This window comes from Oreochromis niloticus, linkage group LG22, assembly GCF_001858045.2.
Source record: "Oreochromis niloticus isolate F11D_XX linkage group LG22, O_niloticus_UMD_NMBU, whole genome shotgun sequence".
Classification (NCBI taxonomy): Eukaryota; Metazoa; Chordata; class Actinopteri; order Cichliformes; family Cichlidae; genus Oreochromis; species Oreochromis niloticus.
This window is the reverse complement of record NC_031985.2, coordinates 28,552-100,640: the sequence shown is the minus strand read 5'-3', so window position 1 is coordinate 100,640 and position 72,089 is coordinate 28,552. Positions and strand designations below refer to the sequence as shown.

The 72,089-nt window shown below is 40.3% G+C and overlaps 1 protein-coding gene and 1 long non-coding RNA gene across 2 annotated transcripts; one reads left to right on the top strand and one right to left on the bottom strand.

Moving 5' to 3' along the window:
- Positions 1 to 13,151: 13,151 nt before the first annotated feature.
- LOC109200377 (sentrin-specific protease 1-like) lies at positions 13,152 to 22,369 on the bottom strand. Its single transcript, XM_025902571.1, has 19 exons — positions 22,186 to 22,369; positions 21,846 to 22,050; positions 21,667 to 21,768; positions 21,391 to 21,581; positions 21,166 to 21,307; positions 20,431 to 21,081; positions 20,254 to 20,331; positions 19,875 to 20,035; positions 19,662 to 19,781; positions 15,399 to 15,446; positions 15,235 to 15,318; positions 15,059 to 15,124; positions 14,811 to 14,902; positions 14,275 to 14,335; positions 14,127 to 14,177; positions 13,994 to 14,038; positions 13,845 to 13,909; positions 13,660 to 13,768; positions 13,152 to 13,542 (listed from the first exon to the last, which is right to left on the bottom strand). The coding sequence occupies exons 9-19, from the start codon at positions 19,671 to 19,673 to the stop codon at positions 13,273 to 13,275; spliced, it is 903 nt and encodes a 300-aa protein (XP_025758356.1). The 5' UTR covers positions 19,674 to 19,781; positions 19,875 to 20,035; positions 20,254 to 20,331; positions 20,431 to 21,081; positions 21,166 to 21,307; positions 21,391 to 21,581; positions 21,667 to 21,768; positions 21,846 to 22,050; positions 22,186 to 22,369; the 3' UTR covers positions 13,152 to 13,272.
- Positions 22,370 to 43,756: 21,387 nt separating this feature from the next.
- On the top strand, positions 43,757 to 48,278 carry LOC109200376 (uncharacterized). Its single transcript, XR_002060548.2, has 5 exons — positions 43,757 to 43,892; positions 44,724 to 44,812; positions 45,688 to 45,862; positions 46,007 to 46,162; positions 47,933 to 48,278. It is a non-coding gene; the product is annotated as an uncharacterized LOC109200376 (long non-coding RNA).
- Positions 48,279 to 72,089: the final 23,811 nt, after the last annotated feature.

Sequence of the window (72,089 nt, the reverse complement as noted above, 5' to 3'; positions counted from 1 at the left end):
TATGCGTATTTAAAAATAAAGCGGGAGCAAACCTGAGTTCGGTACCTTACTCACATTTCTATTACCGGTAATCGTCATCATCAACAACACACAAGCATACAAGTGTGCATATTTAAAAATAAAGCAGGAGCAAAACTGAGTTTGGTACTCACATTTTTATTACCAGTAATCGTCATCATCAACAACACACAAGCATACAAGTGTGCGTATTTAAAAATAAAGCAGGAGCAAAACAAAGTTTGGTACTCACATTTTTATCATCAATCAAACCCTTCGAAGTCCTCATCCTCTGTGTCTGAATTGAACAGCTGCGCTAAATCTCCACCAAACATGCCAGGTTCACTTTCTTCACTGTCAGAGTCACTTTCCGTGCCGTGCGGCTCCTCGGAAATGATGCCGGCTTTTGCGAAAGCTCGAACAACAGTGCCAGCAGACATGTTAGCCCAAGCATCTACAATCCATTGGCAAATTGTGGCGTAACTCGCCCGGCGCTGCCTTCCACTCTTGGTGAAACTGTGGTCTCCATCGGTCATCCATCGCTCCCACGCCGCTCGCAGCCTTACTTTGAACGGGCGGTTCACACCGATGTCCAGTGGTTGGAGTTCCTTTGTCAGGCCTCCCGGAATGACAGCAAGCTCAGAGTTCATTTGTTTCACTAGTTTTTTCACATCGGCTGTGAGATGGGCACGCATAGAGTCACAGATTAAGAGCGATGGTGATGCGTGGAAAAAACCACCTGGTCTCCTTACATACACCTCCCTCAGCCACTCTTTCATCATTTCCTCATCCATCCAGCCCTTTTCATTTGCCTTAATGATGATTCCTGCTGGAAACTTCTCTTTAGGCAAAGTCTTTCGCTTAAAAATCACCATAGGCGGCAGTTTCTGTCCATTAGCATGGCAGCCAAGCACAACAGTAAAAGAAGACTTTTCATACCCCGTTGTGCGTATCGCTACCGTGCTGGTCCCCTTCTTCTCCACAGTGTGACTCACCGGGATGTCAAAAGTGAGCGGGACCTCGTCCATGTTTGTGATGTGGCTGGGCTGGATGTTTTTGTCGCCGATGTGTTTGCTGCAGTAGGAGCGGAAGATGGCCAGCTTTTCCTTATACCGGTAATCCGCTGGAAGTTGCTGCGCTACCGTAGTCCTGGTCCGGATGGAAAAATGGCACCGTTTCATAAAACGAAAGCACCAAGACGGGCCTCCTTGGAAATGTTCAATGTTCATCTCTTCAGCTAGTGAAACTGCTTTTAGCCGAATGGTGACCGTCGAAATGCTTCTCCCGCTCGTTCTTTGCTCGATGATCCACCGCTCGAATCTTTCCTCCAACTCGGGCCACCTCGCCTTATGTCCGCGGAAACTCAGCTGCGTTTTCTTGACCTGCCGGAGCTTGTTTTCTAGCTTCCTCCATTTGCGAACCATCGATTCGTTAATCTTAAATTCTCTCGCCGCTGCTCGATTTCCATGTTCCTCCACGTAGCTGATGGCCTTCAGTTTAAACTGTGCTTCGTAAGCGTGTCTCTTTGCCATTTTCAGGGTTGTTAAAACAACGATGTCCTGCATAACGCACATACCTGTTCTTTTATACAGGTATGTGCGATAAAGTCAACGCCCACACTTCACCCTTTAGCGTTCTCATGGTGTTCTCTACTACGTCCTCATTACAACACACAGGGCGCACTGCGCTATAGGGCGCGCCGTACTTTTTGAAGAAAATCTAAGACTTTTAAGTGTAAGCCTTATGGTCGTGAAAATACGGTATGCTGCAATAGACGTAGGCTGCCGGGGATTCCCATGATGCATTGAGTTTTTCCTTTCCAGTCACCTTTCTCATTCACTATGTGTTAATAGACCTCTCTGCATCGAATCATATCTGTTATTAATCTCTGTCTCTCTTCCACAGCATGTCTTTATCCTGTCTTCCTTCTTTCATCCCAACCGGTCGCAGCAGATGGCCCCGCCCCTCCCTGAGCCTGGTTCTGCCGGAGGTTTCTTCCTGTTAAAAGGGAGTTTTTCCTTCCCACTGTCGCCAAAGTGCTTGCTCATAGGGGGACATATGATTGTTGGGTTTTTCTCTGTATCTATGAAGCGCCTTGAGGCGACTTTTGTTGTGATTTGGCGCTATATAAATAAAATTGAATTGAATTAAATTGAAAACCGTCTATGTTGTGTGAGTCCGGAGTTAGCGCGGTTAGCCACGACTCTGTGAAGCACATCAGGCTGCACTCCCTGTACCTCCTCTGATGTCGGATTAGAGCCGCCAGTTCGTCTGCTTTATTGGGGAGAGATCTCACATTCCCCATAATAACAGATGGAATCGCTGGCCGGTACCTCCTAACTTTACTGCGACGCCCGATCACGGCCCGAGTACCGCGTCTCTCCCTCCTCACTTCGCGGGGCATGTTGGCTCGCTTGGCGGTAGGCAGAACAGCGGAGGCCCCGAGGGCTAACAGCTGATCCCTTCTGTAAACAATGGGAGGTCGGACCTCCACGTGCTCTCCGGACACAGATGCCGTAAAGAATGTTTTAAAAAACACAATTGTCCATAAAATTCTGAGCTCCATTGTAGAGTAGTACATACCACAATAAAAAAGAAGAACAAGAAACACAATAACAACAAAAAAGAGAAAAAAAGGTCTGGTCAGGTCGGAGCTGCTGATACTGGCTGCCAGCTCGGAGCGGCGCCAGAAGTAAAAAAAGAAGAAGAAAAGAAAAACGTTGGAGCATCAACTTTGAAATCCAGCTGTAATTTAATCTAAATATAGGAATTTTTTAGTGTGAAATGATGCAAGTTGGAATCTGATCATTAAATTGATTTAGATCTTTACACTGTATGGAGTGCCTGTAGTTCATCAGCCTTTTTTCTTAGTTCTTTGGAGACAGAGGGATGAACAGCAGTATAGGCAACTGTTGGATTGATTTTGATAAAAGTTGTCATTGTTGTGCTTAAAATTGTGAACTTCGTCCTGAACTGCATGTTCAGATATTTTTCTGTCCCTCCCCTACATGTAGGACGGTGGGGAAGGCTATAGCTGTAGTGTTTAACTGCAGGCACATTCCATGTAAAGATTCTGGTTTCCTTATTTTGTAAGGACAGTCACTTCCTGCCCTTTATGGGCTCACCTGTGCTTGTATTTGGTGGACCATTAAAGGGGTTAAGCCATATACGGGGTGAGGGGAGAGGATCCTTTTTTATGACTAGGGATGTTGTTAAAACAGTTGTAACCAGGAAGTCAGGCACACAAACACACATACATACACACACACATGCACACACACATACACACACGCGTGCATTCATATGCTCGCACATACACACAATGCCTTAACTTTTACGACACACCATATGAGTTTTGCAATGGGGTGTTTCTGTAACTCTTGTTACTGAAAAAGGCTGCGAGGGGACGCTGGTTTTTTGGAGTTGTCTGGGATCAGGTGAGGGGCTTGTAGCTCCAAGATCCTGAAGAGACCGGCTTCCCTTGAAAGTTAAAATGGATTGAGCTCTGAGTGTCTTGCTTCATTCACGGGGATAAGTCTCCGAGCTAGCAGGGCCTGCAAGTGCAGACCTAACAGCAGCAGGTTAGAAAAGTATACTCTGACTACTCCTGTTTTTCTAGTGACGCTCAGTCATATGAGGTGTGGTTTTTCAAGCATGAAACTGAAGTTGCTTCTAGTTACCTAAACCTTCAACCACACCTCATTATTTAGTCTCCTGTGTGTTAACAGAACTAGAACTTGTTGTTTGTGCACTAGGGTACACAAACAACTTAAAGCATTTTCCACATTCTCAAGGTATTGGAGTCTTCCCTGAGGAATGCCACATATCCATCAAACAAGGGACAACACCTCACTACTGAGTATTGAAGATGCACCTTAGGCAACTACGTCACAACAAATCTTATCCTGACTCACAAACATCACAACACATGTATGTACCATGTGTTCTAAAAAATCCTCAAATCTTCAACTGAAGCATCTACAACACAAATAAAAACACTCTTGTACCAGGTGAAGTCCTGTACTGACATGTCCAAAGGTTTTATCAGCAAGATGCTACTGTCATACTCTGATCTTTTAATATGTCAAAGTTTAATTGCATGTATGAGTCTTGGGTTGCACTTTATTAGCCCCAGCAACAAGTTTCACCTTAATCCTCCTGGAGCCATGCCCTAAAGTCAACAAGAAGCCAACCATGGTAGCATTTTTGTACTAACAAACTCTTCCTAGAGATTTGATTGTATGAACATAATCCTTGAGTTTAATCTAAAGACCTTGTTGACCATAGATTGGAAAACTTTTAATCCTTTTGAAAAGGGCCTTCTAGTTTTTAGGCACATGAAATAAAAGTGACAAACAATATATAGAAAATTAACATCGTCCAATTTACATGCTTGATAAGTGAGAGTGTCTCTGGACATCTGTTTGTCAGTATTAGCTCATTACATGAAATAAACAGTAGGTGATAAAATCAGATTTCTATCAAGAACACACCTCACAAACTAGAACAGCCTTTATCATTCTATAAAGACTGAATGGAGGCTGGAGTGGATACTAATCATCATTGTGCTTTTACTTAACAAACTGTGAGTCACCTGAACATGTTCAATAAATAAAAATAATAATGAATAATTATGTAGTTTTATGTAAGCTAGAAGAAAGAAGCGTGGAACTTCAATACTGTCCTGGACGCTTGCCGACTAAAGTTTATCACCAAAGATTGTGTCTATTTAATGCCAGTTTAGGTTCATTCTTGAATAAATTATTGTGCTTTTGAGTTTCCAAAAACGTTTTCCTGGAAGGTTTAACTCACTCAGATCTGTTATGTGAATTGTTTTTCTTTTATTGTATGGTTGCAATACTTTAATATTCATTTACTTCAGTGAGTAGCAATGTTGATGAAATTAATGTTTCCTTCTTAATTTGGTGCATGCCATTCTTATCATGGTGTGTGAATTAATTCAGATTCCTAAAATTAATTTTTATGCATTCATGAATTCCATGTTTTTGTGTGATAAAGCTTTGATAAAGTAGAAGATGCATCTTAAATGGCTTAAATTTGAAAGAAAGAATCTGAGAATATTAAATGAAGACAATAACCTGCAGTGTGACCAGGAAGACAGTGAGGAAGAGCTGTCTTCTTAATGCCTAATTCTTAATTATTTTTCTGACAGTTAACAGCACATTAATAAAAGGTGTTTGTATCATGGAAAGCACCGTGACAAACAACTTTAATTCCTTGGAGTTATAAACAGAAAATAATTAGGTCAGAACAAAAGGCCCAGTGAATGAAGACAGCCACCACCCAAAAGTGAAGAACATTTCTGTGCATTGGGTGTGTTGCTGTTTAAACGCATCACCAGACATGCAGTGGACTATAACAGACTGTGCTGTCAGTCAGCATGCTGGTATTTACGAGGAGAATAAAAAAAGAACCCACATGTTTTTGTTTAAGATCTTCCTGGTTCTGATCAGTGACGCCAGCAGCTGCTGCAGACAATGAATCAAACACCTCTGTGCAATATTTAGCAAAGACTTCCTGCAAAACATTTCCTGTAAAAGTAACTTACGTTGACTAAACCTTACCTATCAAACTAGTGATGGTGCAGCTTGTTGATCTACACTGCAGTGAAAGGCAGTAATAAACAAAGAGCATTATTACTGCCCAGGTCCATCATGTTTCCACTCACCATCAGTCAGACGCTTCTACAACTTTACCTGGGGTAAAAATTGAATTTATTGGACATGATTTGGAAAGACACACAACTGTCTGTATGAGGTTTCATAGTTCCCAGTGCATGTCACAGCACAAACTAAGCTTTAAATTATCGTTAGACCCCTGAGTCAGAATTGTAGCAAAGCACAGATCTGGGGAAGGACACAGAAACATTTCTGCAGCATTGACACAGCACAGTGCTCCCATCATCTGTAAAGGTGACCTGCAGGTTACCATCTGTATGTGAGTAAGACCCTGACACTCTGACAAAACACCAGCATTGCACAGTGGAGAGAGGAGAACTTTCTAGAACCAGGGTCGGGAACCTTTTTGGCTGAGAGAGCCATGAACGCCACATATTTTAAAATGTAATTGCGTGAGAGCCATACAATAAACTAAATAAAAGTACATTTATGCATTTTATGTAACACCAACACTTTTAAAGGACAGCAAGTCTCTGAATTCCTTTTAATAATGTTGTTTTGCTGCTGCTAACCAGCGATAAATAAAGTACTTCTTACCATTAATGCTATTTCTGGTGCTACATGGTTTTGCTGATGGCTTTGTAGTCTGGTTGATAGGTGGTGAGGTTAAGCTTCATGCAGGCATTGAGACTTCCATCCGTTAAACGTGATCGTAGGTTGGTCTTAATGTTCTTTAGATGTGAGAAAGACAGCTCACATTGTCAGTACAGCAATTCTCACTCACGGAGTGTGTGGTTTGTGACGCGAAGTGCGTACCAAGTTTTGACAATCAGCAGGTCCGCGGGTTGAAGTTTTCTCATTTCCCCTCATTTGTGTTTATTCGCCAACTCTGCTTGCTCTTGAGCAAGTCTTTCCAAATCTTCATTCAGTGACTTGATCTTATTCACCCACATGTCTGAGGCCTTCAGGTCAGCAGCTTGTAGCTCAAAGTCACTGACGGAAACACCGGGGATGTAACTCAGGTCGGCGCTGTCCACTGCACGCTCATGTGGATGGGTGATGAACTTAAAAGGAGTAGTGCGCCCGCGAAATTCTCCAAAGCGTGCTTTGATGGCTGCAGGAGATTAGATGTGAAGCCCGCTAGCTGCTCAAGAACAAGATGTTGAGCAGGGTCACTTGCTGTGCATGCATTCTTTAAACTTTAAAAGTGTAGTAAGCGACCTGTTTCAGTGTCGGCGATGAAGAGTTCTAGCTTGTTTTCGAATGCAAACACTGCTGTATTTCCGACACATTGCATTTTCACATTGAGCTGGTTCAGTTTAGGGCTGGGCCATATCATACCGCGGTTATTGGGCAACGATAAGAAAATGAAATATCGCTAATATATTTCATAGAATATGGGTAAAATGCACATGTGCAGTGCCTTTGTTTTCATACGCATGTGGCGGAAAAAGCATGGCAGCGACGGAGAATGAGAAGTGCGAAAGCGGATCATTGAATGAAACGGATGAACCAGAATTGGTTTGTAAAAATGCTGCAACTTCAGTGATGTGGAACCGGTTTAGCTTTCGATACACAACAAAGCACTATTTTTGGTAGAGCATGCTAGCGGGCCGTTGTTATTACCGTGTTTTTTGGAAAGTATGGCGCACTTTCAATCAATCCTTTGATTTTTCTGAAAATCGACAGTGCCCCTTCTAATCCTTTGTGCCTTATGTATGAATTCTGGTTGTGTTTACTGACCTCGAAACGATGTTATTCAATTCAATTCAATTCAGTTTTATTTATATAGCGCCAAATCACAACAGAAGTCGCCTCAAGGCGCTTTATTTTGTACAGTAGATCGCACAATAATAAATACAGAGAAAAACCCAACAATCATATGACCCCCTATGAGCAGCACTTTGGCGACAGTGGGAAGGAAAAACTCCCTTTTAACAGGAAGAAACCTCCGGCAGAACCAGGCTCAGGGAGGGGCGGGGCCATCTGCTGCGACCGGTTGGGGTGAGAGTAGGAAGACAGGATAAAGACATGCTGTGGAAGAGAGACAGAGATTAATAACAGATATGATTCGATGCAGAGAGGTCTGTTAACACATAGTGAGTGAGAAAGGTGACTGGAAAGGAAAAACTCAATGCATCATGGGAATCCCCGGCAGCCTACGTCTATTGCAGCATAACTAAGGGAGGATTCAGGGTCACCTGGTCCAGCCCTAACTATATGCTTTAGCAAAAAGGAAAGTTTTAAGCCTAATCTTGAAAGTAGAGATAGTGTCTGTCTCCTGAATCCAAACTGGAAGCTGGTTCCACAGAAGAGGGGCCTGAAAACTGAAGGCTCTGCCTCCCATTCTACTTTTAAATACTCTAGGAACAACAAGTAGGCCTGCAGAGTGAGAGCGAAGTGCTCTAATAGGGTGATATGATACTACAAGGTCATTAAGATAAGATGGGGCCTGATTATTTAAGACCTTGTATGTGAGGAGCAGGATTTTGAATCCTGGATTTAACAGGAAGCCAATGAAGGGAAGCCAAAACAGGAGAAATATGCTCTCTCTTTCTAGTCCCTGTCAGGACTCTTGCTGCAGCATTTTGGATTAGCTGAAGACTTTTTAGCGAGTTTTTAGGACATCCTGATAATAGTGAATTACAGTAGTCCAGCCTGGAAGTAATGAAGGCATGATCTAGTTTTTCAGCATCACTCTGAGACAGGATATGTCTAATTTTAGAGATGTTGCACAAATGGAAGAAAGCAGTCGTACATATTTGTTTAATATGTGCGTTGAAGGACATGTCCTGGTTCAAAAATGACTCCAAGGTTCCTCACAGCATTACTGGAGGCCAAGGTAATGCCATCCAGAGTAAGAATCTGGTTAGATACCATATTTCTAAGATTTTCAGGGCCGAGTACAATAACCTCAGTTTTATCTGAATTAAGAAGCAGAAAGTTAGCGGCCATCCAGGTCTTTATGTCTTTAAGACATTCCTGCAGTTTAACTAATTGGTGTGTGTTACCTGGCTTCATGGATAGATAGAGCTGCGTGTCATCTGCATAGCAGTGAAAATGTATGCTATGTCTTCTAATGATGCTGCCTAAGGGAAGCATGTATAATGTAAACAGAATTGGTCCTAGCACTGAACCCTGTGGAACTCCATAATTGACCTTAGTGTGTGAAGAGGACTCTCCATTTACATGTACAAATTGGAGTCTATTAGATAGATATGATACAAACCACTGCAGTGCAGTACCTGTAATACCTACAGCATGTTCTAATCGCTCTAATAGGATATTATGGTCAACAGTATCGAACGCTGCACTGAGGTCTAGCAGGACAAGCACAGAGATGAGTCCACTGTCAGAGGCCATAAGAAGATCATTTGTAACCTTCACTAAAGCTGTTTCTGTGCTGTGCTGAGCTCTGAAACCTGACTGAAACTCTTCAAATAAGCCATTCCTCTGCAGATGATCAGTTAGCTGTTTGACAACTACTCTTTCAAGGATGTTTGATATGAAAGGAAGGTTGGAGATTGGCCTATAATTAGCTAAGACTGCTGGGTCTAGAGATGCTTTTTAAGTAAAGGTTTAACTACAGCCAGCTTGAAGGCCTGTGGTACATAGCCGATTATTAGAGATAGGTTGATCATATTTAAGATTGAAGCATTAATTAATGGCAGGACTTCTTTGAGCAGTTTTGTAGGAATGGGGTCTAAAAGACACGTTGATGGTTTGGAGGAAGTAATTATTGAAGTTAACTCAGAAAGATCAATTGGAGAAAAAGAGTCTAACTTAACATCAATGGTACTAAAAGTAGCTGTAGATAATATTACATCTGTGGGATGATTATTGGTAATTTTTTTTCACTAATGATAAAAATTTTATTAGTGAAGAAGTTCATGAAGTCATTACTAGTTAACGTTAAAGGGATTGTTATGTGGTACACGGCGCTCGAAAATCTCTCAAATGGTTTAGTGAGACTTTGCTAAGCTACGAGCCCGCACCGCTTGATGGATTGTCGGAGCATTACGGCTATTGTAGGCAGGAGCCTTGTGGAGTGATACTTACTGTGCTTCAACATAATATTACCGTATTGTGTGTGTATAACCTCTTTTTAAGTTTTGTGGATATTATACATGGTTATGCTGAGGATATGTCGGCCAATTTCCACTGGAAATGCCTTTTGGTTAAACTGTCAGCAAGGAATTTGCATTTGCACTGTTAAATTTTTATATAACTTTAATGCACATAAAAAACAGCTGCTTGTTTAAGTGAAAATACATTGATGTTTTTTTTTTTTTGCACTAATAAAGTTGTGGAGTTGTAAAGTGTTTTGTCTAGTGTCAATTATATCGTCAGTTATATCGTTGTGATTTGCCGCTATATAAATAAAATTGAATTGAATTGAATTGATGTAGGATGCAGTGAAAAGTTAGGATGGGTCTCTTTTCATTTTCACAAAGAAGAGCTACCAATCCTCTATATGTCCATCGATAGATTTTTTTCTTTAGCGAGCTCAGTGAAAGACTTGAATGAATCCTCCTCTCTTGTTGTCCTGGTGACACATGATCTTTTGCACAGAAGAATGGCAGAAACTGCCAAAAATAATCTTGAAGACTTTACGAATGCACTCCACTTTACTAATGTATTATAAATCATATTACATTTATGACAAACATGTTACTTTTTGTTTCACTAAGAAGACTAAATCTTTTTTTTCTTTTTTTTTCCTTTTCTGGCAGAAAAGAAAAGAAAAAAAGAAACTTCCATGGAGTAACTGCATAGTTTGAAGACGTTAAAAATTAGATCATGAATCAGATCACGATTCACTGTCTTCAAACAGATAGTTCAGATGGCCTGAGTGGACCTGAACAAGTCTAAGCGGAAAAGTAATGAATACGCAGGGAAAAAATATTAGGCAGGTGTAGCCCAGATGGAAAAACTCATATTTAAACCAATGGTAGAGAAGAGAGAGTATCTATCCTCTTTATTTTAACTGTACACATCAACAAAGCGTCATATTTCCTATGACCATTGAATGCACCTCTCAGTTCACCCCACGTGAGGGCACCTAGCTCAGCGACCAATCAGCGCCTACCCAGGCCGCATTGACCCTGTCAGCCAGGAAGAGAGGTGAAAGTGCATGGTGCTCCCGGGTTTTTCTCATCTCAGCAAGAGGAGTGGAGGCATCTGCTACTCAAACCGAGAAATCGACGGACAAAAGAGGGGAAAAACTCAGAATTGAGAGGAAGGGAAGCCAGCATACTTACCTGCTGGAAGTCCGGAGTCGAGTGGCTGGATGAAGCAAGAGCACCTGGCTGCAGCCACTGTGGAGCTCCACAGTAACCGGATACACGTGACCTCCACACTAACCGGAAACACGTGACCTCCACAATAACCGGAAACACATAACTTCAGTTAAATCGACTTTGACAGCGAAAACTAAATTGTGTTTTTGTTACTATTGATGCTGCTGAGAAATAAAAATGGTTTTAAGTGGGGGTTTTTTAACACTCTGGGTTTGTTCAAAAAAATTCACCATCCCCTAAATTGTTCGTGGCCAAAAGTGCTATAACGCGGCGCACCTTCCACGACACTCGCTGTTTCACTGATTTTTTTTTTTTTTTTACAGTACATCGTGTTGTGCGTTCTGATTGCTGTAGACCATTGTCAATCAATCTAGTCCAGTGTCTCCTGTACAGTAGCGGCCCCTAATAGGCCCACGGACCGGTACCGGTCCGTGAGTCCTTTGGTACCGTTCCGCGAGAGTTGAGGCTCCGGTGTGAAATGTATGGTTGTAGTTGTGTGTCTTATTTTGAAAGAACTATTTACGCGTTACCATAGCGACCAGAGAGCATTAAGAAGCAGAGAGGAGGATGTCACTGTCATTGTTGTTGGCGCACAGCTCAAGTCACGTTTATTATTATATTTACAAAATACCACAGTTTCTTTTTTATTCTTTTGTTGTATTTATCCGCGACACCTTAAAGGTCGTTCCCTGAAAATATTGTCTGACATTAAAGTGGTCCGTGGTGCAAAAAAGGTTGGGGACTGCTGCTGTACAGTACAGAATGCGTTTAGCTTGTCGAATTTACATAAATCTTCTAGCAGTGTAACTCTGAAGTGCTGTAATGTATGTTTGTAGGTTTTCTCCCAAACAAACACAACAATGCCGACGATACGTTTTGCACCGCCAAAGGCACCTTTTGGTTTCATTCCATAATACTGGACTTATGTTTCTACGAAGGTTTGAACTCTAAGAGTGTTTAAACAAAAGAGAAAAGTGTGAAAATGTTCATGCCTGTCTGAGAAAAGTGTATAAAGCATGTGGTGAGGGGTTTTACAGTCTTAACATCTATAATTGTAAAAAATAAAGTTGGCTACTTCAGGGATTTCACCTACCGCGGGTTATTTTTAGAACGTAACTCCTGCGATAAACGAGGGACTGCTGTATTATTAATAGTAGAGTCTGGGACATTTAATTGATTAACATCAACACTGATTATTATGCACTGTTATTTTTGTTCAAGGAGAGCAAAAAATATAAAACTTTCTCTCAGTTTGTTCGTTGCCAAAAATGGCCACTTTTTGTGTATGTTCACAAAATGCTATAAAATGTATATTTCTTAAAACATTTATCTACTTTTACCGACGTGACTCTTTAAAATCAAAATTGTATTTAAATTTTTTAGTCTTTATAGCCAGTTAGGTTAGATATTACCATTAACTTTTCAGATAAAACGGTGATAAAGTCCTAATGTTTTCATGAAACTTCCTTTTTTTTCCCCCCCATCTGAGCATCGGGGAATAGGCTGTCTTGCAATTGTTGAGGTCACTAGTGTGTGCCCCATTTCTTCCAGGATCACTCTCTTTATAGGTTTTAGTGGACTCCTAGTACTGTGAAGTGGTTTCATGGGACAAAGGCATTGTATTCCAAGATCTGGGAGACTGTAGAAATGAGCAGTGATGCCCTTCCTACCATCTTTCCAGAAAAATAAGTGATCTGGAAGCTGTTAGGCTTACTTACAGCAGCAGCACTTTCTGCACCTGCATAAACTCCAGGACACATTTACTAACAGTGTTTGTTGCTGTATGTGCTGCAGCTTTGAATTTTTTATTAATATATATTTTGTTAATATTTTGGCTATGGTGTCTTGTTATGAAGTGTACAAGAGTAAAAGTGTTTTTAGCATGTGCTTCAAAGCTAAGTTTGACTGGGAAACTCAAAGCTCAATAGTCTGTATCAACAAAAACTCACTGCAGCCTATGTAATATTTGATGCGTCATAATTTATTCTACTCTAGCTTGCAAATACATTTGTGTGGCAATGTCATGCACAACACACACAACTATTAGATCCTTAAGATCAAACCCGTGTCATTCTTTTGGTCCACTGCAGTGCAGCAGTCAAAAAAAAAAAAAGAATAAGTGAAGTGGCCACAAATGGCCAGGATAGAGCCCAGAGTGCTTATGCTGTTACACTGTAATCCTTTATTAAAAGTATGGACATAGAATCAAGTGAACAACATTTTGAAATAAGTTTAATTGGAATTTTGTACTATGCAAAAACAAAACAAAAACAACAACAATGACATATTAAACAAAGAAACAAATATAACAAACAGCCAGTGCCTTTATTTGTCCATTACATGTCAAACATAGCACTGACCCTTAGTCCCTGCTCATCAGCACATGCTTTCAAAAAGAGCTCCATGTCTTCTGCAAACTGAAAAACAAAGAGGAACAAGTGCCTTGCTCCAGTGTCTTCTTCCTCTGACATGTCTCTTAAGACCCTCTGCTGGTCCCCTTGATTTAAGGACAGATATTTTGGCATTGTTACGTGTCCACGGAAAAGTGCCTTATTTTGGACAACCCACTGCACAGCAGGACGCAGATCTTCAACAACTGCTGGCTCCTGTGTCGGGCAAATGGGGATAAAAACATAGCTATTTCTCAGTTGCGGAACAGTTTTTTAACAGTTATTCAAATGTCACTAACCATTTAATTACACTACTGTTTAGTGAAGACTGACCTGACTGACTTCCTGGAACTTGCGCTTTTTCAGTCTGAAAATGGGCACGTGTTGTCCTTCAAGCACAGCTTTGGCTTCCTCTCTCCAGTGTGCAAATAGCTTGCCAGAGCTTAACAGAAAATTTTGATATTGTTAAGGTGTGTAAACTTTGACACAACATAGAACAGAAGTCAAAATATAAATACCTTCTGAGATCAAAGTTCTCCATCAACAGCAAGCACCACCATTTACGCAAGTAGGGCATGTCTGACTGTAAAATATTAATATGAAACATATTTAACAACTTTCAAAAGATTCAAGACTCCATTGCTGTGAAAGTAAATAGGATACTTACTATAGTATAGTCAAATGGTGCATCCAGTGCCACGTACAGAGCAGACTATTTGGAAGAAAAAATAAAAATGTCATTTTTTTAGAAGCTTAAATTAGCTTCTGTATGAATCTCAAGAAGAGAAGAGAAAAATTACCATCAGCATGAAGATCCCACAGTCAACTCCATAGTCTTGGCTTGGAAAACCCTGTATTACATTGAAAATAAAGGCTCGTTAATAAAATCCCTTAAAAGAAGACTAGTGTAATTCATATTATTCACCATACACTTAAACTAGCACATACCTTCAAGTCAAAGCTCTTTTTTTCTGACCACTGCCCGGGAATGATCTTCACTGCAAGATTCCTTTTTTTTCAAGACAGTTACATTCACAAGTTAACAGACATCATCATGATGGTGTGAAATGTTTATTGCTAATAGCACCAACTGTAACTACAGGCCTTAGGAACACGACCTCAACAAAACAACATAACAAAATGAAAAAGTACAGTCACATGCTCACAGTTGGTCAAAAAGCATTTTCAGCTTTAATTTAAGGTTGGCATATTTTATAAACTAATATTTAATGGTGTTTTATGTTAAACTAGAACATTTGAAGACCCTATTTATGTCAGAAACTCATCTAAAGACAGCATCACTGACTTGATCAGAATGTGAAGATGAGAAATAGAATAAAATGTTGAAGCATCATGCTGATATAGTTTATAAAAAAAGCATGTGAGTGTACTGTATGTGTGAACACTCAAGATCAGCAGAACATGATCTGGGATGCACTTAACCTGGAACACCTGAAAATTCTGGAACAAACCAAAAATGTGACCTCAAAAGTGAAACATATTGTTGGCCACCAAATCCTGCCTTTGTGTATAATGGGTCAAGAAAGAGGATTTCTCTTTTAGGTGGCCTCAGTACCTAAAAGACAGTTAGCCATGACTTCAAACCTGAAGACAATGTCATTGCAAGCGATCACAATCAAAGACTTTTGAAACTGCGTCATAAAAGCTTGAATACATCTCAGACACATAGCAAAATTCTAACAGTTTGTATGTGTCAAAAAACAAGACTTACACACAACTGGAAATGACCAGGTGTCCAGAGAGGGAGAACTATGATGTCCATCCTCTGAGCATCAGTCTGAAACACAATTTTATTTTTAAGTATTCTGTATATGAACTCTCACCAAAGTTATAAAAAAAAAATCATTTTGATTATTTGCTTGTTTCTTTAAAGGACGGTACACTTACAGGAAAGGACTGCAATGGATAACAGCCATAGGGTGCAAGCCAAGTCCGGGTGACATACAGATTTTCTATGTAAATGCTTATCCCCTAGAATGTAAAAACAGCACATTTAAAACAACAACTCTTTAAATTAAAGCTTGACAATCATCATATACAACATACAGTACCTTTGACTGAACAATTTTAGTGATAAGCTCAAAACAACCATTTCCAATCTGAAACAGAAAAAATGATCAAAAAAATGAATGTACACTTTATTATTTCATATTCATATGTCAGGGACCAAGCAGTAAAGCATAAAGGACACGGGTGGTTTTAACTTAAAAAAAAAGGGGTTTTATTGACCCAAAAATATAAAAATATATTTAACAAAGCCAAAACATAAACAGGCAGACCAGTAAAAGCGGTCAACTCAATAAACTAAACTCAAGATAATAATTAACAAAACCTCAAACAAACATATGATAAACTGACCTGTTGAAATGACACACGGGGGAACTTAAATACTGGTTTAGCTAAACCAAATGACACACACGGGGGAAAACAAAATGGCTGCCATATAACCAACTAATACAAAACAATTAAACAAACATGAAACACCCCCCAGGCAATGAAGCATGTGGTGCTATCCAATTAGGCTGTCAGTGGTACTTCAGGTCTCCCAGCCCTTTGCCACACCTTTTGCCAGACAGGAGAAGACGCCAACCCCCAGGTAACTCAAACAAAGAGAGATGTATTAATATAACATAAAAACAGAACTTAGACCTTGCAAGGTTAATATGTGTGCACGCCATATAAACATTGGAAGGTGTGATGGAAAAATAAATACATTTAATAAAGAAACAATATTGAACAATAAGTAGGATATTTTAAAGTAGTGACTGTAAATTAAACTAAAGTGAATCAACTGGTGGTGAGGTGTGGAGCTTACCATGTGTGGCATGCCATCACACACCTCCCCTCTTCAGAGCTCTCGCTGGAACAGCGAGAGAGATAGTCAGCAGTAAGGTTCTCCTTGCCTGGTACATGGTGGACAGTGAATCGGAATGGCTGTAAGGCCAGGTACCAGCGGGTAATTCGCCCATTTGTGTCCTTCATCTGCTCAAGCCACTGGAGTGCTTTGTGGTCAGTTTCCAAGGTGAAGTCTCTTCCCAGTAGATAGTAGCGGAAGGAGTCCAGGGCCCACTTGATTGCTAAGGTCTCCTTCTCTACTGTGGAATACCGAACTTCCCGTGGAAACAGTTTCCGGCTGATGTAAGCCACTGGATGGCGGCCTCCCATGGTTTCCTGAAGGAGGACAGCTCCCAGGCCCCGATCTGAAGCATCAGTCTGTAATATGAACGGTTCATCAAAGTTGGGACTGTACAAAACCGGTTGCTTACTTAGTGACTGTTGGATGTCATGAAATGCTGCCACTGCCTCCTCTGTCCACTGGATGTGATTGGGGGAGCGTGATCCCGTCAGGTCTGTGAGCAGAGCTGCCCTGTTAGAGAACTGAGGGATGAAACGACGGTAGAAACCTGCCATGCCCAAAAAGGATCTCAGCTGCTTCCTTGTTTGGGGCAGGGGGGATGATTCCATGGCCTCGATTTTGCTGACCTGTGGCCTGATAACCCCCTTGCCGATGACATGGCCCAGGTATTCTGTCTCAGCAGCAGCGAAAACACACTTTGACGGATTCACCGTCAACCCAGCTGAGTGCAGGTGGTCCAGAACAGTTCGCAGGTGTTCCACATGCTCCTCCCAGGTGTTGCTGTGGATAACAATATCATCCAAGTAAGCAGCAGCAAAGTCAGAGCAGTCACGTAATACCTGATCCATTAGCCGTTGGAAAGTGGCTGGAGCTCCATGTAATCCAAATGGCAAGACTGTAAATTGGAAAAGCCCCCATGGTGTTCTGAATGCTGTGAACTCTCTGGACCGTTGAGTGAGTGGGACCTGCCAGTAACCCTTACACAGATCTATTGTGGTCAGGTACCTTGCTTTTCCCAGACGTTCAAGTAGATCGTCAATTCTTGGTGTTGGGTAGGAGTCAAACATGGATATGGAGTTCAGGTACCTGAAATCAATGCAGAACCTCATACTCTCATCCTTTTTGGGTACCAAGACCACAGGGTTGCACCACTCGCTCTTAGATCTTTCAATGATCCCTAGGGATAGCATCAAATCGATTTCCTTCTTCAATGAAGGCAGCAAATGTTCTGAGATCCTGTAACTTAATCGTCTCACAGAGGCACCTTCTCGTACCACAATATCATGTTCGACAATGTCAGTTCTCCCTGGATTCTCTTGAAAGACTGCTGATTTACACATTTCTCTCACCTGCTGCTGCTTGTCCTCTGGGAGATGGCTGAGATCATAATCTAGAGAGCCAGCAGGTGGTAGATATTGCTCATCTGCTTCATCTTCTTCAGGCACTCGCCGTATGAGCATTGCATCCGCCTTGTGTTCAATACGCTCCACCCACTCCTTCAGAAGGTTTATATGCAAGACCTTGCTGGAGCGCAACTGCCCTGGGGTGGACACCTCATATGTGGTGGGTCCCAGCTTCCTCATAACTTCAAATGGCCCCTGCCACTTTGCCAACAATTTGTTGTTGTCACTGGGGAGGAGCACGAGCACCTTTTGTCCTGGCTCAAACGAACGCTGACAAGCAGATTTATCATACCAAGACTTCTGCTGCTGCTGGGCCTCCTCCATATGTGATTGAGCAAGTTCGCTCATTTTCTCCAACCGTTCTCTCATCTGAATGACATAAGACAAAATGTTCTTGGGTCCCTCCTCTGCCTTGTCTCCCTCCCAGATCTCCTTTAACAGAGTTAGAGGGCCACGAACCTCATAACCATACAACAGCTCAAAAGGGGAAAAACCTGTGGAGGCTTGGGGGACTTCTCTATAAGCAAAGAGTAGATATGGCAGCCACTGATCCCAATCGTTACCATTGTCGTTGACAAACTTTCTAAGCATCTGTTTCAATGTCTGGTTAAAGCGTTCTGTCAGCCCATCAGTTTGAGGGTGGTATGGTGAAGTTCTCAGACTCCGGATACCCAACAACTGATAAACTTGCTTTAACAAAGTAGACATGAAGTTAGTGCCTTGATCAGTATTTCTCGTGGAAACCCAACTCTTGCAAAGAACTGCACTAAACAAAATGCAATGGGCTTGGCCTTTATAGATTTTAAAGGGAACACCTCAGGATATTTTGTGGCATAATCTGTTACAACAAGCATGTAACGATTTCCTGCTTTGCTCCTCTCAACAGGCCCTACAATATCCATTCCAAGACGCTCAAAAGGAGTGCCGATGACAGGGAGAGGTTGGAGTGGAGCTCTCTGGGGGATTTTAGCAGAAGTTATCTGACACTGTGGGCAACTTTTACAAAACTGAGCCACATCTTTGCTAAGACCAGGCCAGTAGAAATGATGTTTGATGCGAGCTGTGGTCTTGTGTTTACCAAGGTGGCCAGCCCAAGGAATAGAATGCCCCAAGGTGAGAATGGCGTTTCTCACCTTCTGGGGAACAACCAGCTGCAGCACAGACCCCTGCTGACGATAGAGAATGTCATTTTGCAAGATGTACTCACTGTTGAGAACTTGCTCCACTCCAGGTTCCTTTTCTTTGGCCTTCTGGAAAAGAGATATTACAGATTGATCAGATTTTTGGAGGTCAGCAATTTCAGTTGGAATATTAAACCCTAGGGGTGACGATGTTGGCTCAGCGTCTGTTAGTGTCTCCACAGGTGAAAATTTGAATTTCTCCTGCCTTCTTTGTCTGCTTCACCACAGTTGTTTCAATCTCCTCATTAAAAAAGGGCAGGGCACTCAGGGTCTCAGAGTGGGTACTGACTTGCTTAGCCTGAGCTCTGGTAACGGCTAGATTACACTCCTCAGTCTGCTCAGACTCCAACAAATCAAAAAGCACAGGAAGGCCACGCCCTAACACAGCAGAGTAAGGCAAACTGTTCACAACACCCACATTCAGCAGATACATCTGGTCCTGAACTTTAATGTAGATGTCAGCTGTCGGATATCTTTTCTCATCTCCATGGACACAACAGCTTGAAATTGTATCACTGGTACGAACAATATTAGGTGGAGCAAAATCTGAGTGAATAAGAGACCGAGAACTGCCAGAATCAAGAAGAGCATTGAGTAGAACCCCATTCACTTCAATCTGACTCATTTTGATGGATTTGTCACTCTCCTGCTCAGGATCAAGATTAGAACGGGGGGCGAAGCACATTTGTACCATTTTAGCAGAATTTCTTGGGCACATAGGTTTCGTATGGCCCTCTAATCCACAAAGATAACAAATGATCTTCTTACCGGAGGCCTTTGGTGGTCTAGTGGTAGACTGAGGGGTCTTACTAGTGCTTGTATTTGCTGAATCATGTGTGGCATGCCATCACATCATAGAAACAAAATACTTACAGTCGATTCCATTTGTTTGTTTAAACCCAGTGTCCAAAAATCTGCCCGTGTGATGCATCCAGAAGACGTTTCAACAATCAGCTCATCTTTGGGTCTGCTGATGTCCAGAACATAGTTGAGCTAAAAAAACAGAGAGGTGTCATAGACTGTGGAGGACAAAATCAGATAAGCACTAAAAGTTGCATTTTGCGACATCTGAAAACTTTAACATACAAGCTGTTGTTGGCCAGGGTGCGGTACAAAACATCATGATGAACGGCTGGCCAAAATGTTCTCAGGCTTTGTCAGAGCTTCGCACGGTGGTCCACACAGGTCAGGAAAAGTTGCATCTGTTGACCTATAGGCTTTCTTGTTGTCAACTCTTTCCTGAGGTTCTATAGGGATTTTAACAGGTTTCAGACAGAACACTACATAGAATGCATATTAAATGCATACAAATGCAAGAAAAATAAGCACTATTTATAGAAGGAAATTCATTTGAAACAGCATGTAACAAGTTCGTTTATGAGCCCTCAACTACAACAAGATAATGAATGCAAGATTATTATTTCACCTATATATGACAATCACCATTCAAAATAAGAAATTTTACCAGTGTCACCAGACATTGAAGGTGCTGGGTTCAACACCGTTTCTGTGGTTTCTCTGGGTTTATTGCACACCTGTGGGGCTAGGTACACAAAGAAAACAATATAAACACACAGATAGGAACAAATCTAACATGTGAACAATGGTAGCGTTCTGGTCATGAGACAATGCATGTACTTACCTACGACAGCTTGACCCAGTGCCGACAATGAGATGTTGATCTTTCCAAGTCGACCATGTCTTAGCTGCCTCTCCAGAAGTTTCTGGTTGGTTACAGTGTTATAATGATGAGTTATATTTCTCATCAGAAACACATGTGTGGATGGACTCGTATTACTTAAAAAGTAATTGCTTTTCCTCATGTTTGCAAAGAACTGTTCAACAACTTGACTGTTCAGCCAGCCTTTCAGCTCTGGGACAAGTTGAATTCTGCGCAATATGTCCTTGGGATCTTTTGTATTTCCCTCATGAAATCTGTCATACAGGACATAATGGTCAGATGATCCAGTGACAGGATGAGGATTTTCATTTACACTATCCATCCTTTCATGTAGCCATGGAAGATTCACTTTCAGGCTTCCATCCTGTGCAGCCTTGACATTTTCCTCAGTGGGCTCAGCCAGTCGACCTTCATGTGGATGAAATGGCAGTTTATCAGGAACCCGCAAATTGGTGTGTGCCACCAAACCCCTCGCAAAATCGTAAACACAGACGTTTGGCATGTGCTTCCAGGACAGGAGAAGGTCAGCAAAATCCCGGGGACTTTCAGCACGAAGATTAAATTTAACACTGTATACAATGCCATGTGGCCATAGTATTACAGACCATCCTCCTGCAAGCAAAGATTTAAAAAGTTGTTTGTGATTGTAATTACATATTTCAATGCTACTTCTAATAATCGCTAAGTGATGCTTACCAGAGGCACCCCATATGCTTTGAAAGACCTTATCATATGTCTGCCTGTTCTTCATCTTCTCCCTCAGTCTGGTGATGAGATCAAAGCGGGAGCCTTTGGAGTCGATGTTGCATGCTTTACACAATTTTCTCACCACTCCAACCTGACAGTAATTAGGGAAAAATGTAAATGGAACAACCCCAGAACTTTATGTCACATATTCTGAAAACATAAAAGCAATGTTACCTTTTGTTTGGCGAGTTCATCCAACAGACGGTCTTCTGTGACACTGCTAAGCTTTGCTTCATGTAAAGAGCTTGTTCCTACTTTTTGAAACTCTGTGTTAAGCACAATGTCACTTGTTCGAGTTTCACTCCCGATCCATGGTGCCCAGTGCGTGTAACTTGGTGGAACTGAAAATGGATTCTTCACGCCGCCTACAGAAAATGGCATGTTTTTATTTACAATCTAAATTACTTTAAAACACTGAATGACTTTCAATAAGTTTTTGCCATCACTCACTTGGAAAAAACCCACGGCTTATCATTTCCAGGTGAATAGAGTTCCAAAAACCTTCAATGTCATGTTCACCATTGAAGTCTTCCGGGGCTTTGAGGTCACTCACTATAATAAATTGACTCATAAGAACAAGCACATAATGTACACAATGAACTATAAACACAAATGTACATTAAACTTACCTGCTAACTTGAACACCCCTTTTCTGTGTAAGTCCATAACTACCACAGGGGGGTGAAACCCACAGTTTATGCAGGAGTACATGTAGTCTGTGTCAGTCAAAGCCTCAAAATGGCAATAAGCATGAAAAATGGTATCCCTAGAAGGAAACTTCACTCTTCTTAAGCCCTCCGATGAGTCAATGACCCTTGAAGCGGATACATGGTTCTGTAATATGACAATAGGGTGAAGAAGACTATGATTACACAGATATTTAAATTTGGGCACCAACATATCATAATGACACAAACACATTTTTAAAGCAATCTTCAGATGAGTATATTTTATTTTTGTGATCCTCACCTGCAGATTTTCTCTCAAAAAAAGGCAGAGTTCAAGAGCCAAAACAACGTGGTTGTCAAAGTTGTGAAGCCCATCTGTCCACTCCTGGTATCTGTAGACCATGTGGCACCGAGGACACAATCTATGGTGTGTTGAAACAAATCACATTAATGTCAAAACATTAGTATAGGAACAATTATAACTAATTATTTCACACTGATGTTTAATCTTATTCATTAAAACTTACTCTCAGTCACTCCCATCATGCTGACAATCCTCGCTTTATTGGTAACTAGAACAGCCTCATCAAGTTATGGGTGCTCTGGGCACACCTGGCACAACGTTTCACATGGAAAGAGCTGTTTCTGATGATCCATTTTCTGTGAGATGACATTTTCTGGAAGAGATCCAGGAATTTTTCTCTCTTTAAAAATATAGCGTATACTCCTTTCGACGGCAGCATTGTCCTCAAAGGAAGAACTCTCCTGAGTCATCTGTGATGGGGTGCCTGATGATAGTGGTACAGTTGATTTGAAGATGTCTCTCTGTGTCTGAAAGAGATGCCATTTAGCTATGTTTTTATGAGGACATGATATTCGTGCCTTTGCACAAGCACAATGCCAGGTGTTCCTCAGAGCATTGTAAGTCACAAATATTCTGCCAAGACGGCAGAAACTGTGTATTTCTGGCTCAAATACAGACAAACAGATCTGTGTTGAGGATCCACCAAAATCCACCCTCACACAAAGTGGAGCATGTGCCATCTGGGCAGCTTTCTGTCTCTTTATGCATGTAGCAGCTTTGGCCTCTCCAAAAAAATTTAAGGTCCACCATTTCCATCACGATGTGCTCTTGAAGAAAAACCTCCTTTACAGTTTCTCGGCAGTAATCTAGTGAGCGAAGGTGCTCACATAAACTGAAGCCTAGTCCGCTCCGCTGGGCCAGCAACTGGTATTGCTGACATTCCTCCAGCTCACATCTGATATTGTGAGACATCCCCCATGTTTTCCTCTGAACATGAACTGGCACAGAAAACCCATGGCCAGTTCTCTGCACAGCAAATAACCCTGTAGTTTCATCTACACAAACACACTGCAGATGACTGGCCAGGGAAACATCTATTGATCGGTTGGAGTGCTTCCTCATCATGTGAGCCTTGTAGTTTTTGGTACGAAGAGTAAGGCCACAGTGAGGGCATGTCATTTTCATGGACTTTCCATCAGCTGCAGTTTTATTGAACACAGAGGGTAGAGCATAGGAATGTTCTAACAAAGATTCAGAAAATGGTTCAGATACCGAAGACAAAACCTTGGGGGGGAGATGGGGCTCCTCGAAGAGTACTGCCGGAGGAATAGGGGTCTCCTCGGAGAGTTCAGCGGGGAGCAGTCCTGATAATGGTGGCTGACTTGGCATTGAAGAATGCTGACAAGACAATAAATGCCTTGCCATATCCCCACGCCCTATGATTGTAATCTTACAGACAGGGCAGTGAAAGTGTCCTGTTGTCCTACAAGGCAGCCTGCACCGGCATATCATTTTATCTGTAAGAGATAAAAAACAAACAAACAAACAGACGTAATTTAAATGTAGTTGTATAGAATGCAATCAATTTATCTAACAATTAGATTGTACATGTTAACAAAAACATCCAAGCCAACCTCAATAATGAAAGCAAAATGGTGTGGATCACAAAAGTTATGTCAAGAAAAGTGGTGAAAAATATATAAATATATATCTATCTATATATATCTATCTATCTATCTATCTATCTATCTATAGAGATAGATATAGATAGATAGAGATAGATATCTATATCTATCTCTCTATATCTATATATCTATCTATATATCTATATCTATATATATATCTATATATATATATATATATATATATATATAAAAACACTATTTTTGTTACAGATGAATGCACTGAACTGTACAATGTCAACAGCAACTTTTAAGCCAACAAAGATACTGCAGAAGTCCTTAAAAAAGTGCATATTTATAACTATAAAGTATATTTAATACAAAGATACCGTTGAAATGCAAAGCATTTTTTATATGCACACTTAGATGCTCCTCAATCTTTGCCCTGACAGTAGGGCTGAAAGTGGGGCACAGAGGGCAGTGAAAGAGTCCTCTGCAACATGTGTTGCATTCCTGCAATTCTGACTTTAAGCTCGAATTCCAGATTGATATGTGCATCTAAAACAGAGTGAAAAACAGATTAACACCATATACACATTTAAGTTCAGGTTTTAGCAGAAATAACAATTTATAGTTGGCATGTGTGGTAGGACTTGACTTAAGCGGTCAAAGAAGTGCAGGAGACTGATGCTGTCCAGTGTAGCACGTGATTTATTCACCATTGTGTGACCCAAACAATATTTACAAAGAAACAAATAAGAAACTCAACTCCAAATTAACTCCATTCAAATAAACATAACTGAACTTAAATCAACAGAAATTAAGGTCAAACTACACACAGCTACACTGACCTGAACCTTTTCCTCTCAAACACCTGAGTTCTTCTGTTTAAATAGTCCACTTAACCAAACAATTTCTCCTCTGGACTATTCCATTCAGTAGGTAGGTAAGATGAACATGATTATATTCAAACCTCTACTACTCTTTACTGGCAACATAAACTATGGTGTAATCAATACATACTACAACAATAAAACTATTTCCTCATAAACACTCTAAAATCAACTTTATTAAATTACAAGAGTTCTTCCCCTCCTGCACTTGGTCTCTTCCTGTGACCTCAAATGAACCCAGAAGGTATAAAGCAGGAAGTAAAACTACATTTCCTCCTTTTGTTTCTGGAAGACAGGTAGGTAAGGTAAGTTCTAAACAATACAAATTAACAGTTGAAGTAAATAACATGTTAACTTAACAAACTTGTAGGAATTGACGTAAACCAAGATGTTATATTATATAATCTGTAAAAGTGCAAAACATAAACAAACCCGGGATAGTAGATGTTTGCCTATTGCAGATTACATGTGAAATATGGTTAAATCAAAACAAGAATGTTAACTAAGAATATAGACAAGTGGTGTTCTCACCCACTTTGTCACACTCCCCCCCCCCTTAAGACCGTTACTCCTCTGAGTCACGGGAAAGGAAATCAGCAATGACATTCTTATGTCCGGGTCTATACTGAACCTGGAAACGAAAAGGCTGGAGAGATAAATACCATCTTGTTATCCTGGCATTAGTGTCTTTCATATTATGAATCCATTGCAAAGCACGATGATCAGTCTCAAGAACAAACTCTTTCCCAACAAGATAATATCTTAAGGTGTCTAGAGCCCATTTAATCGCCAATGCCTCCTTTTCAATGGTCGAATACTTCATTTCTCTTGGAAAAAGTTTTCGACTGATGTACTGGACAGGCAACTGCTGACCTTCCTCTCCTTGCAGTAAAACAGCTCCCAGACCCACCTCAGAAGCATCTGTTTGTACTGTAAAGGGAAGGTTAAAATCTGGACACTGCAAAACAGGTTTCTGACACAAACAGTCTTTCAAATCATTAAATGCATTCTCAGCATCTTACGTCCACCTGACCTTTGTAGGACTAGATTTTCTTGTCATGTCAGTCAATAAAGCTGCTCTTGATGAAAAATTTGGAATTAGTCGACGGTACCAACCCACTAATCCCAAAAAGGATCTCAACCTTTTCTTTGTGTTTGGCAAGGGTGCTGCAGCAACTGCATCCACTTTTCCCACCTGAGGGCGAATGCCTCCACCCTCTATTACATAACCCAGGTACTGCACCTCGGGCTTAGCAATGTGACATTTCTTGGCGTTTATGACAAGTCCAGCATTTGTGATACGTTGAAACACATCAGCAAGATGTTTCAGATGATCTTCCCATGTACCACTGAAAACAATGTCATCAATGTATGCAGCTGCATATTGTTCTGCACCCCTCAACACTCGATCCACCAACCTCTGGAATGTAGCTGGCGCTCCATGCAAACCAAAGGGCATCACTGTGAATCTAAACAGTCCACTTGGCACTCTGAACGTTGTTAAGTCCTTAGATGAGTCTGTCAAGGGAACCTGCCAATAACCTTTACAGAGGTCAAGGGTAGTCAGAAATTTAGCATTTCCCAAACGATCAATTAGTTCATCAACCCTCGGCATTGGATAAGGATCAAAAGCAGACACAGAATTTAACTTAGAGAAGTTTACACAAAATCTAAGCTTAGGATCATCTTTCTTTGGTACAAGCACAACAGGGCTACACCACTCACTGTGCGAAGGCTCAATGATTCCTGCAGCCAGCATCTCCTCCAGCTCACTTTTCAACTCAGGCAATAGCTTAGCTGGGATACGGCAAGTGGTATGTCTAATTGGCTGTTGGACTGGAGAATGCAAAGTGATTTTGTGTTCAATGAGGTGTGTACGACCTGGCTTTAGACTGAAGAGTTCCTTGGTCATAAGCGATTGCACCTCGTGACATCTTTCCAAATGCAAATGATTTAAGTCTGGAAACACAGTTTTGACAGCTGAAGAAGGGAAGTACTGCTCCTGAGGCTCTTCCTCATCCACAACTGTACATGCCCACATGGATGTCGAGTCCTGTGGCTGGGTAGTCCACTCTTTCAAAAGATTGACGTGGAACACTTGATGATCCTTTCGACGGTCTGGTAGATGAAGCTCATATGTGACAGGGCCTGTCTTCTTTGTGATTTCATATGGCCCCTGCCACTTTGCAAGAAGACTGCTCTCAGAAGTTGGCAACAGTAGAAGAACTTTCTGTCCCTCACGGAAGACTCTTCTTCTTGACACTTTATCATATCTTTGTTTCTGCTGCTGTTGCGCATGGGCCAGATTGTTATTAGCAAGTTCTTGGAAATGTTCTAGCTTGTCTCTCATTTTGAGGACATATGAGAGTTCACTAAACCTCTGCTCTGACATTGAACCCTCCCAAGCTTCTTTCAGAACGTCCATTGGACCTCTGACAGGATGCCCATAAAGTAGCTGGAATGGTGAAAATCCAGTAGAACTTTGTGGAACCTCTCGGTAGGCAAATAACAAAAATGGGAGCCATTGATCCCAATCTGACCCTGTTTCATTCACAAACTTCCTGAGCATTGATTTTAAGGTCTTGTTAAACCGCTCTACAAGGCCATCGGTCTGTGGATGATAGGGACTGGTCTTGACACCCTGGATCCCTAACAAACTGTATACTTCTTTGAGCATCTTGGAAGTGAAATTGGTACCCTGATCTGTGATAATTTCTTTTGGGATACCTACTCTGGAAAACAACTGAATCAGGCAGTTAACAATCTGACGAGCCTTTATTTTCTTCAGGGGGAAGGCTTCAGGATATTTTGTGGCATAGTCACAAACTACAAGTATGTACTTATGACCTGCTTTACTCTGCTCTAATGGGCCAACAATGTCCATGGCAATGCGTGAAAAGGGTGTATCAATGATGGGCATACTGATAAGCGGAGCTCTATCTGCTTTCCTGCCTGGGGCTGTTAACTGGCACTGTGGGCAAGCTTTACAGTATTGTATCATATCACTGAACTGTTGGGGCCAGTAAAATCTGGGAATCATTCTAGAAAATGTTTTAGATTGTCCCAAATGTCCTGCCCAGGGAATGGAATGACTCATTTTCAAAATGGTAGATCTCAAACTCTGGGGGATTACCAACTGGTCACCAATCTTGCTACGGTGATACAACAAATCTCCCTTAACCACAAACACTTCCTGCCTTCCCTCAACATTAGTTGACTCTAGAACACATTTAGAGAACAATGGTTTAAGTGTTAGATCCTCTTTCTGAAGCCTAGCAACCTGACTAGCACCGGGGAGAGCCTCTGTCTTTAGAGGATATAAAATGTGTTCAGCTACTCTTGTTCCCTTCACCTTTTCATGTCTCCTCTGTCTCTTGCTCTTTTTTGGTTTAGAACGAGTGCTAGACTCGTCCAATGGTGCAACCTCATTTGCGAAAGGCAATTCATCCCAACCCGAAGCATTAACCTGTTGCTCCTTAGCTTTTGACCTTGTGACCGCTAACAAACTTTCAACGGCTTCAGCCTGACAGGAATGCTTGGTTATTAGCTCTGTGAGTATTGGGAGATCACGGCCCAACACCACTTGATAAGGCAAAGTTTGCAGCACTCCCACTGAAAGAGTGTAACACTGGCCTTCTACTTCAATTGCAACTTCAGCAACTGGGTACGATACCTTATCACCATGAATACAGCATACATCCACTGTTGCTCCTGAAAAGATCACGTCTCTAGGAAGACTGTCTTGTCTAACCAGAGAGCGATTACTTCCTGAATCTAACAGAGCTACACAGGGTTTGTCTGCAACAAATACCCCAATTGATGGCTCATGTTGCTGGCATTCAAATTCATTTTTGTGATTCTCACTGACCTCAGTTTGTCTAGCAGAACACATGTAATTTTTACTAACATACATCTTTGTACACTGAGCTCTAAGATGACCTAGTTGACCACACAAATGACATGCTTTATTGGTTTTATTCTTTGTCTCAGATCTGGCAGGATCTGAGTTATACCAGTTCTGTCTTGTGTGCTTAACTTTCCAGTCAGTGCCACCACCTAATTTGTTCAATGGCATGTTGGAATTTGACTTAGCTTGTGTGAAATCTTTTGATGGTTGACGAGCTGCTAAGAAAGCTTCAGCCAGTTCTGCTGCTTCCTTGGAAGTTTTTGGGTTACGTTCCTTAACCCACGTCCGAAGATCAGGATTCAGAACCTTGAGAAACTGTTCCATGATGATGGCGTCTCCGATTTGATCCTTTGTCTTTGTTTCAGGATTCATCCACTTGATGTACAACTCCTTTAGACGGACCTGCAGCTCCCTTGGTGTTTCCTCTGCTCCAAAGGTACTAGAACGAAACCTCATTCGATATGTGTCAACACTTATTTCATATTTCTGCAAGACAGCACACTTTACTTTTGTATAGTCCATAGTGTCATCAATATCCATGGCTACATAAGCGGAACGTGCTTTACCAGTTAGCAGTGGTGCTAGGTGAAGAGCCCACTCATCTTGCGGCCACTGGCAAGCATGAGCAATTCTTTCAAAGGTGATTAAATAATGTTCAATGTCCTCACCTTCATTGTAAGGTTGCATTTTTGGCCCCTTCCGGCCTGATTGTCTCACCAGTGTTGAAAGCTGTGCTTCACTGGGTTGATGTACTGGCTCCAAGTCAAGCCTATTTGATTCTTGTGTGCTGGGAGATGGTTCTGGAGTAGGTGCTCTCGAAGAAGCCGATGTAGATGCTTGTACTTCTAGTAACTGGTGCTCTTGATTGCCATGCTGCACCTGCTGTTGAAGCTGGGCAAACTGATGCTGGATTTGCCTCCATCTATCCTCCTGGCGCTTGTGCTCTTGCTCCAGTTTAGCATCACGTTCAGCCTGCTGTTGCATCAGAGTTTGCAAAAGTTTGGACAATTCAGCCACATTCTCTTGTCCAGCAATATGGCCACTTATTGCCCCTTGTTGGTCGTTGCCATCTTGTAAATCATCTGCTTCACATTCTGGGACAACCCCTCTCTTTGCTCGGGTAGACATCTTCTCCACTCCTTAATTGGTCTGGAAACCCACTGCTGCTGCCACCAAATGTGGTAGGACTTGACTTAAGCAGTCAAAGAAGTGCAGGAGACTGATGCTGTCCAGTGTAGCACGTGATTTATTCACCATTGTGTGACCCAAACAATATTTACAAAGAAACAAATAAGAAACTCAACTCCAAATTAACTCCATTCAAATAAACATAACTGAACTTAAATCAACAGAAATTAAGGTCAAACTACACACAGCTACACTGACCTGAACCTTTTCCTCTCAAACACCTGAGTTCTTCTGTTTAAATAGTCCACTTAACCAAACAATTTCTCCTCTGGACTATTCCATTCAGTAGGTAGGTAAGATGAACATGATTATATTCAAACCTCTACTACTCTTTACTGGCAACATAAACTATGGTGTAATCAATACATACTACAACAATAAAACTATTTCCTCATAAACACTCTAAAATCAACTTTATTAAATTACAAGAGTTCTTCCCCTCCTGCACTTGGTCTCTTCCTGTGACCTCAAATGAACCCAGAAGGTATAAAGCAGGAAGTAAAACTACATTTCCTCCTTTTGTTTCTGGAAGACAGGTAGGTAAGGTAAGTTCTAAACAATACAAATTAACAGTTGAAGTAAATAACATGTTAACTTAACAAACTTGTAGGAATTGACGTAAACCAAGATGTTATATTATATAATCTGTAAAAGTGCAAAACATAAACAAACCCGGGATAGTAGATGTTTGCCTATTGCAGATTACATGTGAAATATGGTTAAATCAAAACAAGAATGTTAACTAAGAATATAGACAAGTGGTGTTCTCACCCACTTTGTCACAGCATGTAATAGATTTGAGAAGAAAATTCTTGAAAAAACCCCCCAAATATTTTACAAGACACTTTAATTTGTGAGATATGTTTCTATTGACATATAACAGTCAATTGAACAGGGGCTAACTAAAATCTGGGCAATAAAAAAAGCTGTACAGAATAGAATAACGAATAGAAGTATTGATAAATATATAAATCTGTTTGTGACGTAATTTACGGTGTTGACGCTAACCAAAGGTGTCACAAGTACACACGTTCCTTACTACAGTTTAGATACCTCTGTTTAAAAATAATCAAATAAAAGTAGAAGCATTGACTCGACTTTTTAGTCAAGTGGAAGTAAGAAGTACAGGGTCTAAAATATAATTTATGTACAAAATTCTGAAGTAATCTTGCGTCCAAAGCACGCGTGCGGGGGGCTGATTTACAAATGTACGGATTACAAAGTACAGACACGCATGCTAAAATGTGAGAAGTAGAAGTATAAAGAAGTATACAGTAGGCACAAAAAAGTACAGCAGTAAAGATACCAGAAAATTCTACTTAAGTACAGTATTGAAGTATTCGTTATTTTGCATCTCTGACGCCAACAATAAATCATACTCTAATGCAAAATGTGGTTTTTTTCTTCTTCTCGCCCACAGAAGCCGTTAATCCAGCTCTCTTACTTAAACCAGGCCCAGGAAAAAGCATATTTGTGTGTTTCTCTGCCATGGAGCACGATGAAAAAAAAATTAAAATAAGAAGGAATGTTGTTGTAACGCAAAAAAAGTGGCAACATGATCATTGTAAGAAAACTAGACGATTCCTAGAATTATGAAATCACTAACGGCAAATTTATTTAAGAAAGACTCTGTCCCAACCTTTGCGATCAACTTGCAAGACTTCCACGGTATCCATGCGTGTTTATGGCTACTGTGGAGGTCACGTGCTTCCGGCTACTGTGGAGGTCACGTGTATCCGGTTACTGTGGAGGTCACGTGTATCCGGTTACTGTGGAGCTCCACAGTGGCTGCAGCCAGACCCTTCTCGGATGAAGGAGAGAAGCAACGTCGGTAAGACGAGTGTTATTCCGAAGGAAAAAACTTGTAGAGACTTACCGTCGTGATCACGCTAGCTTGGTGTCTCACAGGCTAACCACTCATCTTTCATCCGAAGAGCTGCTGCAATTCCAACACCAGTGTGTGTGTGTGTGTTGGGCTTTTGTGAAACAGAGCAACAGTGAGCAACATGTTCCTTAGTCGCTCTAAAGCTAATTTTTGTCAGTTCACTGTGAGTTTAAATTAACATGGAGGGTAATTTTTAGTGCATTTCTCTCTCACGAATCGGCCTATAGTGTGGAGAAATTAAGCACACTGCTTTAATACCTCTGAACTGAACTGGCATGTATATTTTGTTGCTTATTTGCACATAGTTCTGAAATTGTTATGGTGTATTGTATTTTGAATGTCAATGGTTACTTACCATAAGTATTGTTTAATTAATGTTTACATGAATAGAGAAATATTTGAGCAACTTAGATGTTTGGTTCTCATATTTGATACACTTGAAAATTGAATGTTGTACAACAGAACTGTGAGGTTTGATAAGATTTAAGATGTTGATGCAGTGAATATGAGGTTGATGCAATATTTTGATTTTACATTTTAACCTTAAACAGTGCATCTGAAACAGAATGATTAGAATGTACATTTTATGACCTGGATTATAGGTCAGGTTTTTTGGAGAGGACAGAAAAGTCCGAGGACCAGGACGAAATTCCGGTCGTGATAGATGGCGAGCCAACCACTTTGAGGACAATCCACCCCAAAGAAGATACACACCCACACACTCATACATTCCAATTACACTCACAAGGACCTTTAAAGTTGGCTATCGCCAACTTAACTCTAAATTCTTAAAGGGCCCCAACGAGTACTTTTAGTTTGGTTTAAGTGTGCACACTATTTATTTTATTTTGTACTTTTTTCTGTACAAATTGGACAAATATCTGTTATACCTTTGTTATGGCCCTTCTAGGCGCGGCCAGACGACAACTTAAAGGGTGATCCATCCCCGTCCAACCCCAAGCAGCAGATCACACAATTAATACTTTGTGACAGTGATTTATTTACAATGAGTGAATTTAAAAATCAAAGGAAATGAGCGAAGTATAACTTCGGGGTGAACCCAAGGCCAAAACAACAAACAAAAGGTAGCCTATCTCAGGAGAACATAACTTACCTAGTCAAAAGAACCAGACCAAACAACAATTACTTTCCTCCCTACCTAACAAAAACAGAAGAAAACTAATTAAACAAAAAAAGGCGGTCCACCCCTACATGCTCCTACATTAAATCAACATAGTTTAAACAGTGAACACACGGTCTGCCAGTTGGGTTTGGCCAAGGATGAATGACCTGGCAGTCCCTGGCGATGTCTTCTTATGCGCTGTCTCCCCGTCGTTAGCCAATCGGTACGATCCCTTCACCCTGGATGCACCAATCATGGAGGAGCACCTGCACGCTCAAATTTGCATATTATAATTACGACAACAGTCGTAACACCTTGTAACAATACAAGAGTGGCTACTCAAAAGTTAACATTGCGTCCAGGTCGTTATTGCTGCTCAGTACTTTGGCTCCATATGAATTTGGTGTCTTCTGATACTGGCCAGGGCCTCATTACGAGCCCAAGTTGTTATTGTGCTGTAATTCACCTTTATACCTTAAAGTTGGTTACACAGCAGATATGCATAAATTATTAAAAAGATAAATGACAGTTGAAATCATGAGCTAATAAGAAAGGACCAATCAAAGAAGTTGCCATCTAAACATAAAGAATACATTGTTTTGCAAATTCTAAGCATCGTTCTGATGGTCAGATGACAGTTAAGCCTTCCCATTGTGAGTAGAATAAAACAACAATTAGAATACAGGGAGTGCAGAATTATTAGGCAAATGAGTATTTTGTCCACATCATCCTCTTCATGCATGTTGTCTTACTCCAAGCTGTATAGGCTCGAAAGCCTACTACCAATTAAGCATATTAGGTGATGTGCATCTCTGTAATGAGAAGGGGTGTGGTCTAATGACATCAACACCCTATATCAGGTGTGCATAATTATTAGGCAACTTCCTTTCCTTTGGCAAAATGGGTCAAAAGAAGGACTTGACAGGCTCAGAAAAGTCAAAAATAGTGAGATATCTTGCAGAGGGATGCAGCAGTCTTAAAATTGCAAAGCTTCTGAAGCGTGATCATCGAACAATCAAGCGTTTCATTCAAAATAGTCAACAGGGTCGCAAGAAGCGTGTGGAAAAACCAAGGCGCAAAATAACTGCCCATGAACTGAGAAAAGTCAAGCGTGCAACTGCCAAGATGCCACTTGCCACCAGTTTGGCCATATTTCAGAGCTGCAACATCACTGGAGTGCCCAAAAGCACAAGGTGTGCAATACTCAGAGACATGGCCAAGGTAAGAAAGGCTGAAAGACGACCACCACTGAACAAGACACACAAGCTGAAACGTCAAGACTGGGCCAAGAAATATCTCAAGACTGATTTTTCTAAGGTTTTATGGACTGATGAAATGAGAGTGAGTCTTGATGGGCCAGATGGATGGGCCCGTGGCTGGATTGGTAAAGGGCAGAGAGCTCCAGTCCGACTCAGACGCCAGCAAGGTGGAGGTGGAGTACTGGTTTGGGCTGGTATCATCAAAGATGAGCTTGTGGGGCCTTTTCGGGTTGAGGATGGAGTCAAGCTCAACTCCCAGTCCTACTGCCAGTTTCTGGAAGACACCTTCTTCAAGCAGTGGTACAGGAAGAAGTCTGCATCCTTCAAGAAAAACATGATTTTCATGCATGACAATGCTCCATCACACGCGTCCAAGTACTCCACAGCGTGGCTGGCAAGAAAGGGTATAAAAGAAGAAAAACTAATGACATGGCCTCCTTGTTCACCTGATCTGAACCCCATTGAGAACCTGTGGTCCATCATCAAATGTGAGATTTACAAGGAGGGAAAACAGTACACCTCTCTGAACAGTGTCTGGGAGGCTGTGGTTGCTGCTGCACGCAATGTTGATGGTGAACAGATCAAAACACTGACAGAATCCATGGATGGCAGGCTTTTGAGTGTCCTTGCAAAGAAAGGTGGCTATATTGGTCGCTGATTTGTTTTTGTTTTGTTTTTGAATGTCAGAAATGTATATTTGTGAATGTGGAGATGTTATATTGGTTTCACTGGTAAAAATAAATAATTGAAATGGGTATATATTTGTTTTTTGTTAAGTTGCCTAATAATTATGCACAGTAATAGTCACCTGCACACACAGATATCCCCCTAAAATAGCTGAAACTAAAAACAAACTAAAAACTACTTCCAAAAACATTCAGCTTTGATATTAATGAGTTTTTTGGGTTCATTGAGAACATGGTTGTTGTTCAATAATAAAATTATTCCTCAAAAATACAACTTGCCTAATAATTCTGCACTCCCTGTAAATTGAAAACTGAGTCAGGTTTTTCTCTGTCAGTAAAAGAATACAAAGAACCAGATTCAATACTTCCCTTTTTGACTCTGAATAACACTTTTTCTGGTATTGTGAAATAAATCATATCCTTTCATGGCACTTCTTACATGTTGTAAATACAAACAACGACAGTAAGAATATTAAGTACAGTTTTAATGATATAATACATTTTCAGCTATCGTGTTTACAGACAGAATGACATGCAAATCTTAACAAATACAGGATCTCCACAGTGAAGGTAATTAGACAAATAATATTCTGTCTCCACAAATACATGGAAAATAAAAAGCTTCAATAAATTCCATTCTGTAGAAACTGAATCAACATGACATCTGACCTAATTAGCTAGGTCAGATGACAGTTAAGTTTTCCCATCATGCCCTTAGGTACTGTAGCCACAGAGACACCTGGCTGTGTTGGAACGTCAAAGAGAGTCGTGATTAACTCTGACAGATATCATTTGATGTGGGATGTATGGGGTTAGGCGGTCTTGAATAAGTTACATTCTGATGTTATGTTGTAAAAGTACCTTTTGAATGTGGTCAGAGTTTATAGAATTGCATTCCTCATTTCGTGGTTAACTAAGCACAACGTGACAATGTAACAGGAAACAGTATTTCATAATAAAATTAATTTGAAATAAATCAAATATCTGTAGATTCCCTAATTAACAACATCATAAAATAACAACCATTAAAACTTTACAGAATTGCATACTCTTTATTTGCTTCTTTATGCATTGATAACTGGTTGTGAAAATTCATCACAAAAGCCTAATTTAAAATGAAACAAAGTGCCACACAATTTTGAAGGTTTGTGTGAGATCACCTGCTAGTTTGGGAGTTTTACTCTATAATAATACATCGTATTTACAATACACTATATTTGCCAAGTCATACTCTCAGTTACTCTGCATGAAAACAAATGCCATTGTAAATGTTTGCAATAAATTAACTTAAGCAGCAAAAGATACGTTTTTCTTTTCTCTAAGTGTGTCCAAGTAATTTTTCATAAGGGCAGATGTTAAGAGATTTTTTAGGATTTTGGGATTTTTATTATGTTATGCTTAAAAGTACCTTTCTTTATCTAAATGTGCTCTGTGAATAAAGACTGTTTTTTTTATTGCACGGGGCGAGTCTCTCCCTGAGTCTCACCCGTGTACACGTTAAACCTGTCTGAGCGTTTTTATTCTGACCTGAGTTGCAAAACAGGAAAACTCCTGACAGCAGATGAAGGAAATTCAAGGTTTAATAAAACTGGGTCATTTAAAATTCAGCAGCTGCAACTTCTTTAAATATTTTGGTAGATTTACAGGAAATGAAGAGTAAAAGGATCAAGTAAAAGCAAATTTTACATTCTCATCATGCCAGTCTTCAGACTCTTCCATACAAAATGTGTTGATCAAAATGTCTTTGAGGTAAACTTTTTCTAATCTCTTAGAAAAATATATTTTTCTGTTTTCTGCCCTTCTTTGAATCCAGTTTCAATTCAAATCAGTTTTTCATACAGCATCAAATTAAAACAACAGTCACCTCAAGGCACTTTATTGTAAGGTAGACCCTAAAGTAATACATACAGAAAAAAACCGACTGGTTTTCATTTATTTCATTTATTTATAAAGCACATTTAAAACAACAAAGAGTTGACCAAAGTGCTGTACAACGTAATAGTTAAACAATGACATTAACATCATCAAACAGATAAGATAATTCGAATTAAAAAATTGGTAACTGCCATGCAGTATAGAAAGTGTTAAGGTTCAAAGTTTGGAGAAAAGGAGTACGGAGGGCTCACAAGCAAATAACAACTCTGGTCCGGAAGATGTGATCAAAGCGAAGATTTATTCATTACACGCGTGGAGTCCGAAGCTGGGCAAAGTCAGCAATCGAACTGAACTTACAACAATTAGACAAAGGTTTTATATGGGTACAATAACAAAGCCCCCCTCTTTTACAAAAATAGACAAAGTACAGCTTACGTCACTTAAACCACAAAATGTTCCGTGAACTTTAACATAGTTTAAAGAACATTACGTCTCTTGTCTCGACATCAGTTGCACTTCCTCTAAGTACTTCGGCACAATTCTGCAATTGCAGCAAAAATACATCTCCACTTCTGCCCTACCAAAATAGATCTGTTATGGTGTGTATGTGTGTGTGTGAGTGTGTGTATGTGTGGGCGCCTGCTGTGTGGGCTATGTATGTGTCATGACCCCGTCTGCACCTTTGCTAACCTCACACTGCTCGTCTTAGCCAGACATAGGGCCTGTGCACATACACAGCTGAACTCTGTGTGATTTCTAGGCTAAATGTCACACTCGAACCATGAAGGAAACTTACTCAAACTGAACTGAAACTTAAAACTTACTCAAAAGATATAAGGTATAAATGATAAAACTTAAATCTTAACTCTAAAGAATATAAGTAATAAAAGATAAAAAATCACTCCAGGCGTATGTAAGCAGGTGTGTTGCCATTCCTTTCAGAGCTCCTGTCCTCCTCACCATGTATTGGCTGATCCTTAACGCCTGCCAAGAGTTTCTGACCTTCACTTGACCAGGAGCCACAGCTCTTTAATAAGCTCAAATGCAATCATGTGTAGAAGATTAAAATCATTTTCATAACAAAAGTTCTCTCTTCTCAGATCTACCAATATGTTTGCTCGTCTCTACTACAGTTCAATCATTGAAAATTACACTGATCAGCCTACTTTGTGGAAATTACAGATTACATCATAGCAAAAGCATTTTTCAGACCCCTCAAAAGCCAAAGAGAAAAAATATGTTGGGGGTGAGAGAAGGGAGACAGGATAAAAGACATGCTGTGGAAGAGAGCCAGAGATTAATACTAACTAATGCTTAAATGGACAGTGGTACAAAAACACATAAATGATGTAAGCTAAATGCTTGAAGTCTTTAAAAGAGTCCAGCTGTGCTAAATACCCTCATGCAGCCTCATTCAACACATCACAGGCTGAAATGTCTGATTTCATTGTCCATCTATTCCATCTATCATTTTCCAGCAGTCGGAGACGCCTTCAATAAATAAAACTTCCTGAATGAAACCACTGCACCTGCATTTGGACAAACCACCCTGGGTTGTGCACCTCATCTGGACCCCTCCCTGTCAAGCTATGTCATCCACCCCTAGTTGGGTGGGGACAATGGGACAAACCCAGACTGTCCCAGAGGCACTCTAACCTCGAACATGCCTGCTCGTGTTGTGGAAATTTAAACAACAAAATCAACAGACAATGATGAGCAGTAGGCTAACACATTTTAATAAACACAAGCATGCTTGAGAGAGAGCTGCCATCACAGGACTGATAGCAGGGTCTCTACTAATGAACAGCATAGCTCTGGTTTAAATACAGGTCCCCCTGAGAGAGAGAGAGTTTTACAGCCTTTATCGCCTCTTGCTGTGTTATCTAAAGATAAAGATGCCTCTTCCTGAGACATGTAAAAACTGGGTGTCTCTAACTGTCTCCACGACGCACAACTGTGTGCATGCAATAAAGTTGAAACTTAATGGTATCCCACATGTGTACAATTAAGTGACAGAAAACTGATATTACTAAAACATGTGACTAATACATCAAATGAAAGAAATTCCATTACACTCAGTTTCCTGAAGCTACTCCAACACCTCCCTAACTTTCTAACTCCATTCAGAGAACATTAATAAAACTGGACAATTATGATTCCATTAATTGTAAGCTGTCCACTACAGTGAAAGAAAGTGTTATGTTTTATAAGCCAGCGACATGTGGATGTATATCAGCATCCAGATAAATATGTGCAGGTGGAGTAATGGCAGATATTGTCCTGGTTAAAGGTGTGTGCAGACACAGCTTGAATGCAAGTGTCTCTCTGCTTTTGTCCTCCTGAAACAGTCAACAACACTGACTGTTGCAGTGCTGTTTCACACATGCTCTGTGACATTTTTCAGAAGTGACCTGTGTGAGGAAATGAGGTGTTATTTTTCTGTCATTTTTATTATTTCCTTTTACTATTTCTAGTTTCATTATTTTGTTATTGCTATTGCATCATAATCATATAACAAGCATTTCCATTGACGCATTTATTAATAGTGATATTGCATTTAGATGTTTAAACATATTGGCACCCAATTAAGCTTTATTACAGGTGCAGTTATAACCACTTTAAACTGTTGAGTTGGATTTCTAATCTTAAATGTTTTTATGCAGACTGCATGGTGAAAGAAAAGGCCTAATGCAGAGTAACTCTGTGCCAAAATAAGACAGGAAGTTACATGTTTTTGAAGTTACATGCTTTGCAGGAAGTGAAACCAAAACCAGAGTCTGAGTGAAAGTTAGTCTGAGGAGCTAGTCGGCAGGTGAAATGGGGTGCGATTGTGGTTAGCACATAGACACACACGTAACCACACACAGACACACACACACTTAGTTAGAGGTTCACTTGTAAGTGAAAGTTTAAGCATGTTTTGCTAGGGTTGCAGTTTTATGTTGGTGTACGTGACTGTTTGATGAAGAAGCAGGTGCACGAAGCGAGAGCTGAGCGGGCTTGCGGGAAACCACCGGGGAGAAGATGGAAGCCAGTGTTCTTTTTAATTGTGTCACAAGTTGTCAAACAGAACATTTGTGGTTTTGAGTTGACGTATCCATGTAATTTAAGCAAGAGGGGGCGTTCTAATACCCCAATGTATAAAACTGTGTTCTGAAGTTTTGGAGATAGAGATCAATGCTGTCTGCGTACAGAATTCATCTCTCCACATGTGTTATTAAATCATTCGTTGACTCCAACTGACTGGGTCAGTGTTTTATTCTGATCTCCACCATCTCTCTCTCCTCAAAATGAACCTTAACATTTGGGGGCCTCGTCCGGTGTTGGAGGGGGAGAGAATGTGTTTGGAGGTGTAGACGGAGTCAGACGGGCAGGCATTGGTCAGTGGTCGAAAGTGAGTGACAAGCCGGCATACATCTAGAGGTAAGGCGCTACCTGTTGAATTATTTCCGAATTGTGCCAGATTGGATATTACAAAATTAAAAGTCTACTCACTGAAATTACTGGTAGATGTCTGTTTTGATTTTGGTGAAAATCTTATGAGAATTAAAGTTGAAATAACGTTAATGATAATGAAAGTGATAAAGTACAGTACTGAGGTTTTAAAGCAGTTGGACTGCTGAGACAGTTAAAGCAGTTGGACTGCTAATTTAGTGTGGTAGGGAATTTGGTCATTTTGTGGGTTAGAGTCCCAATTGGTCAGACAGGTTGGACCTGCTTCAGTCATACCCTTTTCTGGGGGGGTTAACTGTTGTTTCAAAGTAATTAAATTATTTTAGGACGGGACTAGGTCCTAGGAAGCGCATTGCTCAGAGGTAACGCTTGCCAACGGTTCGGACGCGCGCCGTTGTCCTCTGTGAGGGATAGTCAGCTGGCTACTGTGGAATTTGGGGCACTCAAGAACAGCTAGTGGTTGGACCACTTTACCATTTGGAACGGTATCTGCGCTTTTTTGGGCAGCAAAGGTTGGACCTTGGGTGTTGGACACTTTTAAATTGAGTTAGGGATCTTAGAAATTGGGCCAGAAACTGTTGGACAGATACTGGTTAATTGATTACAAAAAAGTTGGACTTCATCGGTTGGACCGTTAACTTAAATTTGTCAAAATTACATAGGTTTTTAAAAGGCCTAAAATCTGTGCAGTTGTAATTAAAAGACATCTGTGTAATATAAAATAAGAAATGTTTGTGTGAAGGGAGTCTCTGTGTCAGCAGTGCACTCCCTGTTGACTTTTATTTTTAGATTGTGTGTGTTCATGCAAATGAGGCAGCTGCTGCGGAGCGCATGAGAGGATTGTTGCTTTCGGTTTCGTGTGTTATCTAGCTTGATAACTATTGTTTGTAGATGTTCTCAAATGCTTGTGACTGAGATGCTGGTTTTGCTCATTAGAATTGTATAAATAGAGTTTGAATTCATTACTGTGGATGTGTAGTAATTGACTGAGTTTGATATATATATATATTGAGTGCAGTGTACAGGACCTAAGACCAACATATTACGTTAAGTAGTAACCTCTCTTGAGCAATAAATGCTGGTGTGTTTTAATTTTTTTTTCAGTTATGTGTGTGCCGTGAGAAGCTGTGAGGATGATGAGAGGTTTCAGTTGTTTTTCTTTGACTTGCTCTTTCTGATTATGAAAAGCATGTCTAAAATACTCATATGAAAGTGTATTTTGAGTGATTTTAACCGTGTGAATGCTGTCAGTATTTGATTTGAGTGACTCTGCGTGATTTGTCTGAGTGAGTGAAAAAGTGGAAGTTTGAGAGAAAAGGCAGTGTGTGTGAGACGATTACTGATGTCTGAACGAGGTTAGAATATTTAAAAGTGTGCATGAAATAAGGGTGTATTGTTTTTAGACAAAGATTTAGTAGAACTAAAGAGGGTTTATAGACTGTAAATATAGAAAGCAAGAGTTTGATTAATCTGTAGAAACAGGAAAGAGAGACAGAAAATACTGTGCTGCTGTGTGTGAGAGGAAGTGGTGGTTGTGAGAGGAACTTTGCATGCCCATAAAAAGGAGCTGACTGTGTCAAGACAGCTGACAGAGAGAAACAGACGAGTTAAACTCTAAGAAGATGAAGCAAATGAATGTCTTAAGAAGAAAGTAATAAAATTATATTAATTATATGTTTTAGAAAAGAGAAAGACTGAGGAAATAAATAGAAGAACTAACAATTACATTAATGAATTGAAAACGCACGTACACAAATTGTTACATGTGAAATTAAACTTTAATACACACATGAAATAAAGAAAGCAGTTTACACTCCTTTAATTTCCAGAACCAGTGTGTCCCTCAGACCTAATGACACTCTTGCCCATTTGGCCCCCGTATCAGGCGAGTATGGAAGGCTGGATAGCCCATGATGGGTAAGATCCCACCTGAAAATCCTGGGACAACCTAAGGCAGGCACAGTCACGACTACTTGACCTAAGTCCGTGTGAGCTCGGACTCACTGGTGGAGACGGGACTTCAAGGGTAAAGCCGCTGGGCAGAGGCAGAGGGGAAATGTCATTAACAATGACCAGTGACGAGCCAAAGAGAGAAAACACACCCTGTCTAAAAGGAGTCTGAAACACAGTAAAAGAAACATTTAAAAGAAAAAAAACACACACATACAAACAGAAAATGCACTAACCTTACAGAGACAAGCTCGGGAAGATTAATGCATAGATAGTGATTAAACTTGGCTAAGAACACAAACACATGTAATTAAATCAGCTTGCTAATTTCATGAGTGTTAAAATGGTGTGAATGTTGAAGAAAATGCACTTGGATAAAATAGAGTAAGAAGCTGTATGACAAGGGAGTGAGTTATGGACAAAACAAAAGAAGAGTGATTAAAGTAGTTTAAAAGAGTGACTTAGGAGTGCTCTTGCACTGATTGATCAAAGCAAGTGATTAGTATAGAAAGAAAATGAAAATAATTGAATAATGTGATAAGGTTTAAACGTATTTCTCTTGTCAAGTTGACTTGTTGAGATATGACTCAGTATGCAAATTAGCTGGAGTGAGTGGTGACGATGAAGCTTCCTGTGTGCGTGCACTGTTAACCTTTGCTGTATTTTTCACAGTAAAATACCACAAAATGCCCAGTAACTTACCTGAAAACATTTCTACAGTTAATTACTGTAATTTGCTATGCATTATGGGTATATTAAGGTTATTTACAGTAACTTACTGTATTTTTTAAAATTGCGGTAGTAGTTATACCTACCGTTAACACATTAGCAGTAGTGCTACTGTATTATGTGATTTGAATGGTTCATCATACTGTTTGTGTATTTTTACTCTTTCAGTGGTTGGTTGCAATAGTGCATTACATTTTAACTCTTTCACTGCTAACCATTTCCAGATTTTCCTCCAACCTATGCCATTTGTCAGTATGATACCAGTGAAAGTATTATGGTTTTGACTTTTTAGGGGACTTGCCTGTGTGTAAGGTTCAAGAATTCTGATCATCTAATCTGCTGCATGCAGTTGCATGCACATGCACAGCTGCTGCAAATGTGTGCTTGCCACTGCGTTGCCATAGAGATCAATTCAAGTGACAGCTGCTCCTGGGGAGAGGGAAAAGAATGCAGAAAGGCCTCCTTGTAGGGAAATTTTATAAAGCAAGGTTCTCCAAATCTCTCCCAAAATTCTGTGTTTTCTTAATTGACTTCCATTCATATGTAAAGACTATAGGGTTAACTACAAATAAAAAAAGCAGAATTCACATTGTTGCATCTCCATCACTTATCTCTGATTAACCCTGAACAAGATTCACACTTCCTTTTGTTAATTTTTTAACTTGCCACTATTCTGTTGTTGGATTTCACTTAGGTTGTTGCTGCTGTCTGTTTTTGTGTAATTTTGTACTTGTGACAAGTAGTGAATAAAGTTATTTAAAAAAGACGCAGAAAGGCGAACTTCAGTCAGTGGAGAATATTGTAATAATTTGGCGGAGGCTTCTCAGTCGAGCAGTAACTGAATTGCTCATTTACTGAACGTGCAACATGTACAGAACTCTTCTGGGAACTAGTCAACCCAACTTAGTGAAACACACACTGAATGCATGCTGGCCCCGCCCACCCACCTACCTACCTCTACCAACCACCACTCCATATCCTGACTGACATGACCAGTGATCCAGTGATTGACAGGAGAGGAAAGACTGGCCAACTTTGTTAGCTCTTCGTTAGGATATGCTCGAGAGGACAAAAGATTTTGCACCTCGTTATTGTTGGACCTCTGTGTGGAAACAGCGAACGGGACGTCATAAGGTAATGCAAAGGACTCTCCTACCTAACATACTCGTTTATTAACTTTTAAGAGCATATATATTTTTTGTGTGTGTCGGGGGGAGGGGGGGCTTAAACTCGGTGTTAGCTTGGTCGAAATAGCACATTAGCTGAATTATTCTGGAAAAAATAGGTTGTGTGTGTGTTTTTTTCTTTTCTTATTTAAATATATATTTAGATATATATTTTCCACGGGGAGGGGCGAGGAACAGAGGCGCAACACAGTCTTTGTCTTTTTCCCGCCGAGTGTGGTGCATTGTCCTCCTGCGCTTCTGTTCTATGACTATTGAGAAGCTAGCCACGCTAACAGTGGCACATTTAGCTTCAGCTCTTTGAAAGACAAGACAAAGCAGCAGGTAAAAATACACATTTAATGAGAATAAAGAAAGACAACTTTTTTTTTGGAAGTTTAGAGACTGCTAAAACAATCTTATCCAGTTTTGAGCTTGCTCATGTAGGTTAGCCTGCTTTATTTAATTTTGTGTGAGCTGCAGTACACAACATTAAAAAGTTAATATAACATTAGGTTGGTGGCGCGAGGAACTCCAACCTAAGTTTAATATTTATTATTTTTTTTAAGTGGGAAGGGGAGCATGTTTTTTTTCCTTTAATACAACGTCTTCCAGGGTCTTTTTCATAGGAAAACCATGTAACGTCTGTGTTAGGTTGGTCAAAAGAGCAATTAGTTGAATTATTCTGGAAAAGATGGGTTGTGTGTTTTTTTCTTTTATTTACTTATGTAAATATATTTTTCAAGGGTTAAATAAATGCCACATTAAATTAACAATTGTCTCTCTGTCTTTTCCCGCCCAGTGTGGTGCATTGCTGTCCTCCTGCCCTTGCTGGCCGCGCTGACAGTGTGATGTAGCCTCAGTTCTTTGAGAGACAAGACAAAACAGCAGGTAAAAAGACATATAAAGTTAGACAACATTTTTTTTGAAATTTAAAGACTGCTAAAACAATCTAACCCAGTTTTGAAGTTTCTCATGCAGGTTAGCCTGCTCTAATCTCAACTGTGGTTTATTGTTTCATAGGTTCCATTTAAAAAGCAAGACAGTGTAGTGGTCTGTAAATTAGTCGCAGTTAGTGGCAGTGCCATTGTTAAGGGGTTTAACGTCAGCTTGACAGACCCTCCAAAATTTTTCCTCCAGTGTTTCAGGGTCTGCATGGTTTAAGTTAATAACATTGATCTATAGATAGTTTTTCTTTTAACTTTTTCCCATTTTTTGATACAACCCAAGCAATGTAGATCCCTTCTTTAATAATAGAACAAACAGATAATAGATTGAGATGTTTTTCAGTCACTGTTGTGTTGTTGCCATGCTCTTTGCAAATTAAAAGTTAAGTCAAATTCACACACATGCAGCCATGTACAGGTGTAGATTTTGTGGTGTTTGTAGTTCAGAATTAAGACAATTTTGTTATCATATGAAGAAACATCAGCACACAGCTAATTAACAGGGGTTTGTCTGTTTTATATTGTATAAAAATATAATACACACAGTTTGCTGCTGTTTCTCTTATTATTTATTATACACAGTGACCAACAGGAAAAAACAGCCTAACATTTCAGCACAGGCCAAAATGCCAAAACATTAGGCAGTTTTTTCCTATAATTGATCATAATTTTCATTACATAATAAATAATAAGAGAAATAGCAGCAAACCGTGTGGATTCTATTTTTGTACAGTGTGAGGCCTGCTGTTCAGCATTCTTGTGGAAACCTTATTTGTAAGGGTGAGCACATTGTCTTATTGGACTCTTCTCTGTTTTTAGGGAATAATTTCATGTCTGCAAGCCGCTGGATGATCAGTTTGGAGGGCAAGGTATTTTATGAGCCTGAGCAGATGCATGACTTTGGCAGCACCCTTGCTGGCTTCTTTGCGTCATGCTACGTTTTCAACCTTGAGTATCAGGAGTCAGCGTCCATCACACTGGAGATGATACAGAGGTAAATACTTTACACCATTAAAGCTTACACCATTTAGGAATGAAATATATGTGATAGCTTGACTACAGTTGCAGAAACATATAGGTGATTGCTGTAATGTATGTTTTAATTTTGAAATTAAAGCAGCCTTTTTTCCGTTAAAAGGTTCTTTGTGAGGATCAATCCAGACATGGGAACAAAATGCCCTGCAAAACTTGGTACAAGCCGCAAGACAGGTCATGTCGTAAAGAGGAAGGTTACAAGCATCAGCCCTCGGATCACCACCTTCCTCCAGCGGCTCTCTGGAGGACTTCCAACTAGGTAAGAATACAGAGATGATAATATCTTTTACATAGCTGATAATTATATACAGTTAAGCCCATAATTATTCATACCCCTGCTAAATTTTGACTTAAAGTTACTTTTGTTCAACAAGCAAGTTCTTTTTTGAGCAGAAATGACACAGGTGTCTCCCCAAAGATAATAAGACGATGTACAAGAGGCATCATTGTGGAAAAAAATATTTCTCAGGTTTTATTTATATTTTAGCAAAAAGTATCATGTCCAGAATTATTCATACCCTTCTCAATAATCAATAGAAAAAAGCCTTTATTGGCTATTACGGCAATCAAACGCTTCCTATAATTGCAGACCAGCTTTTTGCATGTCTCCACAGGCATTTTTGCCCATTCATCTTTAGCAATGAGCTCCAAATCTTTCAGGTTGGAGGGTCTTCTTGCCATCACCCTGATCTTTAGCTCCCTCCACAGATTCTCAATTGGATTCAAGTCAGGACTCTGGCTAGGCCACTGCAAAACGTTAATGTTGTTGTCTGCTAACCATTTCTTCACCACGTTTGCTATATGCTTTGGGTCATTGTCGTGCTGAAATGTCCACTGGTTCCCAAGGCCAAGTTTTTCTGCAGACTGCCTGATGTTGTTGTTGAGAATCTTCATGTATTGCTCTTTTTTCATGGTGCTGTTTACTGTGATTAGGTTCCCTGGTCCATTGGCTGAAAAACACCCCCAAAGCATTAGGTTCCCACCACCATGTTTGACAGTGGGGATGGTGTTCTTTGGGTTGAAGGCTTCTCCATTTTTATGCCAAATGAAGGCAACATCATTGTGACCAAATAATTCAATTTTTGTTTCATCTGACCATAACACTGAAGACCAGAAACCTTCTTCTTTGTCCAGATGAGCATTTGCAAAGGCCAAATGAGCTTTGGCATGCCTTAGAAGTGCCTGGAGAAGTGGCGTTTTCCTTGGTCTGCATCCGTGGAACCCAACAGTGTCCGTTGGACTGTCTGCCTTGAGACATTGCTACCAGCAGAGCCCAGATTCACCAGAATGGCCTTGGTGGTGATCCTTGGATTCTTTTTCACCTCTCTCACTATTCTCCTGGCCAGCACAGGTTTCACTTTTGGCTTCCGACAACGTCCTCTGAGATTTTCCACAGTGCGGAACATCTTGTATTTTTTAATAATACTTTGCACTGTAGCCACTGGAACTTGAAAACATTTGGATATGGCCTTGTAGCCCATTCCTCACTTGTGAGCAGCCACAATGCACAGCTGCAGGTCCTCACTGAGTTCCTTTGTCTTAGCCATGAATGTCCACAGACCACCTGCAGAGAGCTGCTGTTTTTCACCTGTTGAGTTGATCAAAACAGCTATTTCCAATTAATCAGGGTAATTAGGATGCTTTAGAACAGCTTTGACTATTTGGAATGGATGGAACTTTGGATTTTCCCAGAGACTGTGACAGTTTGTAAAGGGTATGAATAATTCTGGACATGATACTTCTTGCTCAAATGTAAATAAAAGCTGAGAAATATTTTTTTCCACAATGATGCGTGCTGTACATCATCTTATTATCTTTTGTGAGACGCCTGTGTCATTTCCAGTCAAAAAATAACTTGCTAGTTGAATAAAAGTAACTTTAAGTCAAAATTTGCCAGGGGTATGAATAATTATGGGCTTAACTGTACATACTGTACACACATCCATACAACAGTATGAATGATCTCAGACAGATGTGAACAAGTGAATAACCTGAGCAAACATGAATATTGATGATGTGTCTTTGACAGGTGGTGACGAAGACTACGCTGAACCCGACCATCCTGGTAACAGAAATCTAAATCCCATGTCACATTCTATTTCCTGGGACCCACTGATAATTACTACATTTTGTAAATGATTTTTGTTTTACAATTGTAATAGTTTATTTAATGTTCATGCTGGTGGGTTTGTCCTGTTTTTAGTGGAATGAAAAACTGTTTTTCTTAAAAAAAATCAGACACAGAAAGTTGAAGGACTGTGTAGTTTTCATGGACGCTTCTATTTATTTTGGTTATTGACATTGTTTTTATTCAGTTGAAAAATGTTTTTCTTGTTAAAAAAATTATCAACAATAAATGTTGGTTTAATTCACTATTCTGAGACTACTTTATTGAATTATATTGTTTTTTGTAAATGTTCTTATATTGAATATGAATGTTAATATTATTTTATATGCTGCAAAACACAATTACAGTCTAAACAAATTATACTGTACACAATTACAGTGTTATACCATAAACCACATTTGCAGTACAGTGATACTATAAAACTTAATCACGGTAAGTCTTTCTAACTGTAAACCACGTTTACAGTAAAGCTGTTATACTGTAATATATGTTTACAGTAAAGTGGTTGAACTGTAAAACATCACAACAGTAAAGATACTGTAGATCAGTAATTACAGTAACTTACTGGCAATAGTGTTGCCAGTAAGTTGCTGTAAAAATACAATAAAATGTCTAACAGTGTGTGTGTCTGAGGCTTTCAGTTGAGGAAACAGAGCAGTGACTGAGGAGGATTATTGGGCGACAAATATAATGGTAAAGTAACAGGATAATTGATTACGGTGGTCAGGACTGTTCAGAGGTGCAGATTTGGACAGGAAATTTATAATTTAGTGATGATACGTTGTTGTAATGGGCTTATATCTTACGCTGAATCTAAGTATGGCACAGCGCTAAAGGGGGACCATTGTTGTGTGCAGAACGGTGCAGCTTTTGATGAGGTACAGGGTGCATTGAACGGGTGAAATTTAAGATTGTTTCAGATTTTTGAGGCTGTTGTTTTTTATTTTAATAGAGGGAGTTTGATTAAATATGGGCATGTCTGAGAGGGGCCCATAGTTTTTGTAGTAGTGCACTCAGAGAAAACCTGTCAGGTGATTTTGTTTTGTACTTTGATGAGCTAATAATCAGCTCTCTTTTTTCTAATTTTTGTTCTAAGCAGGCCTGGAAGAGAGTGAACTAACAGCGCTGACAAAATTCTTGGGAGAACAAACATAAGGTGGGCTTTACAGATTATAATTGGCTGAGGAGGAGTCCTGATTGATTGTGAGTCTCTGTCTAAAAGGATTGTAGCGATTCAATCCAGTCAAAACCATAAAGAACTATTTTCTTAGAAGGAAAAAACAAAATAAAACAAATGAATGAGCTCAATTTGCTATTGTGGAGCATCTGATTTTGCACAGGACGCTCCGCGATTAGCAAAAAAATCTTGTGTGAATGCATGGGAGCGAATGTGTGTGACTGGACCAAGGTGAGGATTAATAAATGTCGACAGACAATTCACCCAGGCGGTAAGAGAAGAGTGGACGTTTTGTCTTGCCTTGTTTTTGTAGGAAAATAACAGAGACTGGAGGGTGAGAATGTAGCTTAACATGAGAGTGTGGAGCTGCAGACTTAATCCTTTAGTTGCTAATTTTGAGTAACTGATGGTTGCATTAAGAAAATTGTGTTGTATTAGCTGTGTTTCGATTAATGTATCACATTATGTTGTTGGGAATGTTAAATGCTACAGTGGAGGAAAGGTTTGATTTTACTAATGACTGAACATGTTATTATTAACCATAGCAGGTCACTGTAAAAAGTCAATTAACGTTTATAGTGAAAAAGCAAAAAACTTTAACAATATCTATGAATAACAGGGAAATGGAAGACTTAACATTTAAATGGAGATATGTAATAACACACACTGGTCCATGTGAATTGGGTTCTTTCTTGAAACGGTCAGGAATTTAAAAAGTAGAATATAGCCGACAGGGGCATATGATAGGATGTGGTACTGCAAAAGGACAAGAGCAGAGTGAAGAAAGAAAACCTATTGTGTTTCGTGTATTTTAGAAATTCAAATTAAATGGTACCACTAGACTCAGAGGATCAATATGAAAACATGATACATGCAAATTCTGTATGAAGTACATGACTGATGACTGTTCTGTCCTGAGCTTTTGTTTCCTATAGCGCCCACTTGACCACACCAACAGCTTTTCGCCAACAAAAGGAGGGTAATTGCGAATATTCGAGGGAGAAATATTATCAGTAGTGGGAAAGGTAAGCCCCGATGGGGGTGATAACACCATAGCTTTCATTTAAATTCTTATAATTTGACACCAAACAAAACTTCTCCAAAACTCTGTTGTTGTTGTAAATCTAGTTTGTCTTGCATCTGAACTGCGCAAACATAGAAGTTATTATACATGTGGTCCACTCGTTAAAGGGGGACCGAGGGCCTTACATTTAAGAGGAAATACTGTTGTACTAGAAGAGAGCAGAATATACCGGAGAGATCTAGATAAACATAATTTAGCGAACCACAGAAGGATGGAGCGTTAGAACCTATAATATGGTAAAATAACACGCAGTAAAATGTGGACCATGTGGAGTATGTTTATACTAGTGTGCAGACATTGGCTAATCTGACCAGAGAATGCAGTAAAACAGGATTGTCGAAACAGTCGGCGTTAAAGTCACCTTTCACAGTCCAGACTAGGATGGCGTTGGACATGCTAAGGGTGGAGAGAGGTTGGAGTGACCAAGGTATGGTTATGTATATTTCAAAATGATACAGCTCTGGATAGCCCAGTTACCAGGGCATGGAAGGATGATAGACATTATTAAGGAGAAGAAATTTTCTGGGATTGAGGATCCTCTGGGTAAGTGGTTGACTTAAACATGCATAAATCAAAAGCTATCATTTTAGTATTGAAGGTTAATTAATTGATAATTGGCCACGTTTACAGCTGTACTGACTTGTTATAGACACAGTCTAGTTCATGTTGAAGAACTGTAATTAACAGATTGAAAACAGTGACACTAAGAGAGGAATATGCAGTGCCACACTATCAGATGCCAGTGACGGTTGGGCTCAGTGATGAATCAGGTGAGCTGGATTCATGGCTGAATAAACACATAGATTCCCCTGATGTGGTCAGTGAGGGAAAACCAGGGGGAATTTTTAAAAAAAAAGAAAAAAAAAGAAGGTGTTTTTATATGTGAAGCTCATATTAGTATAGGTTTTGTTTCCAGGAAGTTCCAAGGATCCAGACTTTGAAGGGAGCAGGAGTTCGAGGAGATGTGACATGATGATTAAATTGATTTTGTTCCTAAACACAGGTTTCGGGCTCGGAGCAGAGAGGAGGATTGCTGAGCTGTTTTGAGAAATGATATGACTAACTTTTTTCCTTTAATTTCTTAAGCTTGGGTGAGGCGTTTTGAGTTTTTTGCCACATGAGATGTGTCAAAAAGAGAGGGGTTTAAGGTTTAATTTGTTTAATTTGAAATGGGTTTTAGGATTGTTTAATGACATTTTGGGGTTTTTTGATAATTTAGATATGGTAAAACTGAGCCAGGAATGGTTATTTTCATGTTTAAGTTAAAGGATTGAAATTAACTGAATTCTGTTCAGAAGATAAAATGCTGTGTTCATAAGATGCTGTATACAAAACTTAAAGGGAAACTGTGGGAATAAAGGATATGCTTTGGGGAAAAATAGTGAAGATTTTAGGAGTAGAAAATGTTTGGTTTCTTTTTATTTTAGGATAAGTGGTTATAATGTAGGCTTTAAAAAACAGATATTAAATAGATTTATTTCTAGGGTAAAGGAGAGCTTGTTATGAGAATGCTAAAAGTGCCGCTGACCCAGATGAATAGCATTCAAGATTACACATATAGAAATGATTTCATACACATTGCATTTTGTGCTTATTAAAGAAATGTTGCTCAAGTCAATAACTGAAGGTCAAAAGCTTTGGTTGGCGTTATGTCCAAGCAATTTATTGTGCAAGATGACAGAGCATGGAAGGTCGTACACGCTTACAGACATATGGAGTTCATCAACACACATGACAGTATTGATTCCAGGCCAAAGGCCTCAAATCTATTTAGCTTCTAACTGAATAGGAGTTTCGCTTGTAACTAAACTGTGTGGCATGTAAAATATTGAGATAACACATGCAGCCCCACATGAGTCTTATTATATAAAAGGCAGTTACAGAATAACGAACGTTTGTCGAAGTGACCAAGATTTTTCTTTTTGCTTTAAACCAGGAGCAGAGGGGGGAAAGCTTATATATATTTTGGTTAAGACTGATAAAGTATAAATTAGAATGTACCATTACATTAAGAGCAGTAAAATGAAATAAAATGCTATACCAAAAACAGGTTATAACACAGGAACTGTGAGTTCTAAAATGAAGTTAATGTCAACACACAGAAGTTGTTTCTAGGCAGCTTTTAGCTATGATGAAATTTGTTCAGGAGTGATTTATTATATGCTTAAACTTAGTTGATTAAAATGGTTGTTTTTTCTTTGATCTTTTAACAGAATAAGTGTTTATGATGATTTTCTTGTGAGAGGTGACTTTAGGTCAGAGCTACGTGCAGCTGAGGCAGTACAGGACGTTGAATGGAGTGAACAACAGGAAACATGTGTGAAACCAGCGCTTTAAGACTGTTAAAATGCTGTAGATTGAGATGAGTGAAGTTTAAGACTGTATATGACCAAATGTTAGGAGTTCAAAACATAATTAGGTTCATGCTTTTGAATAAAGAGAACAATTGAGGAACAGAGTAAGTTAGCGAGCCGTAGGAGGAAAAGGTGTTTTGTTTCCTTTGCAGGAGGCTTGATGGACCACGAGAGAGGGACCGAGGAAGAACCTAACCTTACCCATGGAGTGTTCTTAGGGGGGAGCTGGCATTTTATTACTGGATCACCTAGATGTCATGAGGTGGTTGTCTGATTTGCTGAGCCAGAGGACGGCTAGAGAGAGTCAGAGGAATGACACAGATGAAGTGTGGTGACCCTCTTTAAGGGTCACCAAGAGAGGGAATTGTGAGGAAATGAGGTGTTATTTTTCTGTCATTTTTATTATTTCCTTTTACTATTTCTAGTTTCATTATTTTGTTATTGCTATTGCATCATAATCATATAACAAGCATTTGCATTGACGCATTTATTAATAGTGATATTGCATTTAGATGTTGAAGCGAGATCGATCAACTGTAGACCAGACAACAAACGACGGAGGCCCAGAAAAGTGCAATCAAACGATGAGTTTATTGACAACGGAGAACAACCGTCAGCATATGGCCTGTTTTGCTCTGACAAAAATACACTGAGTTCTGGTTTTATAGCATAGAGGATCACACCCCCACATACACGTCAATACAGGTCAAAAATACATTATGTCCAGTCATTGTTTACAGACAAGGGTACATCTTGTACATCTCTAATAACTATGAACAGACATATAACTTCTCTTTTTGATAACACCTTCCTTTTAAGGTAATAACTTCAAGCTTCAGGGCCGTTAAAAGCTAATAATTGACCCTCGTCACCAATCACTAAGTAGACTGAATTGGCGCAGGTCTCAAAACGAGAGCAGAAGACACTTGGGCCTTCGCTCAGGCCTGCCACTAGATTTATGTGTATTGTAAGCATGCATGCAATTAACCTGCTATGTTCTCATCTTCCCTCAACATGTATCACCTGGACACTCTCACCAGTGAAGCTTAAAACCCTCTTGGATAGAACATCAACTCTAAACAAGCACAGTTATGCATTGTGTATAAAATAAACTCAACCTGTGAATAGAAAGGTCAATGTAATGACAAACATATTCAATGCATTATGAACCCCATAAGAAATATTACTGCTAAAATAACACTGTAGAACATGTTATTAATGCATTTATCATAAGGCAGAGTATATGGCAGCAATAAAAGAATCTCTACATCCCAACATTCCCTCTTTTGACATTCCAACAAGGAATGTCACCACACTTCATGTTGTATCACTCCCTGCCCCACTCTATGGGTTCTAAGTTCATCTGGTAGATGCCCTCAACCCAGCCAGGGTTAGGAACCCTCGCCATTACTTTTACCAACAATCCTCTGACACAAGGAATGATACAACAACTAGCGATGACCAGTATTCCCAAAAGTACAGTCAAAGAAAACATCACTGACATAGCCACACCTTTCCATTGTCCAAACACAGATGTCATCCAGGACGCCAGCAGATTTTCGATACCTGAGTGTTCATGCATGGTTTTAGACAAAGTTTTCAAGCCCTCCAGAGCTCGGGTTACTGAGCCATCTGGGGCAGTATTATTAGGGATAAAAGTGCAGCACATGTCTCCGAATATGGCGCACACGCCTCCCTTCTCATGTTAAGGGCCATTCGATTTCCCATCAGCAAACTCGGACCCAATTGTTCTGCGAACCCCATCATGGCATCCCTGGTTAGGTTAGAGAGTCTCAGCAGATTGCAATGAACATAGTTAATGCGATCAACATTCTTATTAGGTGTCACCCAAAGAAATATACTTTCAAATCCTACCACTATCGGATTTACCAGCTTGTACTCATCTGGAACTCCCCTGGGCACTCCAATAGAGTCTATCCAAGTCGGAGAGTTTAACCTAGGGTCATATGCATGTGTACCCTGGGTCCCTCTTTTGGCCAAGATATGTCTCTTACGTCTTGCGGCTAAAGCACGTGTGTTATTTTGTGGAATAGCCTTTACCTGCCTAGCTGAAGCACAGGCAACACAGTCAGATACATGTTGTTCTCTAGCATTTTGAGCCACCGAATCAAGCCAGAGGTTACTGTCCTTGAAACCGGTGGCACGCTTTATCAAATCCTTAGGCTTCAGTCTAAAGTCATCTGTTGTCAGAAGTACTCTCCCTTTTGGTTCCTGTTCCTTTTGAGCTACTGTTCCCGAAGTTACCATCTGATCAGTCAGAATGGTGATTAAGCTTTCTGCGAGCGGCTTAGACTTTGCATCAACTAAATTTACCCTAAGCATATCATGGGGTCATTCCAGACCCATACATCATACGCTCTCCAGCTACTACTAGCTCCTGTACACTTAATGACGTCACACAAATCAAATGTGGATGAGCTGGTAGACCCTTTAACATAATTCAACTCTATGCCATTATTCATGCTGAGACACTCATCACCTTTACCTGACATCCCGTTTTAGCAACTACAGTCTCAGGAAGTGCTGGGCTGGACTGGCCTCCGTGTTCAGACAAGTGGTCCGGAGTGCCCTGCAAAATATAGACAATAAACAACACAGCCATAGTTAATATCATTGCATACAATAAACATGTAGTTGTAAGGAACATTCTAATCAGTTTTCTCATTACGTGTCTCTGATTCGTGTGTTTGCATCATGTTATATAAACTTTGTATCCTGGAATGAAACTCCCCTGCTTTTGTGGAGTCCTCAACTTGTCACCGCTCCTTTCTGCTGGCGTGGCGACCTTCTAAGCTGCTGCTCTTCTTCCTTCGGCCTCCCAGGTGGACTACTGGTTGGCCCGTTGCACAGGTGAGAGGATTTATTTTGCCTCTGCTTGTTACCACCTGTGTTGGGTGTAGAGGAGTTTTCCTCTACCAAACTCTCATGTGCTGGCGCACACTGCGACCAATGATACCAGGTATCGCCTTTCCCTTTTAGTTGACCTGCTGTAGTTGTTCTGGCAACGACCTCATAAGGACCAGTCCAGCGTGGCTCCTTCCACTGCTGGAGTTCCTCGTGGGCTCAAATTCAGTTCCTTGTTTGCAGACTATAGCATAGCCTGCTTTCGATCCTTCTTCATCACGATGACAGCAGCCATCTATGAACCAATCCTCAGCTCCAGGGATAGGTTCTGCTTTTAAATCTTCCCTGACTTTCCCTTCAACTTCTGCTTTCTTAGTACAATCATGAGGTTCTCCTGATCCCATTAAATCTGCCATATTGATTCCTTCATGTGTAAATGTCAGATTTGGAGCATCTAAAACTTTACTCAGTCTCTGTTGTGCTAATGATGTCATAGTGAACGCCTGCGAGTTCACCTATGCCACCACACTATGTGTAATCAGAACTTTTGGTGGGTGTTCTCTCACTACATGTGCTGTTTTCTATATTATTTTGGCAACCCCTGCTGCATGCTGTGCGCATCTAGGGTGCCTTGCTTCTGTTGGACTCCACCTTATGCTGACATACATAAGTACCTGTCTTTCTTTATTCAATCATCTTCCGGGGGTGAGAGACCTAATATTTAATAATCCACATTTCACTGTTTTATTCTTTGGTTCAGATGTGGATTCTGTATTGTTCTTGCTTTGTTACTATTGATGTTTAAGTTGTTTATTGCTAGATTTGGTTTGTTGTTGTCTGTTTGGGAGCTGACATAGTCTCTATGGATAAGGGTCTTTGGCGGGGTAGCATCAGGAGAGAAGCTCCAGAGAGGCATGTTCCCTGTTAAAGCTAAAATATAACAAAAGAGATTATGCTAAACAAACAAAACCCTTCATTCCCCAACCCTATCTGTCTCCTCAACGGGTTGTATGTTTTCAATGTTTCCTTATTATTTTGTCATAAAAATAAATCAAACAAATAACTTAAGCTGTGTGACGACACCTTGCGTTTACGCCAGGCTGTGAGCTGCCCTAAATCTACTTGCTACACCCCCTTTTTTCATCTAGTTTAATTTTTTCAATCCTAGTTTAAACTATTCCTGACTTCCCTCAGTGCACACTATAAAGTGTAAAAGATACAATTAGCTTTCTCCTGGTAAAAGGTCCTACATTATTTTCTCGACCTTTGGAAACATCCTCTATCGAGTTAACCCATTTCATTTTTCAAACTTAGGCCTGATTTCTTCGCCCCCTTTAACGGGTAGCGCATATCCGGTCTGAACACTGTGTTTGGGCAATTTACGAATTGTTGCAGGATTTCTATGTTATGTAAAGTTCCTCTCATCCCTTTTATGCCTCCATTATAACCTGTGTCTAACAAGCTTTTGATCTTCTTTGTAATATAAACAACTAGGTGTATTTGTGCTCTGTTCTTCTCCTTTCTCTGGTTGGTTCCGTTCGATCTCAGGCTTCCAGGATTCTCGCCCCCCTATGGTCGCTGTGGTCCTGAAATCTTCTCCTGTAAAGGATAGAAAACAAAAAGCCTCTCTCTGCTACACCTCACTAATCTACTGTGTTCATCTAAGGTTCCTTTAACCATTCAAAGTTGTTTCACCATATCATGTTCTGGGCTCTGTCCTTTATATTAACTTTACTTAATCTCCATGCCCTTCATGTGTGTGAGCAACACTTTTAGTTTTATTAAACACGCCCAGGGTAAGATATAAACCATCACCTTCTGAGCATAGAAACAGATCAAAAAGAACCACAAAACAATTTCTATATCTAAATTATCAAAAACCCCAAACGTCATAAAACGATCCTAAAACCCCTTTCAAATTAAACCTTAAATCCTGTAACTCCCCCTTTTGTGACACATCTTATGTGTTACAAACTCAAAATCCTTCACTCGAGCTTAGGAGATTAAAAGAACAAGGTTAGTCATATCATATTAGGTATTCATGCTCCGGCCCTTCAAACCTGTGTTTAAGGAATGAAATCAAATTAATCATCATGTCAAATCTTTTCTTGGCTCCATCCACAGCCTGCATCCTTGGAACTTCCTAGAAACAAAACCTGTGTGTTAACCAGAACTTCACATTTCATACTCAGTTTTTCCCCACTTATGATCCAACCTGCGTTATAAAAAGAAAACTTAGAACAGAACAGTTATCAGTCATGTGTCTAACCTTAGTCCAGTCTTTATCTCAGTGTCCAGTCGGTCCAACCTATGGTCTGCCTGGTCCGTCCATTCACCTGTCCATTCCCACACATTCACTCACACGCATTAACATCAGGTATTGGTAGACTTCCGCACAAATAATCAGATTTTCCACTTTCAGCAAAATCAATTTATTTATTTTCTTTTTACTTGTTTCTAGGAAAATAGTTCTTTATACTTTTGGACTGGATTGGCTCGCTGCAATCCTTTTAGACAGGGACTCACAATCTGATCAGATCCCCACAGGTAGCCTCTTTCCTCCGCCCATTGTAATCTGGAAAAGGTCACCTTATTTTTTGTTCTCCCGAGACTTTTGTCAGCACTGTTATTCATTCTTTTGCAGGCCTGCTTAGATCAAAAATGAGAAGAAGAGAGCTGATTATTAGCTCATCAAAACACAAAACAAAATCACCTGACAGGTTTTTTTTCTTTCTTTTTTTTTTTCTAAGTGCACTGTTGTATAATGGGCCCAATTCTACACATGTCCATGTTCTATAAAACTCCCTCTATTAAAATAAGAAAACAACACAAATCTAACCGATATAAGTAACCCATCACTACAATAACAACCTCAACAATCTTAAACACAGAACATTTTGCCACAACTTCTTCAGGGTCCTGACACTCTCAGGTCAACTTAATATAATTTCACCTGCTCAAAACACAAAAATCTCGTTAAACACCACACAACTTGCACACCATCAACACTAAATTCTGAATTTTCTCCTCTAAAAACTACTACACACTAAGCGAGTTGGACAACATGATAAACAGACTCCTATGCTAAAGCTGCCATCTGATCTTCATGAACTCTTTTGTATTCTAAGGTTAACGCATTTTCTATTTGTGTGTGTGATTGTGTATATGTTTTTTGTTGTGGTTTTTTCAGACTCCTTCACAATTTTCCACTTAAACAATCAGTTTTTCTCTTCCCAAATCTTCTATCCCCAATTCTGACTTCCCACCTTAAATAACAGCATTCCTTGTCCTCCTCCAGAATTGAATGACATTTCCCCTTTCTACTCGGCCCAGCAGCTTGAAGTCCCGTCTCCACCAGTGAGTCCGAGCTCACTCAGGCCATAGTAATCGTGACTGTGCCTGCCTTAGGTTGTCCCGTGGTTTTTCCAAGTGGGATCTTACCCATCATGGTCTACCAGCCTTCCATACTCGCCTGTTACGGGGGCCAATTGGCCAGGGGTGGCATGAAGGGAGGGGACACACTGGCTCTGGACATTAAAGGAGTGTAAGCTGCTTTCTTCCTTGCAAGGGTATATTAAACTATCCCACTTCTGATTGTTTCCAACAATAATTTCACCTGTAGCAATTTGTGTACGTGCGTTTTCTATTCATTAATGTAATTGTTAGTTCATGTATTTATTTTCTCAGTCTTTCTTTTTCTAAAACATGTAATTAATATATTTTATTACTTTTTCTTAAGACATTCAGTCTCTAATTGCTCTGTTTTCATGCTGCAACGTCTCTCCCCAGCTATAATCAGACTTCCTGTTTGACGCACACACACTCTCTCAGGCCTCCTCTATTCACGCACTCTCCTATGTGTTATTATTACTTATTTATTATTTTGTACAAATCACACAGAATCATTCAAATCAAGTACTCACAACATTCACACACTTAGAAGCACTCAGAATACGCTTTCCTAAGAGTATTTTATCAAACATGCTTGCTTAGAATCAGAAAGAGCAAGTAGACAACACTCAGTGCGTCTGTCCTCTTAAAAAGAAGAGAAATAAACACATATGGGACAATTCTCCCCATCTTAGACGAAATGTGACCTTTAATGTCCGTTTCTAAGTCATGTTCTTCTCTACACACGACTCTTGGCCTCCAGGGCTTAAAACTTTGAGCATAATCTTTTACTTTACCAGAACTAGTACTTTACCAGAACCCTCATACGTGCAATAAGACTGCTATATGTGCACTTCTTTCTTTGACAAGGTTGTATTTTGTATTTTCTTACTCAGCTGTATATAGTATTGGTATTCTATTTCATTCTATTGTATATATTATTTTATTCTACTTTATTTTATTACATTCCAGTGTTTTCTAATTTCTGCTGCATAACTTTGCACTTTTGCTTTAACAAACCAAATTTCCCAGCTGTGGGACTAATAAAGGTCATCTTTATCTTTGACTAGCCCTAACCTAAATCCTGTCTCATTCACTGCTGAAATTCTAGTTCAATGAACACGTGTTGCGGTTTAAAATTAAAAGAGGAAGTAACTCACACCCAAGCACTGTGTGTGTGTGTGTTAATGTCTGTGTCCCTTTAAATGAAAAAAGGTGAACACATGTGGTGAGTTTTCCTCAATTTACACAAAATATGACATTAAATATCCTTTTCTAATTCCTGTTCTTCTTTAAACACCATGAATGACCTCCAGGTCATAACCTTTGGACTTATAACTCTGATATAAGTCCACACAGCGCACCAAGCACAGAGAAATTCAACCTCAGTGCTTCAGAATTCTCCTCAAAATTCAGAAACTGTTTCTGTCATTTATCTCCCCAAGAACTTCATCATATGGACCTCGCCGGGTCCAGTAATCTTCAGCACACGTATCTCACTGCAGCCAGTGAAGATTTAAAAACAGTTTATTGTCTCAGTTTACCCAGTATTAACTTATCAGGTGGACCGCAGCCGATCCATACATCTCAACACAATCGTGTGTCCACATTTACACAACTTATTCTTTACTTGTATCACAACACATCTAGTAATATCATCAGAATTACTTCAACATGGTAAACATTGATTTTCCTTTAAAATCAACTTACCCTTAAAACTCGAGATCACAGCTGACTCGATTCTCTGAAATCCTGAGTCAGTTAAAACACCTTGCTCAACTCATGGTGTTCTTTTCTCGGACCCCTTCGTCGGAGCTCACTCTTTTTACCCCGGCATCTCCCCCAGATTGTTACGAGATCTTCATAAACCAAAAGTAAGCATATTATTTCCCTAATCAAAAGTGAAGCCGTTCCTCACACAGTAATTCTTCATCCAACAGCCTTTGTGTTTTGAAACCAAAAAGAGGAAGGAACAGCGCCCAATTTTAAACTGTGCATGTTGTCACTGAACAACACACACACAGACACAGACCCAGGGCAATTCTTCCTGGATCATTTATCAACGTTCGAACAAACACAGTCCGCATTGATTATTTTCTGGACCTCAGCAGATCCACCAAAATTCATATAAATATATCAGCCATTAACCGATTTATTTCTTTTCCTCAGACCACGCCGGATCTGCTAATATTAACAACGCTGCACACTCAGAATTGTGCAGCTGATTCTTCCCGTCAGACCGCGCCGGATCTGTTACTTCAGCACAATAAACACTGATTTTCCTTCAAAATCAGTTTACCAAGAGCCACAAAACCATTTCTGACTCGATTTTCTGAACTTCTGTGTCACTTAAACATCCTGACAGCACCAGGTGTTTTCTGTCGGACTTCCTCGTCCGAACTTAATCCTTTTACTTACAAATGAGCGTCTCCCAAAATGATCCTCTTGATCATTAGCTATTCACCGAGCCCACAACTCTCGGCAACACCACCTGACATATGCCCACGCCGGAGCTCCTCTTTGAAGTCTCAAAGAAGTACAGGATTCTCCAATCCCGTGAGTTTGACACTTATTAAACCATAAGCTGACCAATAACTCTTATATTCTTCTATTCTTAAACATGCATTGGTCTCTTTTTCTTTTTTACCATGAAATACCATATAACTTTTAACTCAGTACTGTCTGTTTCTCAAAGTTTCATTATCCTTGCTTCAAAGCTTCTCATTACTTCCAAGTTACTCATTCATTACTTCAACGTTTTACTTTATTCTCGAGAATTCAGTTTTACCCCTACTGCGCCAATTTAGTAGTTAAGATCATCTACTCAGCGAACAGATAATTTAGAATTCAGCCAATTTGCACAAATTTGCTTATTGAACAGGTTTGTGCGTACCTTTTAATCTTTTTAGACCGGTCCTCTGTTCGCCTCATATCAGATCCAACCTTCGGCCACATTAGTTCTCTCTGATCTAATCTAGAAACTTCACGGTCTGCCGTACACAGAATCTCTTTTCCCTTTTCTTTGACAAGAGATACTCAAAAATTCTGCAAATTCTCTCCACTCAGGAGGAGGCTCACAGTTTTATTTCTTACTCTGTTTCTGGTTGGATTAAAATAACTCTTATATTAGAATCACCCTGTCCAGTGATACTGTATTTCAAAATCACCAAAGGCACGCTCACAAAACAGGAAAATGCTTCAGCAGCCTTAATGGGATCCCCGTGGGCCTCTCACTGTCTATTTCCAAGCACCTATAATGAAACACCGGCACAATGAGCATGCCTTTTTATCTACCCCTCATTTAATCAATGTATCTATTCTTTGTTAAAATTAAAAGGGGAAGTGACCGCACCCAAATTTTAACTGCGCACTTTTCCCCAGCAAAAAGAACGGAAAAAGAGACTTTTACAGCCTCTCTCACACACAGCCTGCAGCCGGCTGGCACTTAAATCATTTCAGACAGTTTCTTACGTCACGGTTTCCAGCTGTATGAGTGGGTCCCTACGACCCGGATATACACACCGCTGCTCGTCTTTAAGAGACGTCAACAGGTCTGCAAATTCTCCAGGAATATCAACAAAAACACAGCTTTTCTTGGCCCACGGTGGTCCACAAATTTTTCACTGACCACGGCAGGTCCGCAAATGCATAGGTAATACTTTTTAATCGTCTCTCATAGCTCACAGTATTTATTCTCAGAGTTACTTCAACACAACAGACCTTAGTTTCACTTTACTGCTCGGCTGGCTTTACTGCAAAACCTCAAGCTTACGGCTGGCCTGAGTTTCTCTTAAATCATATATCAACTTCCTCGGACTCTTGCGTCCGGTATTTTACTCTTTTTCTCACAATTAAGTGTCTCCCTAACAATGATCCTCTGCGATCACCGGGGCTATATCTGAGGCTACAAAATCTCAGCGGGGCCCCTCCCCTAGTTTAATACCCAGGAAACGTCTTTCCCGGGGGTGGAGTCCTTCGGCTCCGTAACTTTTAGACACTTATAATCTCTTTATTCCTTAATCACAGCTCAATCTCTCTTCTCTCTATTTCCTTAAAACAACATCTCTAGTTACTTTTAGCTCAGTACTGCTTTTTCCGAGCGACCGTGAACACAACACTACTCTTAAGTTTCACTTTCGTTGCAACAAAGTTTTTCGTTTCAAACAAAACTCAAAACAGAGATCAACGGATGACCACTTGACTACATGTTCTAGAATTATAATCCAATACAGCACAATTTCAGTTTAAGAGGTTTGTGCCTTACCTTTTTTGCGGGCCCAATAGTCAAGCCATCACCGTGACGTCTGCCGTTCGATCACCTGATCCGGCCTCGACCTCCGCCGACAACAACAACAAACACCTGCTGATCGTCAGTTGCCCGCATTCTCCACCAAATGAAGCGAGATCGATCAACTGTAGACCAGACAACAAACGACGGAGGCCCAGAAAAGTGCAATCAAACGATGAGTTTATTGACAACGGAGAACAACCGTCAGCATATGGCTTATTTGCTCTGACAAAAATACACTGAGTTCTGGTTTTATAGCATAGAGGATCACACCCCCACATACACGTCAATACAGGTCAAAAATACATTATGTCCAGTCATTGTTTACAGACAAGGGTACATCTTGTACATCTCTAATAACTATGAACAGACATATAACTTCTCTTTTTGATAACACCTTCCTTTTAAGGTAATAACTTCAAGCTTCAGGGCCGTTAAAAGCTAATAATTGACCCTCGTCACCAATCACTAAGTAGACTGAATTGGCGCAGGTCTCAAAACGAGAGCAGAAGACACTTGGGCCCTCGCTCAGGCCTGCCACTAGATTTATGTGTATTGTAAGCATGCATGCAATTAACCTGCTATGTTCTCATCTTCCCTCAACATGTATCACCTGGACACTCTCACCAGCAGTGATGGGAATAACGGCGTTACAAGTAACGGCGTTACTAACGGCGTTACTTTTTTCAGTAACGAGTAATCTAACTAATTACTATTCCTATCGTTACAACGCCGTTACAGTTACTAACAAGGAAACACGGTCCGTTACTATTTTTCAACAAACAGACGGTTGAAGCTGTGTTCAGCTTACCGCATCTTATATCGGCTGCACGGAAGTAGCTGTAAGTAATCTGGACGCTACAGCTTTAAGCAGCTGCGCGCTCCCGCGGACGGCAATCACGATCACTGTCTAGCACAACACCTGGAGCTAAGGGGGCAAAACAATCGAGTGCTGCTGTTTGACTGAGGAAGAATAAAGTAGTCGTGGTAAGTCAATCACGTGACCACTTAAAGACAAAGCAACAAGGTGATATATACCAGTTTTTAAATTGTGTCGATAGGCCACGTAAAACCAGAGTCGTGATAAACAAGATATACGCGGCGTTTTTTCCTCAATAGTTTCGCCACGTTAGCGCTAGCAAGCATGCTCTGCTTATGAGCAAAAAAACAAAACAAAACAAAGTTTTAGGAGTGACGGCGAGAGAGAGAGAGAGAGCAGAAAAAGAGAGAGAGCGAGTTTTGAGATGTGAGAGATTTGTGACGTTTAGCGTGTTTGGAGTGTGTAGTTAATGTGTTGTCTTGTGTAGTTAGTGTGTAGTGTTGTGGATAGTTTGTGTTGTGTGTCAGAACAATGAGGCGACTGATGTCTCCAGGTAGAAACAGCAGTGATACACCTGCTGCTGTCAGACCTGCAGGTATCAGGCTGTGATGTTCTCCTTTATAGTGGACAGAAATTATTTTTTTGGAGTGGCACAAATAATTTGTGTGGCATCTTATTGAAGAACAGCTGATTGTTCTGTAAATAGTTTGAAATGGTTATTTAAAAAAATCAAGGTAAATGGATGCAAATAAATTTGTTGTTTGCAAAACTTGTACATAGGATTTTAAAATTGACAATTAATATTTGCATTTGAAGTTATGAAATATGATTCATTAAACATGTTTGTGGTTGTTACGGTAAAAATATAACTTTTTCTACTCTGATTTTATGGTTTTTGTCTGATTTTAGATCAATTCTGCAAATTCAGCAAACTCGGACCCAATTGTTCTGCGAACCCCATCATGGCATCCCTGGTTAGGTTAGAGAGTCTCAGCAGATTGCAATGAACATAGTTAATGCGATCAACATTCTTATTAGGTGTCACCCAAAGAAATATATTTTCAAATCCTACCACTATCGGATTTACCAGCTTGTACTCATCTGGAACTCCCCTGGGCACTCCAATAGAGTCTATCCAAGTCGGAGAGTTTAACCTAGGGTCATATGCATGTGTACCCTGGGTCCCTCTTTTGGCCAAGATATGTCTCTTACGTCTTGCGGCTAAAGCACGTGTGTTATTTTGTGGAATAGCCTTTACCTGCCTAGCTGAAGCACAGGCAACACAGTCAGATACATGTTGTTCTCTAGCATTTTGAGCCACCCAATCAAGCCAGAGGTTACTGTCCTTGAAACCGGTGGCACGCTTTATCAAATCCTTAGGCTTCAGTCTAAAGTCATCTGTTGTCAGAAGTACTCTCCCTTTTGGTTCCTGTTCCTTTTGAGCTACTGTTCCCGAAGTTACCATCTGATCAGTCAGAATGGTGATTAAGCTTTCTGCGAGCGGCTTAGACTTTGCATCAACTAAATTTACCCTAAGCATATCATGGGGTCATTCCAGACCCATACATCATACGCTCTCCAGCTACTACTAGCTCCTGTACACTTAATGACGTCACACAAATCAAATGTGGATGAGCTGGTAGACCCTTTAACATAATTCAACTCTATGCCATTATTCATGCTGAGACACTCATCACCTTTACCTGACATCCCGTTTTAGCAACTACAGTCTCAGGAAGTGCTGGGCTGGACTGGCCTCCGTGTTCAGACAAGTGGTCCGGAGTGCCCTGCAAAATATAGACAATAAACAACACAGCCATAGTTAATATCATTGCATACAATAAACATGTAGTTGTAAGGAACATTCTAATCAGTTTTCTCATTACGTGTCTCTGATTCGTGTGTTTGCATCATGTTATATAAACTTTGTATCCTGGAATGAAACTCCCCTGCTTTTGTGGAGTCCTCAACTTGTCACCGCTCCTTTCTGCTGGCGTGGCGACCTTCTAAGCTGCTGCTCTTCTTTCTTCGGCCTCCCAGGTGGACTACTGGTTGGCCCGTTGCACAGGTGAGAGGATTTATTTTGCCTCTGCTTGTTACCACCTGTGTTGGGTGTAGAGGAGTTTTCCTCTACCAAACTCTCATGTGCTGGCGCACACTGCGACCAATGATACCAGGTATCGCCTTTCCCTTTTAGTTGACCTGCTGTAGTTGTTCTGGCAACGACCTCATAAGGACCAGTCCAGCGTGGCTCCTTCCACTGCTGGAGTTCCTCGTGGGCTCAAATTCAGTTCCTTGTTTGCAGACTATAGCATAGCCTGCTTTCGATCCTTCTTCATCACGATGACAGCAGCCATCTATGAACCAATCCTCAGCTCCAGGGATAGGTTCTGCTTTTAAATCTTCCCTGACTTTCCCTTCAACTTCTGCTTTCTTACTACAATCATGAGGTTCTCCTGATCCCATTAAATCTGCCATATTGATTCCTTCATGTGTAAATGTCAGATTTGGAGCATCTAAAACTTTACTCAGTCTCTGTTGTGCTAATGATGTCATAGTGAACGCCTGCGAGTTCACCTATGCCACCACACTATGTGTAATCAGAACTTTTGGTGGGTGTTCTCTCACTGCATGTGCTGTTTTCTATATTATTTGGCAACCCTGCTGCATGCTGTGCGCATGTAGGGTGCCTTGCTTCTGTTGGACTCAACCTTATGCTGACATACATAAGTACCTGTCTTTCTTTATTCAATCATCTTCCGGGGGTGAGAGACCTAATATTTAATAATCCACATTTCACTGTTTTATTCTTTGGTTCAGATGTGGATTCTGTATTGTTCATGCTTTGTTACTATTGATGTTTAAGTTGTTTATTGCTAGATTTGGTTTGTTGTTGTCTGTTTGGGAGCTGACATAGTCTCTATGGATAAGGGTCTTTGGCGGGGTAGCATCAGGAGAGAAGCTCCAGAGAGGCATGTTCCCTGTTAAAGCTAAAATATAACAAAAGAGATTATGCTAAACAAACAAAACCCTTCAATTCCCCAACCCTATCTGTCTCCTCAACGGGTTGTATGTTTTCAATGTTCCTTATTATTTTGTCATAAAAATAAATCAAACAAATAACTTAAGCTGTGTGACGACACCTTGCGTTTACGCCAGGCTGTGAGCTGCCCTAAATCTACTTGCTACACCCCCTTTTTTCACCTAGTTTAATTTTTTCAATCCTAATTTAAACTATTCCTGACTTCCCTCAGTGCACACTATAAAGTGTAAAAGATACAATTAGCTTTCTCCTGGTAAAAGGTCCTACATTATTTTCTCGACCTTTGGAAACATCCTCTATCGAGTTAACCCATTTCATTTTTCAAACTTAGGCCTGATTTCTTCGCCCCCTTTAACGGGTAGCGCATATCCGGTCTGAACACTGTGTTTGGGCAATTTACGAATTGTTGCAGGATTTCTATGTTATGTAAAGTTCCTCTCATCCCTTTTATGCCTCCATTATAACCTGTGTCTAACAAGCTTTTGATCTTCTTTGTAATATAAACAACTCGGTGTATTTGTGCTCTGTTTTTCTCCTTTCTCTGGTTGGTTCCGTTCGATCTCAGGCTTCCAGGATTCTCGCCCCCCCTGTGGTCGCTGTGGTCCTGAAATCTTCTCCTGTAAAGGATAGAAAACAAAAAGCCTCTCTCTGCTACACCTCACTAATCTACTGTGTTCATCTAAGGTTCCTTTAACCATTCAAAGTTGTTTCACCATATCATGTTCTGGGCTCTGTCCTTTATATTAACTTTACTTAATCTCCATGCCCTTCATGTGTGTGAGCAACACTTTTAGTTTTATTAAACACGCCCAGGGTGAGATATAAACCATCACCTTCTGAGCATAGAAACAGATCAAAAAGAACCACAAAACAATTTCTATATCTAAATTATCAAAAACCCCAAACGTCATAAAACGATCCTAAAACCCCTTTCAAATTAAACCTTAAATCCTGTAACTCCCCCTTTTGTGACACATCTTATGTGTTACAAACTCAAAATCCTTCACTCGAGCTTAGGAGATTAAAAGAACAAGGTTAGTCATATCATATTAGGTATACATGCTCCGGCCCTTCAAACCTGTGTTTAAGGAATGAAATCAAATTAATCATCATGTCAAATCTTTTCTTGGCTCCATCCACAGCCTGCATCCTTGGAACTTCCTAGAAACAAAAACCTGTGTGTTAACCAGAACTTCACATTTCATACTCAGTTTTTCCCCACTTATGATCCAACCTGCGTTATAAAAAGAAAACTTAGAACAGAACAGTTATCAGTCATGTGTCTAACCTTAGTCCAGTCTTTATCTCAGTGTCCAGTCGGTCCAACCTATGGTCTGCCTGGTCCGTCCATTCACCTGTCCATTCCCACACATTCACTCACACGCATTAACATCAGGTATTGGTAGACTTCCGCACAAATAATCAGATTTTCCACTTTCAGCAAAATCAATTTATTTATTTTCTTTTTACTTGTTTCTAGGAAAATAGTTCTTTATACTTTTGGACTGGATTGGCTCGCTGCAATCCTTTTAGACAGGGACTCACAATCTGATCAGATCCCCACAGGTAGCCTCTTTCCTCCGCCCATTGTAATCTGGAAAAGGTCACCTTATTTTTTGTTCTCCCGAGACTTTTGTCAGCGCTGTTATTCATTCTTTTGCAGGCCTGCTTAGATCAAAAATGAGAAGAAGAGAGCTGATTATTAGCTCATCAAAACACAAAACAAAATCACCTGACAGGTTTTTTTTCTTTCTTTTTTTTTTTCTAAGTGCACTGTTGTATAATGGGCCCAATTCTACACATGTCCATGTTCTATAAAACTCCCTCTATTAAAATAAGAAAACAACACAAATCTAACCGATATAAGTAACCCATCACTACAATAACAACCTCAACAATCTTAAACACAGAACATTTTGCCACAACTTCTTCAGGGTCCTGACACTCTCAGGTCAACTTAATATAATTTCACCTGCTCAAAACACAAAAAATCTCGTTAAACACCACACAACTTGCACACCATCAACACTAAATTCTGAATTTTCTCCTCTAAAAACTACTACACACTAAGCGAGTTGGACAACATGATAAACAGACTCCTATGCTAAAGCTGCCATCTGATCTTCATGAACTCTTTTGTATTCTAAGGTTAACGCATTTTCTATTTGTGTGTGTGATTGTGTATATGTTTTTTGTTGTGGTTTTTTCAGACTCCTTCACAATTTTCCACTTAAACAATCAGTTTTTCTCTTCCCAAATCTTCTATCCCCAATTCTGACTTCCCACCTTAAATAACAGCATTCCTTGTCCTCCTCCAGAATTGAATGACATTTCCCCTTTCTACTCGGCCCAGCAGCTTGAAGTCCCGTCTCCACCAGTGAGTCCGAGCTCACTCAGGCCATAGTAATCGTGACTGTGCCTGCCTTAGGTTGTCCCGTGGTTTTTCCAAGTGGGATTTTACCCATCATGGTCTACCAGCCTTCCATACTCGCCTGTTACGGGGGCCAATTGGCCAGGGTGGCATGAAGGGAGGGGACACACTGGCTCTGGACATTAAAGGAGTGTAAGCTGCTTTCTTCCTTGCAAGGGTATATTAAACTATCCCACTTCTGATTGTTTCCAACAATAATTTCACCTGTAGCAATTTGTGTACGTGCGTTTTCTATTCATTAATGTAATTGTTAGTTCATGTATTTATTTTCTCAGTCTTTCTTTTTCTAAAACATGTAATTAATATATTTTATTACTTTTTCTTAAGACATTCAGTCTCTAATTGCTCTGTTTTCATGCTGCAACGTCTCTCCCCAGCTATAATCAGACTTCCTGTTTGACGCACACACACTCTCTCAGGCCTCCTCTATTCACGCACTCTCCTATGTGTTATTATTACTTATTTATTATTTTGTACAAATCACACAGAATCATTCAAATCAAGTACTCACAACATTCACACACTTAGAAGCACTCAGAATACGCTTTCCTAAGAGTATTTTATCAAACAGATAGATAGATAGATAGATAGATACTTTATTAATCCCCAAGGGGAAATTCAAGGTTCCAGCAGCTTAAGAACACCACACACACAGCATTCACTACAATGTACCAGGATGATACACAACAATCAACAAAACAACATTACTAAATCAATCTAAATCTAAATCAATCTAAATCAGCAGTAGCCAAGCGTATAATGTGCTGGGGATGCAGTCCTGTTTGAGGTGTGTGTCAGGATAATAATGCAATGGTGCAACAGTGCAAGGTTAAAATCTAGTGACCAACAGTAAATGTGTGCATATGTCAACATGTACAATAAAATGTAAGCACAGTAATTTAACAGTTCTAATATAAATATATGGGCAAATAATATAAAAACTAACCAGCAGTAGTATAAGAATTATGGCATCAGTGCAAGTCAGATACAATCATTGGTCAAAAATGACATATATGGACAATAAAAAAAATGTAAACATGGTAATATAACAGTTCTAGTATAAATATAAATATATGGGCAAATAAGATAAAACAGAATAAAGTGTACGCATGGTAATATAACAGTTCAAGTATAAATATATTGGCAAATAAGATAAAACAGAATAACAGTAGGCTAGTATAAGAGTAATAGCATTAGTGCAAGTAAACATAGTAGTATAAGAGTTCTAGCAGCAGTGCAGGGATAAGGTACAATACACAATATGGGCAGATAAGTCCTGTGAATGTATTAGAAGGTGGCGGTGCAGATAGACTATGCAGAGAAGACCAACTCTCCTTTTCCCTTAAGTGAAGCATTGTAAAGTTGTATGGCCCTGGGTACAAATGACTTCCTGAGTCTGTCTGTTGCGCATGTCAGGGAGCGCAGCCTCCAGCTGATCAAGCTCTTCTGCTGTATGATAGTGGTGTGGAGTGGATGACAGTCATTGTCCAGGATGTTGAGTATCTTGTTCATAGTCCTTTTGTCTGATACTGAAGTGATACACTCCAGTTCAGCTCCCACAACAGAGCCAGCTTTCCTTACCAGCCTGTCTAGTCGCCCAGCATCCCTCTTCTTAGTGCTTCCTCCCCAGCATGCCACAGCATAGAAGAGGACGCTGGCAACAACAGACTGGTAAAACATCCTGAGGAGCTTGCTGCAGACATTGAAGGACCGCAGCCTCCTCAGGAAGTACAGCCTGCTCTGCCCCTTCTTGTAGATTGCTGCAGTGTTGGCTGACCAGTCCAGTTTATCGTCTAGATGTATTCCCAGGTACTTGTATGTGTTCACCACCTCCACATTGACCCCCTCGATGGTGACTGGCAGCAGGGCATGCTTAGACTTCCTGAAATCCACCACCATTTCCTTGGTCTTAGCAGTGTTGAGTTGTAGGTGGTTGAGTCTGCACCATTGCACAAAGTCCTCCACCAGGCTCCTGTATTCCTCCTCTTGCCCGTCCCTGATACAGCCCACAATTGCAGTGTCGTCCGAAAACTTCTGCATGTGGCATGACTCCGTGTTGTAACAGAAGTCAGAAGTGTACAGGGTGAACAGGACTGGAGAGAGCACTGTTCCCTGTGGAGCTCCGGTGCTGCTGATGACAGTGTCGGAGAGGCAGTCCTTCAATCTGACGAACTGTGGCCGTTCAGTCAGGTAGTCTCCAATCCAGGATACTAGGTGAGCATCCACACCCATCTGCAGGAGCTTATCACTCAGTCTGGGGGGGTGGATGGTGTTAAAAGCACTGGAGAAGTCAAAGAACATGATTCTCACTGTACTTTTCCCCTTGTCCAGGTGTGAGTGTGTCCTGTGTAGGAGGTATGAGATGGCATCGTCGACGCCCACTTTCTCCTGATATGCAAACTGCAGCGGGTCTAGTGCATGGCGCACCTGTGGCCTAAGTATCCTCAGAACCAGTCTCTCCATGGTCTTCATCAGGTGTGATGTGAGCGCGACTGGCCTGAAGTCATTAAGCTCACTTGGGTGTGGTTTCTTAGGGACAGGTATGAGACATGATGTCTTCCACAGTGTTGGGACTCTCCCGAGGTGCAGGCTCCGGTTGAAGATGT

Coding starts and splice junctions, on each gene's coding strand:
- LOC109200377 (XM_025902571.1), bottom strand. Junction 15,125..15,234: donor ATCCATTGCAGTCCTTTCCT/GTAAGTGTACCG, acceptor ATTGTGTTTCAG/ACTGATGCTCAGAGGATGGA. Junction 13,543..13,659: donor AGTTCCAGGAAGTCAGTCAG/GTCAGTCTTCAC, acceptor TGCCCGACACAG/GAGCCAGCAGTTGTTGAAGA.